Source organism: Ochotona princeps, chromosome 26 (assembly GCF_030435755.1).
Source record: "Ochotona princeps isolate mOchPri1 chromosome 26, mOchPri1.hap1, whole genome shotgun sequence".
NCBI lineage: Eukaryota > Metazoa > Chordata > Mammalia > Lagomorpha > Ochotonidae > Ochotona > Ochotona princeps.
The window spans coordinates 4,017,812-4,089,900 of record NC_080857.1 but is presented as its reverse complement, the minus strand read 5'-3'; positions in this window follow the sequence as shown (position 1 = coordinate 4,089,900).

The following is a 72,089-nucleotide window of genomic DNA, read 5'->3' as shown; positions in this document are numbered from 1 at the left end:
GCTGGTGGGGGAGAACGGAGACCCAAGGTGCTGGGGACAGTCATGAGAGGTTGGGACAACTTGGTTGCCGAACCAGAGGGCCAGCAGCTGGCCAGAGCTTGCTTGGCCCTCTTAGCTCAGATGGGAGGTGCTGAGAACCAGAAGGGAGGACCAAGTCAAGTCGGCAATAACAATGCCATCATTAGTTCCCTGAATGCCTACTGTGCCCCGGGTAATATTTTAATGGTCCACAACACATTAACACATTTAATTTTCCTGTAAATCAGGGGAGATCTGTTCTTTCTCTTTTCATTTTTCTAGACAAAGAAATTGAGTCAAGAAAAATAACTACATCCTCTGAAACCATGTATATTGTGAGCAACAGACAGGAATGGACTCAAATTTCAAATGCCAAAGTCTCTGTCCCTAGTTGCTCCTCATACCATCTACCAGGGGACACACTGCCTTAGAGTACCCCAGGGGACACAGTGCCTTAGAGTACCCCAGGGGACACAGTGCCTTAGAGTACCCCAGGGGACACAGTGCCTTAGAGTACCCAACAGGGACACACTGCCTTAGACTACCCAACAGGGACACACTGCCTTAGAGTACCCAACAGGGACACAGTGCTTAGACTATCCAACAGGGACACAATACCTTAGAGTACCCCAGGGGACACAGTGCCTTAGAGTACCCCAGGGGGACACAGTGCTTAGACTATCCAACAGGGACACAATACCTTAGAGTACCCCAGGGAACACAGTGCCTTAGAGTACCCCAGGGGGACACACTGCCTTAGAGTACCCAACAGGGACACACTACCTTAGAGTACCCCAGCAGGGACACACTGCCTTAGAGTACCCAACAGGGACACACTGCCTTAGAGTACCCAGCAGGGACACAATGCCTTAGAGTACCCCAGGGGGACACAGTGCCTTAGAGTACCCTAGAGTACACGCTGCATTAGAGTACCCTAGAGTACACGCTGCCTTAGAGTACCGAGTACACGCTGCATTAGAGTACCCCAGAGGCAGGATTTAGCTGTAACTCTCCAGGCAGCCTGACTCACGGTTCCCTCTCATGGGGGGAGCTGCCATGCTGCCTTTGCCTTGGTGATTCATGAAGGAATGGTTGTGACCCGCACCGGTCTCGTCTGAGAGCTTGGTGGGGTGGGTTGGAGTTGGGGGAGATACACAGTCTGGGATTCCTTCCAGATCTGAGCAATCAGAGTTCTGAAGTGGGGGTCCAGAAACCTGTGTCTTACTAAACCTTCTCAAAGATTCGTATGCACACTCAATTTTGAGGGCCCTGGGCTCCTACATTCAGCCTCCCTGACGCTCTGTTGTCTCCATGGTGGAGCTCTCCCACAGAGCTGGTCTGATCCCCCAGCAGAGGGCTCTGACCAGTGTGGTCTTGATGATCCCAAGAGCCACAGCTTCTTCCCTGTGAGGAGGGGAGGCTGGTGGGGAAGGAGAGGAAGGACAGGCCCTGTGGTCAGTGGGGAAGCAGCATTCTTTTCTGGACCCTAAAGGAATATGTTCTCAGTAACCTACGCAGAAGGAATTGCTGACGAAGCGAGCAAAGCACATCCCCTGGCCTGTCTCAGGCTGCAGTTCCCTCTGCAGAGCACCCAGCTTTACTCCGAAATGTGCCCTCCCTGGATGCTGCCAGGTGGCCTTTATTGCCGGTACCACCGCCTCCATGCCCTCCACCACCACTGCCCAGGTGTGCCGACCTCTGCCCCTAGGAACTGGCATTTATATCTCATTCCTTCTCACCGTGGCATTCCCATTTCACAGGGACACAAGCCAAAGGGAGGATGGTGATGTGGCAGATCCAGCCTTCCCTGCAACACACGAACATGTCACTCAGTGGGCACTCGACTGTCTGGGGCCATAGTGTGTGAAAAGAGTACATGTCACATTGTGACATCAATTTCAAAACAAAAAGATGCCCAGTGGGAAATGCTATCTCACTCCCCAAGAGGGTTCCTTAGGATCGCACGCTGAAGGGGCACCATGGGGACCAGCATCCTCAGATCAGCACACTGTGAGAGCTTCTGCCCCTTCACTTCAGCACAGAAGTTAGTGTCCTGGGTGGGTGAAACTGCTCCTGACTTGATGCTCACAGCACTGTAACTGTATCTAAGCACTGTACAGAGTGGCACTGCAGCGCTAGCTACCAATTCTCTAACCGGTCCCTTCTTGTCGGACATTTAGGCTGTTTCTTTGCTACTGTATCCAGTGTTGCAATAGTTTGCATGTGAGTGTCTGCTGGATGTTTCCTGTCCCCCTGCCACCCTGGAGACTGAGTCTAATCTATTTTCTGCACTCCTAGCATCGTGTGGGGACTTCACTTCCAAGATTTCACGAGCTAGTTCTTCAGGAGACTTCCAGCTCCTTCAGGACAACGCCTATCTGTGTCTTTTTCAGGGGTGTCTTTCTTCCCTCATTTCAGGTGCTGAGGAGGCTTCGAGAAAGGGCTGTTCCAAGTGAGCCATAGCACCTGGAGGCTGTGGGGACTCGTCATGATGGCCTGCCATCGAGGCCCCAGAGCTGCTGACAGCCTGCAGCTGCAGGGTCCCTGCTCTGTGGATGTGGGCATGGTTCCCAGTGCACCCCGCTGAGACTCCTACCCTTGCTCTGTCTCCAAGAAGCACAACTGTGGGCAGTCTGAAATGCAGCTGGGGCAAACCATGACCACGCAGACGTGTGCAGGGCAGGGGGCCCCTGATGGCTTCTGCTCGGAGGGAGACGGCACAGGAGCACAAGCCCCACTTCTGTGAAGGTGTGGGTGCACGGGAGGAGACCCCCCTCCCAGGCATATTGCTTTGAAGTCTGTCCTTATGTAACCTCTGACCAACTCTTGGTAAATAAAATTCTTGTCAAATTGGATGATGTCGTGTGTTTTTCTTGCCTCACTCCTCAGAACATTAGATTTAGAGTCAAAAGGGAGCCCGGCTCCTGGCAGCACAAACCTGTGATTTGCAGGCCATCATGACACGTGACTGACAGGAAGAATGACAAGAATCCACGTGTCTTTGCTGAGCAGCCCCTCAACGGATTGGAGCCTGTGCTACCTCTGGAGCGTGTGTTAGCAGGCAGCTGAGGCAGCAGCTACAGGCTCTGAGGGAGGCGTCAAGCTTCCCCAGGCTTAGCCTCACGCACTGGTGCACCAAATGCATGCTGCTTGTTAACACCAAAGACAAAGAGAGGGAAGAAGCGAGAAGGAACTAGAGAGGGAGAATGAGAGACACAGCTGTTGAGACAGAGTCCATCTGTGGTTTCATTCCCTCAGATGCCAGGCAAGGGTCTGGAGCTGAGCTGAGAACTCCAACCAGGTCTCCCACACAGGCGATGGAAACTTCAGCCACTTGAGTTAGCACTACTGCTAGCAGGAAGCCAGAGCCAGGAGCCAGAGTTTGAACTAAGAACTCTGTTGAGCGACACTGAGATTTTAATCAGTGGCTTAAGCACTAGGGTACATGGTCAGTCACCCTTGGAGGTTCGTTTTCACTGCAGAATGCCTGCACAACCTGAGTCTTTCTCATCACTGTCTCCTTTGCGTCCTCTTACCAAGGCATCCCCTGAGAATCGGATCCATCTCCTGTGCTTTCTTCACTAGCTAGCTCCGTTCTGCAGGAAGAGCAGGTTAGGCAACCTCAGCTTAGTCCCTCAATTCCACAACATGGAAGTGACAGACGAGAGAGTGGGAGAAGGGAAGGGAGGAAAAGAGAGAGGGAAGTGAGAGGAAGGGAAGGGGAAAAAAGACAGAGTCCGAGTGGAAACAAAAAGTGAGGTACAGGTTTGCCCACACCTGCTTCATAATCCAGGAGGCAGGTCCCTGCTCATAGCCACACTGGCAATTACGTAGGAGATGGCTCCGATCTAATTACAGGATAGGGAACTGTGGTCTTCCTGTAATCCAGGAGAGAACGTGCTGTGGTGAACACGCGTCCTAGTGCAACCCTCGCAGGGAGGTTCTGAGTCCTCGGAGGACAGAGATAACCACATCCCTCGTACCCGCAGGCTCAAGGCGAGCTCTTCCACCATGCACCCTCCTTGGGCTGTTGTGCTTTCAGGCAGGGTCCTTATCGCTGGGAACCCACCCGCTGACTGCTGGATGCAGGAGGGGAAGGTGTGCAGCTGTTTCCCGCAGGACTGCTTGCTACTGAAACCAGAGCGGCTGTTTTGATTAATGTAGCCGGTTCCATGAAACAAAGAGATTGGCCGTTACCACGGAAAATCAGTCACTCCAGAAGCCCAGAGAGACCAGCTGCTGGAAGTAAAACAAATGAAATCTCCAGGTTGCGTAGGGCAGCCCTGGCCAGGGCGGGGGGGGGGGGGGTGATGCATCCCAGGTTGGGGAGTGAACCTGCACGCCTGCTACTAGCTTGGAAATTTCCCCAAGTGGCTGACATGAGGACCCCATGTGTCACCTGTGAGGCCATCCCCAGGACTACTGGGAATGTTGGAGGGCAGTGAGGGCTCCATCACATGTCTACACTGGGTGGGGAAGGTTGGGAGGAAAGAGTAGATCAAACCTTCATGGGGAGAGTTGACCAAACTCACAATTGTTGATCTTTTTTTCAGACTTTGTGATAACATTTTGTTAATAACATAGTAGACTTCCTGTCCTGTGAATATACATGCTAAATTGTACCCTTTGGGTGCTTATAGAGCAGGACCTCAGTAATCACATAGCATTGTGAAGGTACTACTGCCCCCAGCGCTCACAGCACTCAGCGAACACAGCACACCACCAGTGAATCCCACTGAGTCGTCCTCCCAATCTCATAAGTGGGTGACAACACCCCCGATGGCTGCGTGAGGAAACGCAGGCTCAGAGATTACAGGAGACACGTGCCCTTCCGCATCAGAGAGGCTAAAGCCAGACCGGAACATGCCATAAAACAGATTCTTTTCGTTTGTTTGATTCTATTTGTTTTTGTTCAGCAGGAAGAGGACAATGGGACAGTAGCCACTGTCCTAATGGAATTCTAGTGCTGTAACTGGGTGTCTGTGTCCTGGGCTTGTCGCTCAGTGGTCTGAGGGCAGGGCAGGTCCCCATCTATCATTTGGTCAGAAGGAAGGTATCCCAGCCAAGCCCATCAGCCATGTGCAATCCTGTCACACAGTGGCTGTTCTGGAGTGGGTTTCCTGCAGCTGCCTCTAGCACCCTGGTATCAAGTCTGTGGTTCCAAGAGGGATTTGAGACGGTGGAGAATGAGAGAGGAAAAGGCAGACAGGCCGAGGGAGAGACAGGAGATGGGCAAACTGGAACTCAGTGTCTCGGTGGGGCTGCCCTCCGTCTTCTGCGCATCTTCTGAGGGCTTTCCCCTTGCTTTGAACACCTTACCTGCTGCAGGTCGAGCTCAGAGGAGCTGCAGTCCTGCAGGGAGTGAATGCTCGGAAGCTGGTGCTCAGCTGGCTGTCAGGCACAGGTGGTCCTCCTTGGAGAGACACGTGGAATATGGAGAGCAAGGTCCAGAGACTTCTGGTGCTTGTTGGACCCTTGCAGAGAATCTGGGAGGTGAGTGGCCCTCCAGGACACACTAAGGCTGGCCCTGCAGGGGGAGGAGCTGGCTCATCTCTCTGGGTTTGACACACCCTCCTCGGTGCAGAGGGCATGAGCAGTCACAAAACGGTTGGCTAACATCCCTTCTCTTCCTCTCTCTTCTGGTCCAGCTAAATTGCACTTGAGATAATATTTTCTCTGGCATCCCTCTGGCCTCCTTCTTAGCTCAAGAGGCACTAGGGTGAAATAGAGCTGGTCAAACCTTTCCAATCTTCATCGCTCGCCAACTCAGCTAACCTTGGGGATAATGACACTGATGGTTCGCCCATCTGAGAGTGGAGTGTGGAGGTGGAGTAACAACCCACGCTTACACTGACAGGTTGGCTGTCCTGGTCCTGCGGTCTTCTCAGATGTCCGGAGCACCAGCTGGGGCCTGTGAGATGAATGAGAGAGAGGAGCTTCTGTGTTACCTCTCTTGGAAGTTGGGATGAGGAAGTGAAGCAGGCATTTGGGCACACCCCACCAAATGCAGAATGTCCACTCTTGCCGCTGCAGCCCGTGCTGGCCTTTCAGAGTGGCTGCTGGCATATCTCAATGATTTCAAAAGGGACACCATAGCATTTGGCTTATCTTGATTTTCTGGAATTTTACTTAAAAAAATAAAATAACGCATGGTGTTTTCATTTGTCCTTTGAGGGAAATGCTGTACTCTTTGATATGTGCCTTTTCTTGATCTACAAAGCAAATATCAAACAGCACCCACTCCATGGAAGTTTCAGACCGGAAGTGTTTTGCCAACTGCAGTCTTTGGCAGTGAGTAGGCAGTGCTGAGCATGGCTCATGATGACCGAAGCAGGTGCAGCTTCAGTGATCTGGGAGTCCTGCCTGTAACACCTGCGCTCTGAGGACCATGCAAGGCTACCTCAACGTCTTCCTCATTGCCCACCCACACGGGTTTTCTATACTGTCTGAACACTGCCATTAATTTGGAGTGGGCAGGTTTGTGAGTCTGTCTCCCTCTAGTTTTCTGGTTGTGTTTTTTGTCAACTTCAATATCTTCCAACGTCGGCACTTGTGTCACTCTAACTCAGCAAATCAGTCCCTGTGTTTTAAACACCTCCGGGGAGTTGGCCATTACAAATTGGTATTTTTATTTTGCCTGGAGCTATTCCTAGATGTGTGTTTAAAAAACAGAGACTTGCCCATCACCAGCCAGGTGCTAGAGATTCCCGTTATGTGTGACATGGGTCTGGCTTGGTTGACTATAGGGTGCCAAGTTTGGAACATCTGACAATCAGGAACAGCAATAATGAGTTAACTTGCTTTTATCTCCGTTTATTTTTTAAGCCCAAGAGAATTTCCAGAGTTTTATTTTGTCAACACTATATCCATGAATAATTTATTTCCTGTTTTGGGGTTATTTCTTTGAAAGATTGACTTGTTTGTTTGAAAATCAGAGTCACAGACAGAGAGGGAGAGCCAGGAGAGCGAGCACTGCCCACTGCCGGTCCACTCCCTAGATGGCAGCGAGGGCCAGGAGCTCCGTCCCGGTGTCTGCTGTGGGTAGCAGGGGGCCACAGCTTGGGTCATCTTCCGCTTCTTTCCCTAGGTCATTAGCAGGGAGCTGGACGGGAAGTGGAATGCCGAGGCAGGAACTAGAACCCATATGGGATGTCTGCTAATCCACAAAACTAGCAACTCAGGAATATTTTTTTTTTTAATTTTGTAGCTTTTGAAAAATGAAAATTGACCTGAAAAGCCAGTTGTGTAGGATCTTACCAAAAAAGTTATGAAAGATGGCATGAATCCACATCCAGGCATGGCTTTTTACTGTATTAGTGTTTCATGAACTTTAAAAGGTCCCCTTATCTGTCTGGATTTCATAACATCTTGAAAAAAAAAAAAAGAAAAAAGTGTTTTATTTGAAAACAAATTGCAGAAGGAGGGAGCTGTAGAGAGGGATATCTTCAATTCACTGACTGCCATGGCTGGAGCTGGGCGAGGGTGAAACCAGGAGCCAGGAGCTTCATCTGAGTCTTCCGTGTAGGTCGCAGGGTCTCAAGCATTCAGGCCATCTTACACTTTTCTCCAGGCTCATTAGCAGGGGGTTAGATCAGAAGAGGAAGAACTGGGACTCGTATGCATACAGGCGGTCAACGTCTCAGGTGGAAGCTTAATCCACTATGTCACAATACCAGTCATATATATATGTGTGTGTGTGTAGATATATATGTGTATATATCTACATATAACTGTGTATGTGTATACACACACAAATATTTCCACCAGACTAAACTTTGATCTGTTGACTTCATTTTCCCCGCAAACTTTTTCAGGTTCCTTTGTACATAACACACATATGAGGCATGGAGCTTGATGTGCTGTACAAGGCAAAGCATAAGAAGCACTAAGAGGACCTACTGCACAGAGCCGAGGCTTTCAGTGTTCGCCAGGCACAAGCCTGCCTTGAACAGAGCTCATCCTGTGTTCTAGAATCCCTGGCTGTGCACGGGATCTTACCAGGGACTGGATGTGGGATGTTGGGCAATGGGCCATTGTTTACTGACTGGAAAGCACTAGGTTAAGAAACCTGGTAACCTGTAATGAAATCCATCTTAGACTTGATGGCATCTCACAATGAGGACTACAGACATTGTTTCTCTGACACTGGGTCACATTGCAAATTCTGTAAAATTCAGGCACTATCCTGAGTTCCTTAAACACACACACACAAACTTTAAAAACATTATTTGAATGAGGAAAGGAGAGAGAGAGAGAGAGAGAGCCGCTATTCCTGGTTTCCTCCTCACACAGCTGAACAGGTCAGGACTAGGACAGGGCTGACACTGAGTGCCAGGGACTCTCCAGGTCTCCTCCATGGCTGGCAAGAACCCTCACCACTGCCTCCCAGGATGCATTCACAGGAAGCTGGAGTCAGGAGCTAGCAATCTAACTTGAGCGCTGCGTTGTGTGACACATGCCTTTTCACTGCTAGGATAAATACCAATCCCTACCCTTGCTCAATTTTAGCTTCAATCTCTGAAAAGTGGAAAATAGCTAATGGGAATTGGACATGAAGATTAAAGTAATTAAATAACAGTGTATTTCTGAGTATGAGCAGTCAACAAAGGCACAGTGGTGTTACAGTAACTAGTAGCTACAGTGTGAAGAGCTGATGCCTTGCTGGTAACCTCTGTTTCCATTGTCCAGAGCAGGACACTGAAGCTTGTATGAGTTGGATTGTTCAGCCTCGGTTAAGGCCATGATTACGGGGCTGGTGTTGTGGCATAGCAGGTCAAGTCAGCTCCTTTGTTGTCAGCATTCAGTGTGTGAAGCATTGGTTTCCTGGCTGCTCCACTTCCCACCGCTTGCAGCCTGGGGAGAGCAGCAGGGGATGGCCAAGTGTTTAGTTCCATGCCATCCACATAGGAAACCTGGATGAAGCCCCTGGTTCCTGGCTTCTGTGTGACTTAGGACTGGCTGTTCCAATCACTGAGGGAGCGAACCAGTGAATGGAAGTTCTGCCTCTCTCTCTCTCTCTAACTTGGATTTCCAAAATAAAGAAATGAGTCTTTCTGTCTCTGTCTCTTTACCTCTCACTGTGTGGCTTTGACTTTCAAGTAAGCAAAAGCATACATACAAACATAAATATGTAAATAAATACATATTTTTAAAGGCCATATGCAAGAACAACCTCCATAAATTTGCACTCATTTCACTAATGCTACCTTGCTAACTCAAGGATATCCTTTTTGAAAAATAAGTTTGTGGCAAATGGAATTAAAAAGAAGTTGATCTTGGTGCAATTTGTCCTAAAATATGTTCCTGGTTTTTCCATCAACCCTCAGAAGTCTTGTCTGTTATTCATCGTGCAGCCCAGTCTTCCCAGCCCCCAAGTCTGTGCCGCTTCTGCTTTGCAAGGAGGGAGGAATGAGCAGGGCAGTTCCTGAGCTCCCAGCACCCCTCCATTCCAGCTGACTGTTTCTGCACAGGCTCCCAAACAAGGGTATTCATTCCCAGGTCCCTCCAAATGCTCTGGTTATTTAATCACTTCAGATACCTCCCAGTAATCACTTGGTGTTGCATTATGCGAGTCAGCAAATTCCGCTCACTTTAATATACATGAGGAAGGGGGAGGGATATTTCTCACTGAAGGTTTTATGGGAAATTTTGCATGTATTGATTTTTTCCTTAAATCTTATTCTTTAGATACACTCCCCCATGCGCACACACATATATACGATGACAATGATTGCCATGGCCATGTTTGTTCAACCTAACAAAAATATAGCATATTGACAACATTATCTGTCATTCCCACATTTCACCTGGAGTTGAAAACTGTTTGATCTCAAAAGGCTGCAGACTACATCAGTTCACAGGGATATCTTTTATTCATGCACATTAAAATAAAGACAACCATATGCAAGGGTTCCTAGGACTTGAGAAAGGGGAAAAAATGAAACACATTCCTGGCGGCAAAGCTTTGCAAGCTGGGTGCCTGGCAGAGGCGGCGACACTGGCGTTCAGCGTTTCTCTGGATCTATTGAGAGTTCAAAGGTCAGCTTGAGGAAGCCAGTGACGCCCTTAGACACTGTTATGTCCCAAGGGAGAAAATGGAGGATCTGATAATGTAGGGACTTGGGTGAGGTCATGTGTTGCGTTGCGTGCTGGATTGGAAAAAAAAAGGGGGTTTGGGGTATCTACTCTTCAGTTCTTGTGCAGAAACCAGGTTTATAAAAGCAGTGGTAGAAATCTGGGGAATTATTTTATCTCTTTAGGCTTCTACTCTCTCTTTTCAGAAACGGGGTGGCAGTATTAACCTCACAGGGTTGTTTCAAGAGAGAAAAGCTAACATCCGCAAGGCTGCCGCCCCCATTCTCGGCACAGTTCCACGTGCTGTTGTTTTGTCTGGTTCTTCCCTAAGGCAGATGTGACGGTGCCAAGTGACATACCTGGGAGAAATTTCAGGGTGCCAAGTAGAACACCAAGATGTCTAGGTTGTCTCTTTCATCTTCTAGTCAGTAATAGTTAGCAGTTGCTGTTTGATGTCATTTGTCCTGAGTATTTTTTTACATCAAAGGCAACGACTGTCCAGCTTTCTGTCTGGGCAGCAAGATAAGAGGTCTGTCAGCTTCGAAGAGGGCGGGTGATCCCGTGGCCATCAAGAATGCTGGACCACCGGAGGAGACGCTGGCTGCCTGTGTCCAGGAGACAGGAGAGTCGGCACATTGGTAAGGCAGTGCCGAGTGGAGACATTGAGCTTTCTTTGGGTGGCCTGTGCTCTTTGTGCACAGGTTCATGCGTCACCAGCACATGTGTTTCTCTACCACCTACTAGAATCTTCTAGCCAAGCAGGTCATTCCAATTGAACTTGAATGCCACTTAAAATCCCTCTGAGAGCCCGGCTCAGCCTTCTTAGAGCCACACATGTGCAAAACATTGTTGCTTATTGAGGCCGACAGGTTAGCTCATTTAGTCCTTCCAGAAAACCTTGAGAAAATAATGTCCCATTCATAGGAGTGGAGATGGCTGTCCCAGGATGCGATTACTCCTGCAGGTCACCCTGGCAGCCTCGAGGAGAGCACTGGGAGGGATGCGTGCCCTAACTGGCCATCATTATGATCGCATCAATGGAGAGATGGACGTTCTGGCAGACCTGGGGCCAGAGGGGCAGGTGTCAGGCCTGTGGACGGTCCTCTTCCGTTCGTGTCCTCCTCGAATGCTCCTCTGAGCGGGTGTCTGCTTGGTCCCCTTCTTGGCTGAGGTCCCTCCCAGGGGGGCTGATTTGACCCACTTGCCCTTTAACGTGTCTGTCTCTGAACACAATCAAATGCTCTTGTTAGGGGGCTGGGCCTTTAGCACATCAATATTAGGGTCACTAAGAGGACTTTTCTTTCTTGAAGACTTATTTATTTATTTGAAAGACTGAGAGATTGTGAGAGTGAGAGAAGAGGCTGAGGGAGATGGCTTTCCTCCACTGGTTCACTCCCTACATAGTCACAGTAGCTGGGGCCTGGCCAATCAGAAGTTAGAATTCAGGAGCTTCATTGGGGTCTTCATGAAGGGGCCTGGGAGGGATGTGGAACAGCTGGGAGTTGAACCAGCACCCATATGGGATGCAGGCCTTGCAGGCAGAGGCTCCACTATGTGCAGCACCAGTCTTCAACTCGGAGGCTTTGAAAACAATGTCAGGCTGGAGGCTGGGCTGGAGGCTGGGCTGCAGGCTGGGCTGGAGGCTGGGCTGGAGGCTGGGCTGCAGGCTGGACTGGAGGCTGGACTGGAGGCTGGGCTGCAGGCTGGGCTGCAGGCTGGACTGGAGGCTGGACTGGAGGCTGGACTGGAGGCTGGGCTGCAGGCTGGGCTGCAGGCTGGGCTGGAGGCTGAACTGGAGGCTGGGCTGGAGGCTGGGCTGGAGGCTGGACTGGAGGCTGGGCTGGAGGCTGGACCTGGTCAGCCGCTTCAAGCATCTCTCCACATCTTCCTTCTGATTCACGCCTAGACCACAGCTTTGAAAAGTGAAATGCCAGGACTGAGAGGCCTTTGTCCTAGGGTTGGCTGTGACAATCCGTATCAATACAAGGACTGCCTTCCTTCCAGCTGGCTGCTGGTGTTGGACTGACAGGCCTTAGCACACAGAAAGTTGTGTGTGTGTGTGTGTGTGTGTGTGCGTGTGCCTGCGCTCCTGCCTGAGCAAGGCACAGGGAGGGATTCAAGGGAACACAACAAATAAATATTAAAAATATTTTGCCGCAGCATCCTTTCTCACTGCGTGTGACAACACAGTGTCACAGGCTGTGCTGAGCCCTGCTCCACCACAAGCTTCTCATTGCTGTTCTTGGACTCATTGCAGGACCTGCTCCAGGCCAGCATCTGCCCAGGCTGGGATGGAGGGTGACCTCAGCTTCACTGCAGCAACTGGAGAGGTTTCTTTTGTAGCGAAATTGCCACATAGCTAGCTACTATGTAGCCCCCCGCCCTTTCTCTCTATGTCTTTCTTTCTCTTTCTCTCTCTCTCTCTCTCTCTCTCTCTCTCTCTCTCTCTCACACACACACACACACACACACACACACGCACATCAACCCTTAAATAACAGAGTGACTTTGATACATCTTTTAACTAACCAAAAGTAACGTCTTGACAATTTTAATCGACTAATTATACACTCGTGGTCATCTTGAAAAGTGCCCATTTGGGGTAGATGTCTTGACAACTGTAAGAGTCTTCGGCTGGAAAATTGGAAAACAGGGAGAGAATTTCAATGACTCGGACCTCGGGAGGTGGAGAGCTGGCATTTCTTTCCCTCTGGGGCCTAAGAGTTGCAGCAGGAGCCCAGCAACAGCAGCGTGACTGCCCTGGGTTGGAACCTCGGCTCTGCCTGTTTGCCAAGGGGCACAGCCTGGGAGACCATCCAGAGATACGGGACTCAACAAAGAATAGTGAGGCTACGAGCTCAAGCATCCGGGAGACACAGCATCACCACCAGACTGAAGGGACCCATAGCTTGTCTTTTCCACTTCTTTCCTTGGCTTGCACCTTTATTGTTGGAGACTCTTCTGCCTCCTGCTTCCCCCCGCTCCCTGACCTCCCCTCTCCCTTGCGCTCCTCTCCTCTTCCCACTCATCCTCTGCTCCTTTCTTGTCTCTGCTCCCTGTGGACATGGACCGATCCACACTGCTGCTCCCCTGCTTTGTTGGCCTGTGCCTACAGCCTACTAAAAAAACTTGCTAATTTATTTGAAAGAGATAGATCTTTCATCCACTGATTCACTCCTCACACGGTCACAACTGGTGGGGCTGGCCAGACCTTCCCAACACATTCGCAGGGAGCTGGACAGTAAGTGGAATAGCAAGGACTCTAACAGGCATGCATGGGAGATGCCAACATCATGGGATTCAGCTGTAGCCACTGTGCCACAGGCTGGCCCAGCCAAAGACCTACTTAATACCAGCTGATTCACCAGGAACACTTCAGTAAACTCTTAGATAGTTCAAGAGGTGCCGTTGTCACTTGAAGGTGAAAAGTCTGGATTTCTCAGGAGAACAAAATCACTTGCCAAGGATGCCCCACTCGTAAACCCCAGCTCTCTGTAAGTTTGGCTCCATTGCCAATTCCCTTCAAGTTCTTCCTGGCAGGGGTAGCTGCTAGCTTCTTGTCCTTTCCCCAACAACAAGGAGAGGGGGCCCCACAGGGACCAGGATCCAAGCCTCTCCTTCATTCCTGGGGACCAACGTGTGGGGAGTGGCTAGGGGGGCCACACCAAGGTCACTTGGTGGGTTTCTTCTGTTACAGGCCTCCTAGGAGCAGGCGGTGCAAGCCCAGGGTGTTTCTGTTTTTTGTGGGTGCAGGGTGAGTCAGGAGGGTCCTGAGCTGGTCAGGCCCGGGTGCTCCTCAGAGGCCTGGCTTTCTCTTTCTGCAGGAAGTGTGTTCCCAGCCTTCTCTCGTGAGCGATGGGGCTGGACGCTTCCCACATCCCTGTGAGGCTCCGAGGGGGGCAGTGATGGCTGGAGCCACACAGCCAACCTGGGGCCCAGGGGCAGTCTCCAGCCACCTCCTGCCTCTGGGCCTCAGATCCTTTTAGCTGCAGGCTTGACAGTTCCTACAGCGCTTCAGCTGGACACAGCTGCTTTCTGGGCAAAGCTGCCATGTCTGCAAGACCCCGGATCTGGCTCCACAGGCTCCCGGGATTGTGCTTGCGGTTTTTCATGGTCCTGGAACCTCGCACAGGACGGGAGCCCTGGGGCCCTGGCTGGGGAGAGAGCAGGCTTTTGATGTGGCCTTGACCCCATGCCCATGAGCCTGGCCTGTTCAGCCACCAGACTCGGCTTTTCCTCCCTACATAAAGGGGGCATTGTTCCCCACTGCCGAACCAGAAACGCCTTGCCATGCGCTGAGCTCCAGCTAATAATCGGAACCAGGCTCTGGGTGGCGGGAGGTGGAAGGCATGGTCATTTTTGACTGAAAGACACATTTTTCCAGCTCACATTTGCCAGGATCAAAAGCAAAAGCTGAGATCTGTTTCCCCAGCCCTAACAACTCTCTGTCCAGACACCACCCCCACCCACCTACAGATTTAATTTAATCTGTATTTGGCCTCTATGAGAAAATTAGTCCTCGGCTGCCATGCTGCCTGCCACTTGGCCTCCGGCTGCTGCCGCACAGCTCAGCTTGGGTAACAGCCAGGTAATGAGCACTAGGTCCAAGGTGGAGCTGGTGGTCTCTGGGTGCCCCCATTGGCCAGCCACTGCTGGATCCGTCAAAGGTCCGCAGTGCACACACACACACGCACTGCTCTAGAGCGACCAGCCTGCAAGCAGAGAACATGGAAGATCACAGAGCGGGAAGGTGTGGGGACTTACCTAAGACCCCCGCAGCCAGACAAGCCCCTCCCAGGACCACCTGCCGTTTCCTTTCCATACCACCTACTGTGTGAATTCAGTGTTCCCTCACCTCTCTAAGCGGCCCCCATTACCTGCAAAGCATGTCAGAATTTTTTGTCTTAAGGTGTAACTAGGAAAATCAAATTTGATCAGGATTGGTCCATGTGAGAAGGCTCGGTTTGTGGTAGATTCCTTACCTTGAAGGGAACAGATGTGAAAGCAGACCCCTGGTCTTCAAAACACTGCTATTTCTAACCTTGCCTGTGCCTGGGCTTCCCCGGCAGCCTGGCCAGTGCAGAGGCCTGGGCCTCACAGCACAGGGTGGGTTAAAATGGGTCTGGGGAGGATCTCATCTCAGAAGGTCTTAGACAAGTCCAAGGGGATTCCAGGGGCAGGAGTTGTCAGCATTTCCTTTGAGAACCATTGCACTTTCAATACCTGTTTCACCTGCTTTGTGTTCCAAGCAGGAAGGAGCAAGATGGTGGTGACAGGGATCGGGGGAAGCAGAGAGTATTTGGCAAATGTGAGGATGCAAAGGAGATGAGGCTAGGGGCCTTCAAGTGCTTCCTTCCGAATGAGCTCGGGCATGCTTACACAACAGGATTCAGTGAGACATGAGCCCTCGGGCAGGTGCCATGTGGAATCAGACACTGCGTGTGTTCTTGCAATACATGCATGGAGAGTTTTCCATGCAGGCTAGATGGAACAGGGTGTTGTGACTGGAACACGGTGGTCCTGCCCAGGTGCGTGTGCGGGGCCTTGATCCTCAGTGGAGCTAAGATGCTGGAACACCGACGGATGGTTTCTTGCTGCCCGTCCCGAGTAGGTCAGTTCCCATCTATGAGACTGGGTTGTTACAGCCTCTTCTGTGAGCACGGGTAGCAATTCTCATGTGTGCTTTGGTACTCTGTGAGACCCTCACTGGAGTCGAGCAGCTGCCAGCACCATGCTCCTCCCATGCAGAGCCATGGGCCGAATGGGCTTCTTTGAGAAAGTGCCCTGGAATTTGTTGCAGCAACAGAGAACAGCTGGGCCTGGGAGCTTTCCTCAAAGCCCTTCCTTCCTCTTCTTCCCATTTATTCCATCTTTTAATACTGCTTTTCTTCTTTTGGATGGCTGTCAATCCAGAAAACACAGGAGTAAACCATTGTGCATCAGCAGCCAAGGCAGCCCGCGATAGACCCACACCCTTTCTGCTCTTCCCATGTTCAGGCACTAGACCGAGCTGGGACTCAGCAGAGCCAACGTTTGCTAATCAACTCTTAGCCCGGGTCCTACACTAAACAATGGCTGACAACAACCTTTTCATGTCTACACCACCGCCTGTGCCATGCCTCTGTCTGAGGACCACAACTTATTTCCCCATCTCCCCTTGGTTGGACATATTTCCAAAGGATTGTCTTAGGATTTTTTTTAAGATTTATTTATTTTTATTACAAAGTCAGATATACAGAGAGGAGGAGAGATAGAGAGGAAAATCTTCCGTCCGATGATTCACTCTCCAAGTGAGCACAACAGCCAGTGCTGTGCCGATCCGGAGCCAGGAGCCAGGAACGTCCTCCAGGTCTCCCACACGAGTACAGGGTCCCAAGGCTTTGGGCCTTCCTCGACTGCTTTCCCAGGCCACAAGCAGGGAGCTGAATGGGAAGTGGAGCTGCCGGGATTAGAACCGGGGCCCACATGGGATCCTGGTGCGGTCAAGGCGAGGACTTTAGCCGCTAGGCCACACCGTGGGCCCCAAAGGATTGTTTTGAAGAAGGCTAATAAGAAGCATTTTTGGAAGCACCGTCACACGCTCTCCTTCCCTGGGAAATGCCCTGGAAGTGGAATTTCCTTCACGGTCAGCAGCCCGAGGGGCACCGTCCAACAGCAGAGGACTCAGCAGCTGGACAACGGTACCAGAGTGCACTGTGTTGATGGGTTCAAGATTGCTAGCAGAGACTTAAACAAAATGCTGCATATTTGTCGGCTAGTTGCACAGCTTTCTTGCTGTGGATCACGGTGTGTGAAGGCAGTTTTTGTTCACTTTCTTCATCTGACTGTGTGTGGGGATTACTTTTCCACAATGTATAAAATTCTTTTTTAGATAAAATATCACATCTTGTCTTTCTCTTGCACACATTATTTTTGTTTCTTTAGACCCTTTAAATTTTAGCACGCTTTTGACAGTGTTCATTATCTCTTTTATCACTGATGCTTAAGAAAAATACTTGAAAGAAATCTAAAAACGTGAATTATGACATAAAATATAATTCGAGCTCCACCAGAAATAATCACTACTACATTTTTATGCAATTCCAGCAAATGAGAGTGACATGATTTCTTTTCTTCTTTTCAACATTGGTATTACATACTGTAAGTTACGTTGTTACCTGTTCTGTGAGCATTCTCTTAATTCCCTCCCTCGTCCTTTGCAAGTGGGATTTAGGAATCTGTGTTGTGGAGCAGTGAGCTAGGCTGCCACCTGCAATGCAGGCAGGCCTCTGCGGCGGAGTGCTGGTTCCAGTCCTAGCTGTCCTGCTCTGGTCCAGCTCCCTACTCAAACACCTGCTAAGGCAGCAGGAGACAGCCAGCATGCTTGTGGTCCCGCCACTCAGGTGAGAGGCCCAGAGGGAGCTCCAGCTTCCTGGATTTGGCCTGGAGAAGCCTGGCTGTCGCGGGCATTCAGAGAGTGAATCAGCAAATTGAGATTCCCCCCATTTCTTCTTCTCTCCACATTGTTACCATTTGCCTTCCAAATAAATAAATAATCGTTTTTGTAAAGGTGTGATAGTTCACAGATATGGAATCTTCCCATTATAGAGATGCAATATCATTTTAAACAGTTACCAGCCTGCAGGAACCTGGATGTTTCTCAGTGTCACCCAGAGCCAGCATTGCTGCAGGGAGCAGCTGCCGCGTGGAGAATTCAACCAGTGACTCCCTGAGGATCTGGCCTCGGAGTGAGTCATGAGGTCCAAGGACGTACAAGAAGTCATGATCAAAGATGACGGGACTGGCTCCCGAAGGGAGCCCAATTCACCGTCTCACGGGCAGGCGTCGTGAGGGACAGCTTCCCGTCAAAGGCACTGGAGACATTGGTTAAATCTGGCAGCCACCCTGGCCTCCTGGGCGTCTACATCTCGCCTCCTCCTTGCCTTCCAGATGAGAAGCTGTGTTTCTGTGGCATCTCCAACCAAGCCTTGGTGGATTCTGTAGTGTGTGATGATGTTGGCTGCTCTCAGCCTACACAGCGTGTGAGCTGACTCTGTCTCCGCATGCTTTCCCTGACTCACTTCTTTGTAATGTCGGCACCATATTCCACACAGATGACCAATCGTACACTAGGGCCGCCAGAGTTGAGCCTCTTTTTAGTGACTGTACAGGGCCAGGCTGAGACCTAAGCATGGAGCAGAGCAAACGTCCAGAATGAAGGCAGGAGCCACACCCATCCGTCCTCACTGTCTCTGGGCTCTGGTCAGCACACTATACCAAGCTGATGCAGGGACCTGAATCCCTGTCTAGATTTTTCACATGGGTGATGTATGTCATCACTGCTGTCTCCCAGGTATGGTTCAGCAGAAAGCAGTGTGAGGACGCCAAACCAGGTGTTTGGTTACGGGATGCCTAAAAGTAGCATCATGAACTACTCTACCAAATACCTGTTCCTCCAAGCAGCTTTTCTTAAACAGGAAGTTGAGAGTCTGATATTCTAGAGATCCTAAACATTAGCAGTGATGCTAACCAAGTGTTGCCACAGTCTAACTAAATGTTGTAAAGGGAATCTGGCACATGGTCTGTTCATTCAAATAAAGCTCTCTCGGGGCTTAGTCATATCCATTTGCTAATGATAACAATTTACAGGCTTGTCGGTGTCTACACAGAGCTGAGCTTCCCAGTGTTCGTGGCTTTTACAGGCCAGGCAGGAAGCACAGGGGCCAGGATTCAATCAGCAAAGGAAACTGCCCATGGTGGATGTGAGCCACTCCTCCCTCGGTTCATGCCTGGGATAAACAGACTGGCCGGCTGTGGGTATTTGGCTGATCAGAAGAAACAAGGCAGAAAGAGAGGGGCAGGGAGGAGAGAGAAAGACACACACATAGAGAACAGAGACAGGGAGAGAACGTGAGAGAGAAACATCTTAGACTTCACCTGCACTCCCGGGCTGTTGGACAAATCAGAAACTTCTCCGCAGCTGCCTGTGGAGTGGCTGGCACCTCACCGGGGGTGTTCCCTTCTTCTCATCCCAGGGCTGGCCAGGACCAGGCCACAGAGGACTGTGTACACAGAGTCTGTCCTTAGAAGTGCAAATCCTCGAAGCTGTCTGGGCTTTGGCTTAACTAGCTTGCTGGAGTTGGGGCGCGTGCTGCCCAAGCCAATTTGTCCCTGGTGCCAAATCTCAGCTGACATGGAAAGGAGAGAGGTCTCTACCCCTGTGTCTCAGAAGGGCTGTCCTTTATAAAAAAGGCTGCTGAATGGCTTTGAGGGGGGATCTGTAGGCCTCGCCTCAGCACTCTCCAGCTGAGGAATCTGGCAGAAACGCCACAATGTCATCTCGGTTTTACTCTCAGAATGTGGGGCTTGCTTGTACGATACGATCCCAAGGAAAGTCTTCTGTGGAACTTGATGTTTCTGGTAGGGTGCCCTTTGCAGCTTAGTTGAGAATTCATGAAACAAGCTTGACACGACTGCGAAAGGACAGAAGACACATCTCCAGGGAAGTGAGGAGCCTGCCAGAGCCCCGCACTTGGGCTGCACAGGGCAGGATCACTCTGACATGTTTGTCCCAGGCGAGTTCAGAGTGTTTGGGGACAGACAGAAGCAGGGAGAAGTTCATTGTGGGGCTAACAATTTTTGAAATCCATGCACTCTTTTCATAATACATGTTCTCCATGATTTTTTCCTTTTAAGACCTTGCATTCACTTAGATGTCAAAACGTGACACTCAAAATGGATTTATCTTTTAAAACATGATTATTACTTACTGTTGTTTGTTTGAGAAAGAGAGAATATCTTCCATCTGCTAGTTCATTCCCCAAATGATCACAACAGCTGAAGCCAGGAGCCAGGAGCTCTATCTGGGTCTCCAATGTGAGTAGCAGGGACCCAAGTATCGAGCCATCCTCTGCTGCCTGCCAGGGAGCGCACCAGCAGGAAGCTGCACTGCAAGTCGAGGTGGGACTCAATGTCGGGCACTCCAATGAGCGATTCCGGAGTCCCAGCAGTGGCTTAACTCCCGTGCCACAGTGGGAGCCACCTCAAACTTTTAATCCTATTTTCCAGATTTTCTTGAAGTACCCTTATTGCAGGGTGTCTGGGTGCAGCTTCTTATCTGTGATGCAAGAAAGAATACAGCAGAAGATATAAGTAAAGTTTTAACAGAAGAAGTTTTATTTGCATGCAAAACATAAGTATACGTTTGAGAGGGAGTTTGGGCATGCGTGGAGATGAGCTGCGTGTGGTGCAGCTCAGGACTGTTCCTTTACACCATCTGGAGGCCTGAGGGGTGATGTCTAGGCAGTCTTTATACTCTGAAGGAGGGGATGGGGCTTGTGTACCACCTTGCCCTTTTTTCACGGTCTGGGTGGTGTCCTAAGTCAGGTGCGCATCGCATCAGCCACTGTAATTTTATTACAATGATATTCCAAGTCCTGGGATTTAATCTCATCTCCTTGTTTATTTTTTGCCAGTGCTGGTTCTGGATAGTAGGTTTACAGAGGCTGTCGAGGCGGGGGTTTACGTGCAGTAGGTGGAACTGTAAGAGGAAGCTGGAGACCTCAGCTCCTGTTTGGTGACTGTCTTCTCAGCTTCATCTTTCTGAGGTCACGTTACCCTCAACCTCTGAAAATGCAATCCAGAAATGAAGATCAGTGCAGGCAGTGTAACTGGAGGTGAACACAGCGGAGGAGCGGATAGATACAGACTTAAGAGTTGTCGCCAGGGACTGCCACTGGATGTAGTGGCAAAGCCATACAGGCTCTGGTTTGCATTCCAGCTGGTCCACTTCTGATACAGCTCCCTGATTGTGGCCTAGGAAAACCTCAGAAGATGGCCCAAGTGCTTGTGCCCCCTAACCCATGTGGGAGATCTGGAGGAAGCTCTGGGTGTTTGATAAACTCAGCTCCAGCCATTACAGTCATTTGGGACCAGTGGTAGACTATGTCTGTTTCTCCCTCTTCTCACTGTAGCTGTGTCTTTCAAATAAGCAAATAAATCTTTCAAAAAAGTTGTCTTCAGATCAGCAACAACAGGGCTCCGGCCAGTTAGTGCAGGCACAAGCAGCCCCTCCCAGTAAGTCAGAGACCTAGAAGAAAAACATGATACAGTAAAATGAGCCCAAATGAGGGAAAATGAACAAACGGATGTAAAACAAGAAAATTCAAGTAAGAATACTCCTCAAGTGCCCACAGCGGTTGGGCCTGGGCCAAGGCCAAAGCCAGGGTCCAGGAACACCATCTGAGTCTTCCCCGTGTCTGGAAGGAACCAATCACTCAAGCCAGCACCACTGCCTCCAGGGCCTGCATTACTCAGATCCGAGCTCAAGCGCCCATGTGGGATGCCGCTGTATTCATGTCTAGGCTGAACACCTGCTCGGTGTTGGAATTGCTGGAATGACGCAAAGAGACTCCATCCACCCCAGCCCTAGATTCTCACACGGGGATGGCAGGTGTGAAACACCAACACATCGATTCACATACACAGAGTGGCGAAGACCACTTCACTCAGATTCCCCTGCTTTTATCAGGTGTCCTTTCTCTGGATGAGGACTTGACCCTGGACACCACTGCCCGTTGCCGCATCACCCCATCCCTGGCCGCTCTCCATGGCGTTTCTCAGACTTCCCATGTGCCTGATGCTCTTGAGAGCTTCTATTTCATGCTCATCATGGCCTTGCTGGGGTGCATGGATCCGGGAAGTCCGGGGAGTTGGGGCATCATCTTGCCACATGGTGTCAGGGCACAGCCTCTCCCCGTGACTCCCCACTGCAGGTGACTGTCTCGATTGCATGACTGACACAGCCCTTGCCAGGTTCCTGCACTGTCAAGGGGCTCCCTTCCTCCGCCTTTGCCAGTTGCACTTCCTGTAAGAGCATCAGCACACATGGCAAGGAGGGGCCCGTGTGCCACACATCCTCCAGGGCGCAGTGTCCAAATACATCACATGAATTTCTTCTGCATGGGGTATTTGTCTCTCCTTTCCAATTTGTTTGTTTATTCAACCATTTATTACCATTCGCATAGGATCACGGGCCTTTATCGCACACTATGAGTTAGGAGTCAGTTCTGTGCTGGTTATGTCATCAGTTTGCTCCTGCTCTTCCCACTGAGAGTTCTGCTTGCTGCCTGTTTCCTTTATACAAACTCTGTCACTTTGGGTTTTAAGCACTCGTTCATTTTGTGTGTGACAATCTCCTCCTCTATGATTCTTTTTGTTTTTAGGGGAGTGGTTGGTTTTATATTTGTCCCAATCTCTATAATCAAAGACACCCCAAGGAACCCTGGCTCCTTGTTCATAAACACCTGACCTATGAACACAGATCTGGACCGGTGATGTTCTGTGCTGCTGGAGTCTTTCCTGCCAGAAAACAGATGCTGTTCAGACAGATTGAGGCTGAAAAAAAAGTGAATGTGAGAAAGAAAATCTGTACTTACACAAATACTCAGCAGCTTGGAAAATAAAGTTTTGCCGGATGACTTGTGTTTCCATGGATGAGTGAGGGCAATGCCTTGTTCCCAAAAGGGGCAGGTGAGCAGGTGTGTCTGATGCTGCTGGATGTGGGTCTGAGAGATCACCTCCAGCAGCTCATCTTTCCAGGTTCTCACTCTCCAAAAAAGGAATAATTATGTCTAGTTGACTTTACCGTTTTTAGATTAGACAAATATTCAGATCTAAAAAGCATCCAAAACAATGTATGCCCATGATCAGAACTCAAAAAATCATCCCCTAGCCACATATTAGTTTTTAATTCTATTTTACATAAGATAATTTCTAGTTAACACACATTATTAATGAGCTCATGGATGTATATATTCTATATCTAATCATACATTTAATCCTTTATATGTTGGAGAAGATGATTCTGTGATTGTCTCATCTTTACAAGTAAAGGAATTGAGACAGGGAGCAGTGCAGTCCCTTGTCCCCAGCCACACAGTAACCAGGTAGGGAGCAGGATGAGATCTGGCTTCAGTGTCTGCAGTCACCACCCTAGAGGCTGATCTGTGTCCACATGAAGCCATAACTGATATGTGGATATCATGACAACACTCAGAGGTGATTTGAGTGCCCAAATGTATCCAGTGTTGCTCCCTATAAAGGTTTAAAAGGTCCCTCCTCATGCCAAGCGCCACACAGGTCACCTAGCATTTGGGTGAGTCAGGTAAGACAAGTTCTATGGGCAGAGCCTGTGGACGACACAGCTGGGCAGAGACAAGTTTAACAAGTGCATTTCCCACCTGTTTGGGGGCTTACCTTTGGTAAACACTAGTTCACAAAGTTGTGCAAATTCCCAGGCTTGGTATAGATACAAGGCAAAATTGAGACTGTTATCATCACCGTATTTGTGTTTTCTGAGTCTCATTAACCACGAGCGCAGTAACAGAAGCAGTGCTGTAACTCCTGCAGGAGAAGCAAAGCCCAGGTTTGTGTCTTTCACCAATTCCAATGGTGTCAATGCTCTTGTCCCAGCCCTGTTGTCGTGCAACCAAATGTGGGGAAGGAGTTGAGTCGGCTCTTCACCACATCAGTAATGAAGGAAAGTCGCAGTCTCTGTGCATTCTGTTATTTCTTATTGTCCATTTGTTTAACATGTAGGCAGACAGGAAGGGTCCCTCAAAGACTCTGAATTCAGGTGCATGTGCGCAGATTAAGGAAACTTCGGGAAACAGAGAGCCGATTTGGATTGATTATGGCTGGGATGGGGCAGGGTCCGGGGGTGATGCTTATGCATTCGATGGGGAGGCCCTCATGAGCCCCCGTTAAGGGTCCAAGCCCTGGGTTGAGGGAGGCACCATTTCATGACTCTTTGAACATCATGCCACATGGACACCATGCCACCGGACACTCATGCCACACAGACAATGTGAAACTGTAGACAACCTTAAAATCCTGCACACTAATAAACGTAGAGCATAATCTGCCATTTTAGCCATGATGTACAGTTGTGTTTCTGCATATGTGTCTTCCGAATTCTTCATTCTGCGAGGGTCAACATTAACTCCACTAGACAATTACTCTCAGAGCCCTCCCCACAACCCCCAGAAGCCCTTCATCTGTGGGCTGTCTCTGGGAGTGACTCCTCGGGGTGTCTCCTACATGGCAAGTCTCTTGTTGTGCCTGGCTGTTTCCGCTTAGCCTGGTGAAGGGCCAGACAAAAGTTTATGTTGCGGCATCTCTCACACTTGGCTGTGGAATCTAAAACAGTAGGACTCACAGCCTGGGAGAGGGGTGAGTGGACCAGCCTGGACAAGAAGCATGGGCGGGGGGGGTGTAGGGCAAAGGGTATAGAGTTGAGCTGCTCAGGAGGATTAAACTTTAGGGACCAACTGCACGGGAAGGGGGTTAGGATTAATTATGCACCTTTTGAACTATTTTGTTTTGATCGACCCAAATTCAGGGAAGAAGTTTCCAGGAGTCCTCTCCTGCACATTCCAGAATGAGTGGCATTGGACAACACTTGTTTCTGCTCCTGAGTTCCCTTTGCTCTCGAGGTCACAGCTGGCCTGAAGATGCCCAGCCTCTCAGAATCGTTTAGCGTCTTGTCGATAACAAGATCCTTGACCAGGTGCCGCTCAGTCTTGGACCCGGCCATTCCTGACCATTGCTGCCCGCTCTTCGCAGCTTTCTTGGTGACTAGATTCACCTCTTCTTCCTGAGGCCGTCCTTCTCGGGGGCTACTCTCTTGGTTCCTGAGTGTGCGCTGTGCCTGTGCACAGTGTGGGCTGCGAATCCTCAGGGTGTGGCGCTGCTAGGGCTGGGATAGCTCCCCTGTTTTTATGTTCCCTGTGACAAGGAACACAAACTGGAAGTGCTTCCTACATGGTGTTTGAGGCTGTTGTCATGTTCTGTAACACCTCCTGTCTTCCATGTTGTGGGATTTAATAAGGGCTTCCTTGAGGCGAGCACCTGACCTTCATGAGCAGAACCCAACCTCTGCTGGTAGGATCTCATCGTCTGATGCTAACAGGCAGACAGAGGCTCAGACTCGCTCTTGCCCTTGCACCATCAGGCAGCAGGACGTGACATGTGAAGACCTGGACATTGATTGCGCGACCCAGAGAAAGGTGCTCAGTGTCCTTAAGCCCGGTTCTTCTGCTGCAAAGCAGAGCTAGGATCTCGCTTAACAGGCTGTGATGGTGAGCAGGAAAGAACACATCTGCCTATCTTCATCTTAACCCTATTTCCATGGGAGCCTTCCACATGTAGAGTTCATGGTTTCTGGAAGAAGTCAGAAGATAACTGGATGTGAAGTTCCGGGATAACAGCACAGAAGTAAGTCTTCCTAATCTTGGAATAAATCATGATTTCTTAGTTATGACACCAAGAACACAAATAATAACAAAATAGGCAAATTGAGCTTTATCAAAATTTTTTTAAATTGTGCTTCAAAAAAGGAGTCAAGAGAGTAGGAGAAAACATGTTTGCATACCACGTATCTGATGAAGGACTTACTTCCCAAATATATGTAAAACTAACAGCAATAAGCCACCAAAATATTAATACGCTATTTGCGTAGATAACTTTATAAAAGTGGAATACAAATGCTTGCAAGCATATGAAAATATGCACATTATTAGTTATTAACAGAGTCCAAACAGAAATCACGAGGCACTGTTTTGCAACTGCAAGTGCGACTGTCATCAGAAAGATCGGCAGTGACTGTGTTGGAAGGTTTTGGAAGTCAAGCCCTCATGCATTGTTGGAAGGAATGTACAATGATGCAGCTCCTTTGAAAATGAAAGTGGAACATGGAGTTCCCCTATGAGCCAGCAGTTCCACAAGGAGGAATACCTGCAAGCATGCTCAGACGTGAAGTGTGCACGCGTGTTCATAGCAGAATTACTCAGTATTACCACAGGGAGGTATCGTCCAGTGTCCAAGAGTAGATGCAATTATAAATAAAATGAAATACTATGGCACATCACCTGGCCATCAAAGGGAATAAAGCTCGAGCATGCACTATGAAGAAGTTGACCTAAAGACATACTAGGCGAAGTCAAAGAAAACAGGTGGGGAAAGCCACATACTGTATGAGCCGAGTGAGATGAAATATCCAGGATGGACAAGTACAAGAAGGTAGAAAGCAGATTTGCGGTGGACGCGGGTTGGGGACAGTGAGAAATGGGCAGTGACTCTGAGTACAGAGTTTTATTTATTTTTTGAGTGACGTATATTCTGGAAGCAGATATCGGTAATGATTATCCAGCCTTGCAGAGTTACTGAAACCAATGAATTGCAAGCTCTAAAATGATGGTTTCCACAGTGTGGGAATGACATGCCAATAAAGTTACTTTAAAAAAAATGAATACAAAAATATCATATTCTGTACTTAGGAAAGGAGCACTAGCACAACTTTAAGTCTGTTACTTACACTAAGAAATGAGCAACATTCACAGATGTGTTTTATGGTTTTTGGCAATAGTAAAATCAGTCTGTACATAATCTGCTGTTACCTGTCTGAATTTAAAGTTCAATTTGTTATGGTAATTTTTTGATGTCAGAGACAACAGTACAGCGTGTGGGCCGACATTATGTTTTGTAGAAGTCCACATGGGGCTATTTCTCTAGCTATTACAGTTCAGGTAATTCCCTGCCTTGGTTTTATAAATAGTGCTGCAGCGTTGCAGGGTGCGAGCCAGATCACACCAGATAAGACTAAGCTTTATTAAGGAGTTTTTATTAACCAAACTTGGTCATAACAGGGCCCACAAGAAATAGCAAATCACAAGTCCACATGGCAATCCAGTCAATTGAAACCCCAAGAGGAACAAATGGTCATTATCCTGAAGTCCATTAAACTGAAGACCTATGTCCTGGCTTCCCCAGCAATAAGCTACCCTAAAAGATAAACAATAAAAAACCTGGACACACAAAGCTGTTGACATTCACCTTTCCCTGGCTTCTCTACCCACATTCTGTTACTGCCAGGCCTCAGCTCTCCTGGAACTAGTACACAAATAAGAAATACAAAGCATCTTAGCATTGCTATCTTTACTGTCCCGCCCAAGCAGTGAGCAGAGGGGGAGGACTACAGACACACAGGGGCCATGCTCAGGAGACACCTGTCCTCAGAGTCTGTCCATGGGAAGCCAGAGAGCAAGCAGGTGCTGGGGAAGCGGCACAGGAGGGCAGGAGGGAGCACCTAGGTGGTTTTGGGGGAGTGCGGCCTTCTCTACCCCATTCGTGACATCCTATGCACTCATCTTTGTCCCTCACTCATATTTTCTCAACTTCATTTCTTAAATTGGAGTGGTTTCAAGGTGTGTATAGGCTTGGAAACAATTGGGAAATACAGGGTACTTCAAAGTTATTGTGGAAAACTGGAATTAAAATATAGGTTTATTCTGTTGCCAAAAAATCTAACATGCATGCCTAATTCATCACATGTGTTTTCATGAGCCCTTTGAAGATTGTTCATATCAGTTGCTTATTCTTCATTCAAATCAGGACAACTTTCGGTTGTCATACCAGTAGAGTACGGAATTAACTCCCACACACTTGTGATGCAATACATTGGATCAAACAGGCTCTTGAAAAGGCTTAGGTACAGCAGCAAAGTCTCCAATGGAGTGATAGTTCTTGCTTCTTGCCAGCCCAGTCTGACTTCCAGAATGAATGCTTCCCAAACGGGTGGACTGTCGGGGTCTCAACTAAAAAGCGAGATAAAAATTAAGTCAGGACTGATCAATACAGAGCCTGTAAGGCATGTGGTGATGCTTGCCATGTCAGCCCTGAGCCATCACGGGCTCCTAGTTAGGTAAATGACATGATCAAAATGACACTTAATCGCTCTGTAATTAATTGAGGATCTATAAAAGTAGTGTAATTAGCAAACTGTCCTACCATTAGCATATTAATACCATGACCCTTGCCAGGTGAGCCGCATGGATTCTTGCGTAGACATTGTGCTGGGACCAAGGACTGGGAAGCAGCTCTGGTGGAGGGAAGTAGCGGTGCTCCCATTATCCCGCTGATGCTTTGGTTCCAAGATGAGGATTAGCGCTAATAATTTCTCCCCAGGGAGGCACTATCTAAATCCAGGCTTTCTGCAGCATCTGTAAATACAGCCAGAGTCCTGTTGGGGAGCACAGGAGGAAAGGCACGTGTAAGTAGGTCAATCCTGGAGTTTTTGTGTGCCAACAAAGGTGGAGGGCATCAAAATTTCCACACGGCATCAGCATTTGCAGTTTGTATTGACCGAGCAAGCGCGAGTCCCAGATGGGAGACCTTGTGCAGTTCTAGAAGCCAGCAAAGCCCCTGGAGCCAGGAAACACACAAAGGAAGTGGCACTTGGCAGTGCTGGGAAGGGTCCTTCTGCTCCTGGCCCAGTCTGGCCTTGTACAGATCTGAGGGCTCCCCCCCAGGCTCTGGGGCAGCGCATCTGCCGCACACTTTCTGAACTGCATACTGGCACAATTGGTTAGATTGTGCGTGCATGCTACTGCCAGGTGAGAACACGTCATTCTGGAAGAGGCTCTACTGGATGCCATTTAGTACGGGTGAGCTTGGGCTGAGGATTAGGAACCTGTGTTCTGGAACAAGCCCTGCCGCCTACTTTCCACACATGTTGAGGACAGAAATAGGGGCATTGTTGTCTCTTGCCCAGAGGGCTGGGTGGCCTCTACAACCCCTTTGATAGCAATATTAGTAGTATTAATAATAGAAATAAAACTCTAAAGACAAATCTGGTTCATTTGGGGTTTCTGATTTATGGCGAAAGTCTTACTGATGACAACGCACAGGTGGACCCCTACTCTGTTGTGACCTTGTACCAGGCTTTTCTTGGTGGGCTGCTTTTACACACTCTTCAAGCTGCCCCTGCCAATGACCACACTCTGATGCAGCAGGTATCTGGCTCAGGGGCAAAGAGGTAACTAAGTCAACAAGATAACGACTAACAGTCAAGGTCACTGGGTTACATGTGGCAAACAAGATGGCAGCCAAGGACAGGTGAACCAGGGCAGGGGTCATGTTGTTTCAAAGAAAGACTCATTGGCCACGGCCGCTTCGCTCACCTACTCCAGGCCTATGGGAGGTGGCTTCTGCAGTCCTGTTCCTAGCAATTGGCTCCTAGTTTCTCCCTCCTGGAATTCCTGAAATTCCTGGCCTGAGGCTATTCCTTACACTATATAAAGAATTGAATTTCCCCAACAAATCGGAACTGCTGGACAGAACCTCGCCTGTGTGTTTGTCTTGTGTGCACCGGGATGCTGGGTGGCGGGCAGCAGGCTCACCCCCTCCAGAAACGGGGTACTAGAGGAGACCCTGCAGGTCAATGCTCTCCCATGTGTTTTTGCACGCCCCACTTGCCCATAAGACACAGCCCAGCCCGGTTCAAATGCATCGCATTACCAAACAGAACTCCACAGGAGACCCCAGCCCTCATTTGCTAAGATCATTTTGAAAAGGGTGGCGGGGCATGAATTATCGCACAAAAGTTATGGATTTTAGGAAAAAACAAATCATAGCAGTCAGCTGACAGCAGGAAGTGGGGTGTGAACTCGGATCCACTCACCAGATTTTCTGAACCACTATGACCCAGGAGATGCTGGCTGTCTTTGTCTCTTCCTGCTCCCTCCCGGCTCTGTCTCTTGCTGCTGCTCCTCAGTCTGCACTTCAAATACACAATGCAATTTTTAAAACATTGTTTTGAGCATGGCATGCTATTGATGCAAACTAATGTGTAAGGTATTTTTTTTCTATGAAGATTGTAACAGATCTTCTCAACTTCTACACGCTTAACAGTTCTGAAGGCCGGAGGTGTGAGCTCCGTATCCTGGTTGCAGCCATGAGGTGTCAGCAGGGCCAGGTGGCCTCTGGTCTCTAGAGCCACCTGCTCCTGGCCTCTTCCATCTCCGGTGGCTGAAGGCACCCCCGGGTTGTGGCCCTAGTGCTTCCGTGTGTAAGCTCAGCCCCCTTGAATCTCCTTCTGCCCTGTCTTCACATTACCCTCTCCTCACCCCTTTGTGGATTACACCTCTTTGTGGAGCCCTCCGATAAAGACTTCTGTGCTCACTTTCAGGTCCGTCCGCCAAATAATCATGATTCCTGCTCTGGTTCCTTAGCTCAGTCATGTCAGCACAGAGACCCTTCTCCTACCATTTCACGGTGAGATGATCGTTGGCCTCAGAGAAGAGTGTCAGAGAGGCCATTTGTCATTGTTGCGCAAACGTCTGTCACTCTACTATCCCTCAGGACTGCTGCATGCTGAGAACACCCACCCCCCCTTTGGCAAGCGTGCACACTTGCTGTAGACACCACCTGTAAACACCAAACAGGCTCACACAGGGCTGGGAGCAGCTTCTGAAGTTCCCAAGGCCTGGTCCCAGGTCGTTCCTACGATCTCTGACTGGAGCTGAGTACAGCAATCCTTTATTTCTGGACCAAATTCCAGTGAATCAAACAAGAAGCCGTGCCTCTGGCTACCATGTTCCTGGGACTTTCTGTTTTGTTCCAGTTTTAATTCTTTTTTTTTTTTTTTTTCAGTTTATTTTTTATTGGAAAGTCAGAATTACGGAGAGAAGGAGAGATGGAGAGAAAGCTCTTCTGCCTGTTGGTTTATTCCCCAATGGCCACAATGGCTGGAGTTGAGCTAATCTGAAGCCAGGAGCCATGAGTTTCTTCCGGGCTTCCCATTGGGATCCCAAGACTTTGGTCCATCCTTAACTGACTTTCCAGGCCAGAAGCAGGGAGCTGGATGGGAAGTGGAACAGCCAGGATATGAACTGGTACCCAAATGGGATGCTGGTGCATGCAAGGTAAGGACTTTAGTTACTAGGTCACCATACCAGGCTCCCAAGTTTCAGTTCTTTAATGGAAACTTCTGTGTTGTGTTATGTTGGTGTGAGCTACCCTGTGGACAGTGTTGGCAAGCACACTCATCCAGGAGTTGACAAATCCTAGACCAGGAAAATCAGTTTTTTTGGCAATTTCCCAGGAGTGATAGAATATTCTTATTGTGTATTTATATAAGTATAGCAGAGAGAAACAAATAAACAGGTTAATTAGTTTATTTAAATGTTAAAGAAAGTGCAGGGAGGTGAAGAGAGAGAAAGAGATTTTACATCTACTGGTTCTCTCCCCAAATTACCTTAATGGGGCTGAGATGGCCCGAAGCCAGGAGCCTGGAATTCCATTCTGCCCCCCACAGGGTTGTTAGGGCCAGGACTTAGGCCACCTGCTGCTTTCTCAAGTGCATTCCAAGGGAGCTGGATCAGAGGTGGAACAGCTAGAATCCCAAATGGCACTCTATGGGGCCTCGCAGGAGGTGATTTGGTCTGCTGTCCCAAGCTGAGGGGCTCCTGGAACCTACGGACTTGAGCCATTGCTGCTGTGGCCCAGGTTCTGCACTGGTAAGGAGCTGGAGTCAGGAGGCAGAGCTGTAACTAGAAAACACCAACACGCTGATGTGGAATATGGACGCCTCAACTGCTGGGCTCAACACCTGCTCCCCGGACTTGTTTTTATTTGCTCAACTGAATTTCATCAAAGGGAGGATCCTTCTTAGGTACACGCTCGGGAATTACTGGGTCCTGGGCCTTGTCCTCAGCTGACTGGCATGAGGCTTCATTGGAAGTGCTGGGGTCAACCTCTGGGCTCCAGAGGACAGTTCCCACTGGCCTCAAGCTCATTGCAATGCCAGCTTGTATCAATCAATACATTTTTTCAAAAGTGAGGTCAAAATCAGGTTGTCTTGTTCTGTGCATAATGAATGCTAAATAATATTAATAGTTAAGCGATGCTAATGTTCCCAAAAACATGTCAAGTTTCTTTCTTTCTTTGCTGTCATTCTCATCTTACTGATAGTGTGTGAACAGCAGCCTTTCCGCTCCCCAGCTCCTACTTAATACAGTGCAGGCGAGCTATTTGTTCCAGCTCCCCAGAGACATCTGAAATTGATTTCAGAGGCTGAACACTCAAATTAGACATTTAAAGCAACGAAGATAAATTTGAAGATGAATTCACCCCATCGAGGCTCGGAGGACAGCTGATGAAACATTCTTTTTTTATTCTGAGCCCGGAAAGTCGATCCTCATCTGGCTTGTCATTGCTGAAATCTCGATATTCAAATCAAAGGCACGCAAGATTGAATGCCTACCTGTGAAGGTGGCATATGTTCAAGTGTCTATCAATGTCTACCACAAGAACCTAAAAATGGATATGGGGAGTGAGTTTGGAACTTTGAGGTGGGGTGAGTTTGGGATCTTTCTAGAACTCCAGAATCACCCAGTTTGGGCTCAACTCCATCTCACACTAGCCATTCGATTCTGCTTTATGGTAACAGACATAAACGACTGATTTTGTGCTCCAGAGATTCTTTCGGTTGTAGTGGGGCAACAGTCCCTCTATGAAGCTAAATGGCTTTTTCTTAAGATTTTTTTTTTATTGGAAAGTCAAATATACAGAAAGAAGGAGATACAGGGAAGATCTACTATCCTCTGATTCACTCCCCATGTGGCCACAACAACCAGGGCTGAGCCAATCCAAAGCCAGGAACCAAAAGGTTCTTCCAGGTCTCCCACGCGGATGCAGGGTCCCAAGGCTTTGGGCCGTCCTCTGTTGCTTTCCCAGGTCACAAGCACAAAACTGGAAGGGAAGTGGAACAGCCAAGATTAGAACTGGCGCCCATATGGGATCCTAGTGTGAGCAAGGCAAGGACTTTAGCTGCTAGGCTACCATGCTGGGACCTGAAACTAAACTTTTAAAAAATAAATAAAAAAATACATTCACAGATTGGTTTATTTGACACACCAAAAAAAAAAAAAAAATCTAAAATGAATGTTTTCAAGGACACACTATGGCCTGGAGGCAAAGTAGGAAAATGGAATGAAAGTGAGCCCAAAAGCCCGAGCCTCTCCAAGGGGCCCCGTGATCTCCCGTGACTCACTTCATTTTACTCTACTCTGCATACGAAGCTTGTACGTACGGCCATAGCGTCTCCTCGAGGCTCCCATCTGCCTAGATATTTCTCTCCCTTGGATAGGAAAATAAGTGTAAATTGCAACACCAACCTGCAAAAACGGGAAGAAATGCTTTAGTTTCCCAGGGGAGTTTGGCAGTGTTCCAAAACAGAGCTGCAACTTCCTGGAGAAAGAAAATCCTCTATTTTTTTCAAGGCAGAGCTGTGGGATTACCGGAAAGGGAGGAGAGCCCTTTGACTGCTTATAGAAACCTCAGCGGCCTTCATGTAGCTTTTTGAGATGTATGGTTTGTCTACCACGTACATGGAAAGCTTAAGCACATTAATAGTAGAGAGGTTGCAAGGTTGCATTGAGGGGGTTGGTTTCGGCCAATGGCACGGTGCATTTCTGCTACAGGAAATGGCTGTGGAATCCTATTGTCAATCACGCCTCATAATGGTTATTTCTGCAGTTTTGTAGTAAACAGGGGAGGATTTGGGGGCAAAAAATCATGGTTTGAATCTTGGCTCTCCTACATAGCAACTGGACACTTTAAGGCAAATCAGTCAGAGACTACCCATTAGTAAAGATGAGTTCTAGTATTTTTCAGTAATAAGCCCAAGTCCCCATGGTTTAATACAAGATGCTCTCCTGTGGTCTTGCATACTACATAACTGCTAGGGGCTCCACCATCAAGTCACTGCATTAGCCAGAAGATACAACTCACCGGTTGCTGAGGTTAAAAAGGAGATAGCCGAAGTTTCCCACACCATTTGTAAATGCCTGGGCTTGGGCACGATACAGTTAACTTTGCCACACATTCCATTGGCCCTGGCAAATGGCATTGCGAAGGCGCAGAAGGGATGGCATCTTTGGTGCCCTGCCTCTATGCCTTAGCCTGCAGGTCTGTAAAACAGTAACAACATCGAGTATGCTTTTTTGCAAGAATTAGTAATAAGGGGTTAATTTGCTGTGTAAATGTAGATATTAGTACTGCAAAACCAAGACTACTCTTTGTAGGTTCAACTTTTAGAAGCAAGCTAGTGAACTTGGGTTCTTATAAAAACTTTCCATGAGCGTTGAGCATGACAATACTGAGCTCATAGAATGAAGTGATTGTAGAAGAACGCTTTTGCTGTTAAAAACCACTATCTTGGCCTGGAAAGATAGCCTAGTGGCTAAAGTCTTTGAACACGCTGGCATCCCATTCGGGCACCGGTTCTAACCCAGGCAGGTCCACTTCCCATCCAGCTCCCTGCTTCTGGCCTGGGAAAGCAGTTGAGGATGGCGCAAAGCCTTGGGACCCTGTATCCGCATGGGGAACCCGGAAGAAATTTCGGGCACCTAGCTCCGGATTGGCTCAGCTCTGGCTACTGTGGCCGCTTAGGGAGTGAATCAGTGGATGGAGATCTTCCTCTCTGTCTCTCCTCCTCTCTGTGTATCTGCCTTTCTAATAAAAATAAATAGGTCTTTACCAAAAACACTATCAAAGATTCTTATAGAAGATTTCAGGTGTCTTACACTGTGTTCAGATCTGCAGGGAATAAAAAGGGAATTAAAAATCAGTTGCAACCAACAGGTGCTAGTGGGAGTCCAGAAAGTGGAGAAATAAAACAAATGGCCGTATCACTGTATTATGAAAGGTATTAAGGCATATGGATTCTCAATATCACTCACCATCAGGGAAATGCAAGTCAAAACCACAATGAGACACACCTCACTTTCACTAGGATAGCTATAATAATAACAGCAATTTTATAAAAAGATAGCTACGTAGGGATAGATGTGTGTGTGTGTGTGTGCGCATTTGTGTATGTGCGTAACAAATACTAATGAGTATGTGGAGAAATTGAAACTCATACATTATTGGTGAGAATGTAAAATAGTGCAGCTGCTTTGGCAACATAATTTAGCATAGAATTACCATATGACCCTGCAATTGCATTTCCAGGTATGAACTGAAAATAGATGCCCACACAATGCTTCTTAAGAATATTCCCAGCAATATTATTATAGCAGCCAGACACCGGAAGCAATCTAAATGTCTATCAACTGATAAACACTTAAACACAACACGGAATATTCACATGATGGGATATGATTTGGAAATAAAAAGTATCTTCCCATTAACAGCCTGGAAAAGCTGTCGAAGACGATCCAAAGTCTTGGGACCCCGCACCAGTGCACGAGACACGGAAGAAGCTCCTGGTTCCTGGCTTCAGATCAGCACATCTCCAGCCATTGTGGCCACTTGGGGAGTGAATCAGCAGATGGAAGATCTTCCTCTCTGTCTCTCCTCCTCTCTGTATATCTGCCTTTCCAATAAAAATAAATGAATCTTTTGTTTAAAAAAGTAGGACTAGTATTTTTATCACACCATGAGCCATGAAACATTCAAAGTGGAAAAAGTAAAAGCATACATGTGGTAAAAGTACACATGCTGGGTTACATCATGTTACACACATTCTGGGTGAGATGATGGGAAAGCAGCTGGATGAGTGGGCGCCAGGGGCTGACGGAGTAGGATTCCTATCAAGGGTGGGAGGTTCCATTTCCGGATAATGCACATACTAGAATTAATGGTGATTTTTGTACAATTCTGTATGTATGCTAAAACCCCTGAACTGTATCCTTTATAGGTGAAGTGAGTAGAACACAAATTTCATCTTAAAAAAATAATTGAGAGCCCAGAGTAGCAGCCTAGTGGCTAAAGCCCTTGCCTTGCATGCACCGGGATCCCATATGGACACCAGTTCTAATCCCGGCAGCTCCACTTCCCATCCAGCTCCCTGCTTGTGGCCTGGGGAAGCAGTCAAGGATGGCCCAAAGCCTTGGGACCCTGTACTCATGTGGGAAGCCTGGAAGAAGCTCCTGACTCCTGGCTCCTGGCTTCAGATAGGCTCAGCTCTGGCCATGGACACCACTTGGGGAGTAAATCAGAGGACAGAAGATCTTTCTCTTTGTCTCTCTTTCTGTAAATTTGCCTTTCCAATAGAAGAAAAATCCTTTAAAAAATTGGAACAGAATTCAGAGGAGGGAAATGACCCCATTTGGAGATTATGGGAACTCGTAATTCAAGGTCAGCCTTAAAGGGTGGTAATGACTGTTAGGGATGGCAGTTCCTGATGAGGGAAGGTGAAGAATGAGACTGTGTTTGCAATCAGAAAACGTACATGGAGGTGTTGGCCCCTTTGCTCATTGCTTCCCTAGGCCCCCCACACAGGATGGACTCAGGCATCATGCTGGAATTTCATGGTTTCTCATCCATGCTCATGGTTGGTTGGACTAAAGTCATTCCACGACCAAGTTAGGTGATATCTCAAGTTCCTGCCCTATCACTTTCTGAGTCTCGTTTGCAGAGATGGCAGAGGCCAGAGTAAAGGTGACACTGTTCTAGGCTGAGCCTGGCCATGGAGGTGCTAGCTTCCTGGTTGATTCAGTTATTCATGGAACCCACTTCTCCAAGACCCACTCCAATAGATTCCCCTACCTTTCTCAGGATGACGTACACTCATCTGTTACTTGAAGCTGGAAGAAAAAGCAGTGTGTCCCAAAGATGATAAGAAGATAGTCTGAGCACAGCTTAAAGGCTGGGTGTGGAAGAGTCTGCTGGGATATCCTTCTCAAAACCCCCTGGAGAGCGAGCTACTGAGGGTCTGTGATCTGGGAGCATGAAGCTTCTGGGCAGTTACCTACTAGATAGGGTGACTTGGCATCAAGCACTTGGAACACATGAGTTCTCCTCATTGTTTCTTTTCCCCTCCATGACAATTTATAGATGGGAGTAGTTCAGTTGCACTTGTCAAATTCAATATCACAGGAAAAGCCCTGATTTCCATATTAAAATATTCCTGACTTAATTTACTCTGAATGTTTAAGTCCCAACATCATCCATGTGCACCTTGTGATATGTCCAAAGCACAATGCTAAGATACAAAAGGGTATGTGATGAGTCCAGGCCTCTGGAAAGATTTCAGATGAAGATGTACACACCCCAGACCATAAGTCATACCTGGCAGCCTTCCTGGTGGACAGCACTGCATGGAGGAAGCCAGGCCAGAACAGTGTCCATGACCATGGCGCTACCTCCATGAAGGGGACAGAGCACCTGAAGTCCTTGTTGAAGGCGTGAAGGCTGGAGATCCCATGATAAGACATCCTTAAGGAAGTTTATCAGGAGCCATGTAAAACAGCTAACTTAAAGAAGAAACTTGGTAAATTTTGTCTTAAAACTCATTCGGAGTAAATATATACCGCCTGTGTAAGTTAAATGCAGACTTTTCCTGGTCTCTCTCCCTTGCTTCCTTCCTCCCTTCCTCCCTTCCTCCCTTCCTCCCTTCTCTGTTTCTAAATACAGACAAGTTATTGTCACTTTCATGAGCATGGAAAGAGCCCATGCTTTCCATGAGCCCATGCTCATGGAAAGATATCTCTCTGTCAAACGTGTTTCTCCTCTCAGTGTGGAGTAAATGCAAGTGAAGTGCTGAGTTAATTCTGTGAATTCTGTCTGCAGACTTTGGGAAATACGAAGTGGTGTAGTGAAATATACTCCTGTCCTTAAAAGAAAGGGCATGGAGCAACCTACCAGAAGATCTTCACATGTGCTCATTAAGATGTTTTCCAGATAAGCTCTCCAAGGGTCTCACCAAGTAGGCAGGCAGACACAGCGTGGGGGCAAGCTTTGGTGCCCAGCACTTCCATCTGCACTAGGCTCCCAGCTGGGCAAGGCAGGTGCTCCACCCAGGGGGGTCTAGATTCAGTTGGCTGATATCAAAGCAGATTGAGACATAGAGGGGGTAGGTATTTATTTGGGACATGACCCAGGAGACACTGTGTGGGTGTGGGGACTGTGAGGTGTGGCAGGGAAGAATGCCAGCAGACAGTGTGTGAATGAGTGCATGCTGATGTGGGCAGCAGCAGCCTGGGTCAACCCAGCAGCCTCAGAGGACAGGCACTGGGGTCCTGCAGGAGGAGACACTAACGTCCTCAGCTAAACCCATCCCTTGTAACTGAGGTTCACTTTGGGAGGCCAAGCTGTCCTGGGCATAGTCCCAGAGCCAGAGAGTGTGCTCAGGCATGGAGGCCACACACCCACTTGGCCTGGCACAGGCTCAGGAGGTCCTGAGTTACAGGCGTCTTGCCTCACCATGCCATAACGATTGTGTTAGTCAAAGTCCCATCCTGAAGGGCATGTGGGTGCAGAGAAGGGCCCTGAGCAGTGCTGCATGAGTGCACAGTTGATTTCCCTGGGCAGGAGCCTAGCTGACGTGGCCACACAAAACCCACATGCAGCACTGAGAAACAAGGAATTCATAAATACATAAACATATACCCATTCATTAAATATTCATGTAATTAATTGTGTTTTTTCTTATTGTGAATAAGGAAAAACATACTTTCAAAAACCTGTTTATTCTACAAAAAATAAAAACAGGACTGAAATGTATGGATATTTATGGAGCCAAGACCTTGTTTTCCGGCTATCAAAAGGTCTGGGAATGCCACTTAAAAATATTATTTCCAGAATTACCTTGGCCTTACATGTAGCATTATCTTCAGTGACCAATAGTTCACAAACTGCTTTCTGTGTGTTATCTAGAATTTTCTCAGAAGTTGTTTCAGGTCCTTAGCTATTTATTTTATTTAAGAAACAGAGTCATAGAGAGTGAAAAGACAAATAATAAGATGTTCCGTCCTCCCCTGGTTGACTCCTCAAATGCTTATGCCAACAGGCGCTGGACCAGGTTATGAAGGAGGTCTCCCAATGCTTGCTTCACTCACTACCTGCTGCTTCTGACATTATTAGGAAGCAGGAATCAGAGGTTGAGCAGGCAAATCCAAGCCCTTCAACCTGGGATGTCTCAAGTGGTGTTTTAGAAACTGTGTTAAGTGCCTGTACCTTAGCAATTTGATGATGATAGAAAAAAGATAGAATTGATAGAAAAGTCAAGTATTTCGGGAGAAAGTTTTATAGGTTGGACCATAGGACCCTCTCCCTGAGTGATTTACTGAGTTTTATAGCTTTCACTCTAGTTTTTAAGCTTGTTTTTGAAGATCACCCAAAGGACGAGTTTCTTCCAGGATATCTATGTTCAAGACAGTGAAAATCAGCCAGAACATCAGCCAGCAGACTGAGATATTCCAAGAAAACGGTGGAGAACAACACACAGTAGCTGGAATTTCTGGCCAAGTGGACTGAGAGAGTGCCGTGAGCGTTCAGCTCTGTGCTGCTTTCCACGATTCCCTGTCCGTGCTTTCTCCCAAGCACGTCTGATCTTGCCATGTTTCTCCTGGCACTTGGAAGAAGATCCATGCCTCCTAGAAGACAGAACCCAGACACCTTGATGAGGCCATCCAGGTACAAGCTCCAGCTCCTGTTCTGATTCTACTTTCTCTGTTTTCCAGACACCCACAGTTCCACCCACACTACTCCTGATGACTGAGCCAACGCTGCATGCCCCAGCCGGAACGTTCTCTGCTTGCTATCAGCTGTCTCTCTCTCTCTCCTCCCCTATATTATCATTTCACTTTCCAAAGACTTTCTTATGTAGATAGCTATGCCTACTAGATTGTATAGGTTGTTTCATATTTATCTTGTTTCTAGAGCCTAGCGTAGTGTCCAGTATATAGTGGATATGTGCTCAAGGATCATAATCAGTAAGAAAATGAAATGGATGGATGTGTGAATGGATGAATGAATGGAGTGAATGGAGATATGGGTGGGTTGCTAGAAGAGTGGACGAACGGACGGATGGGTGGATGCTTTAGGTACTTGAATATCAACAGGAAAGAAGGTGGTGCTATCAATTAGATCCATATGCTTGATCAAAATGCAGACAGGAATTGACACTCCTCTAAGTCTGTGATTTCCTATTCAGAAACTCAGAAAATTATCCTCATTGTTGACCTGCAAAGCCCAGGAGAAGCAATTGCTTGGTTTGCTAGTTGCTCCAACCGTAGACTCTGGCTTAGTGCACAGCTGTTTGTTCTTCCTAGTCTTCAACACAGTGCTTGCCCCTACAGCAACCACCATCCACAGGCAGCTACTGAGAACCGGAAATGAGGTTATGGACAGCGTTAGTTCATTTTATTAACTTATAATGAATATAACTTAACATCTCACTTAATCAATGCAAGACTTCAAGCATTTTTGAAGTAACTCAAGTAAGCAAATTAACACAACTGTAATTTTATGTCATTTAAACACAGAAGAACTGCTTTGATGAAAATTTAGCACCTGAATTACAATAAAGTGAAAAAACAAATGCACAGAATTGCTTAGTGTTAACCAGTGTTAACCAAGGGAATTTAAAAAAAATCTTTACATTATTTACCTGTGGAAAGCTTGGTATATTAGATCTATTAAATGAAATTATTGTGTTAAAATTAATTTTCACAGGTCCAGTTTCATTTCTCTTCCCATGGCCACTAGAAGACATTAAATCATGTCTAGGCTTCACATTCTGTGTCTACTGTGAACCAGCTCATGCCGGCTGCTTGATGCTGTCTACTTTTCTGGATATTGGTGAGCAGTATCAGTTTTAGCTCTTCAGTGGAAAGCCTACTGTTTCAGGGAAGAGCATTAGACACCAGCACCTAACCTGGATTTGAAATGTATCTTGTTGCTAAGTATTTTGTTGACATTCAGCTCAGAAGCACTTACCGCAGTCAGCTCTGTGTTTCTGAGCCTGGCCTTGTGCAACTCTGCTTGGTAATTCTGCAGCCATCTGCTTTCTGCTTTGGTCAGTAGGAGGCACTGGTGGGAAGGTGGGACTTGCACTTCCTGTTTCTGTCAACCTTATCCTAGGCAGAGCAGCTTTTATCAGCAGCCAGCTTTCTTTCAGCAGCCTTAGGACCAACGCCCAGCACCTCTTCAAGGGTGCCAGCAGGAGCAAGCCGCGTCTGTTCCACAGAAATTCGAGATCCAGCTTTTTCCAGTTTTATTCCCAATCCCAGTACTACATATGCTCTTACTTGCTTGTGGACAGGAGTGGCAATATAGGCTAGCATCTGTATTCTTTTAGAAAACACAACTGCTGTACCAAGTGAGTACTACAATGTTTTCACACGGGAGAAACTCAGCTGTGTCTCATGAGGCTCTGTGATGGGTGGGTGCCTCTCCCGGGGACCGCCATTCAAGAATGTGTGTTGTCTTTGTTCACTCTGGCCGCTGTAACAACAAGTGTGAGCAGCACACTTTTCTCCCTCCCAGTTCTGAAGGCTGTGGAGTCCACAATCAGGGTATTAGTTTATCTGGGGTCTGGTGCAGGCCAGCTTGTCTCAGACAACACCTCACATTGTCCTCAACCAGTGAGATGGACAGGGAGGGCACACATCTCTTTCATCAAAACTCCACTTCCATGACGTCATCAACCTTCAAAGCCCCCACACCCTGGCCCAACATTGCGGAGCAGTGCAACGTCGGCATCCTGTGTGGACAGCATGCCGGCTCCCTGTTAATGCAGCTGGGAGAGCTGCAGAAGACGGCCAAGTGCTGGGGCTCCTGCACCTACGAGGGAGACGCAAGTGAAGCTCGTTCTCTCCCTCTTTCTCTCGATAATTCCACCTTTTAAACAAATGTGAAAACAAGAACAGAGCCCACACCTCTAAAAGCTATTACAAAGGGAATTACTTATAACATATGTAGTCTGGGTAAGAGGCAGACATTGAGATGTTATGACACGCTTTCAACTTCTACTACAAATGGTGTCTGTCCTCCTAAATCAAGAAGCATGGACTAGAAGCATGGGGTAGGATTGCAGGAACCATCTAATGGGCTAGCTTGGAAAGTTTGCAAGTGATGGCCACCTGTTTTATTTCATCGGCTCTCAGGTGCAAGGCATCATCCTAATTCAAGGTGTCTGAGGGAAAGAAGCACAGGTTTTTGCCCAAGAAGAAGAGAAATCAAGCTTGAGGACTAGTTTGTTTGTCACTGTCATAACAAGGAAAAGATAGATTATTTGATTATGCTGTAGCAAAATTGGTTTTGGCTTCGAAATTAACAGAGGGAGTTCCACCTCAGACCATTCACAGAACTTTATTCTAAGTGCACTAAGGACTCAAGCATCAAAACAGAATGTCTGGAGAAACTGAGAAACTATCTTAGTTGTTTTAAGTTGAGCAAAGATTCTTTTCTTTTTAAAAAAATATTTATTTATTTGTATTAGAAAGTCAGATATACAGAAAGCAGAAGAGACAAAGAGGAAGATCTTCCATCCACTGATTCACTTGCTAAGCGACCACAAAGGCTGGAGCCAAGCCAATCCGGAGCCAGGAGCCCCGACCCTCCTCTGGGTCTCCCACATGGTTGCAGGGTCCCAAGGTTTTGGGCCGTCCTCCACTGCCTTCCCAGGCCACAAGCAGGGAGCTGGATGGGAAGCGGGATCACCGGGATTAGGACCAGCACCCACATGGGATCCTGGTGCGTGCAACTTCGGTTGCTAGGCGACCACACCAGGCCCTGAGCAAACATTCTTTTCTATTACACATACATATCAAATTTAAATGGATAAAAATAATCTATTGATGATATCATACAAATTGAAAATCTTAAGCAGAGAATGTGATTAAAAAACATAATATGTAATGGATTCTCAATACAAAATGTAAATGCAAAAACACAACAAAGGTGGAGAAGTGGATGGGCATTTGGCTTCATAGTTCAGACGTGTCTTGAGCCATCCACGTCTCTGGGTTTGTTACATCATGCCTTGGGCTTCAGCTTCCAGGTTCCTCGCCATAGAGACCTGGGGAGGCAATGGGGAGGGCTCATGTGGCTACAAGACGAATTCTCAGCTTCTGGCCCCAGCCTGGCCCAGCCCTAGCCACTTCAGGTATCAGGGGAGTGAGCCAATAGTCGGGACCTTTCTCTTCATCAGTGTCTCTGTTTCTTTATGCCACTCCTTCTCTCTCTGCCTCTAAAATGAACTATCTTTTAAACAACTGATAAATGACATAAACCAATGCAGCAAAGACAATCTGGACAGCCAAAGATACCTACAGATGTGCTAAGCTGGTGGTTACTCAATAAATTGAAAGTATGTCAGTGTACACATTAAATTAAAAAGTGAGAAGGGGAGGAGGACGGGAGGCGATCATGGGTAAGAGGGAGGATAGGATGGGAAGTAGTAGTATATGAAGTTCATGAAAATGGTTCCGCTTGTGTCAATAAAACATATTTTTGAAGATCTATTTATTGTTATTTGAAAGGCAGAGTTAGAGGGAGAGAGGAAGATGGAAGGAGAGAGAGAGAGAGAGAGAGAGCTCTTCCATCTGCTTGTTCACTCCCTAAATGACTACAACGGCCAGAGTTGGGTGGTCTGAAGCCAGAGTCTGGCAGCTGCTTTCAGGTCTCCCCCATGAGTGTAGAGAGACCCAGGTACTTGGGCTGCCTTCTGCACCTTTGCAAGGGTATTAACAAGGAACTGGATTGGAAGCAGAGCAGCTGGGACACACACTGGCACCCATACGGGATGCCAGGGCACAGATGGAGGCTTCATTTGTTATATCATGCAAGAAAAAATGTGCTATGTCACTGTGCAGCACCCTGACCATGCGAAACCTCTAAAGACATACAGTGGAGACTAAGAATCGACTGGCAAGCATTTCTGTAAGTGGCACCTCTTCAAGGCAGCTGGGGACCATGAGTTGGCACAGAGGCCTTCAGAGCTGAGAGATGATATCTGCTTTAATATTCTGTGGTGCAGCAGTTCCATGTCCAGCCATGCACCCTGGAAGAATTCTCCTAAAGGGCAGCCAGGAGCAAGGGTAGCCACGATGGCCTTGTTTCTAGGAGCAGACTGCAAGATCAGTCTGAGCATTCTTCTGCAGAAGGACGTGGTAAGGGCCGTGCTTTTTCCACACCCTCCACCGCAACAGAGAAGAGCGAAGGAATAAAAAAGAGACAGTGCAACTGAGGGAGGAGACTCCCGCTCGCTGTGTCTGACGAAACTGAAAGGGTGATGAAAAGGCACCGGATGTTGAGTGTCATGGGAGGCAAATGACACAGAACTGCACATTAAGCCAGAGAGCATGCATGGGAGGCAAATGACACAGAACTGCACATTAAGCCAGAGAGCATGCATGGGAGGCAAATGACAAGACTGCATGGCATCATCTCAGCCCACACCACACGTGTCTGCAGGCTGCCTTCAGAAATCTTTTCTTTGATGGACTAGGGATGATTCAAATACGTAAAGTTATGAAGTCAGGATAAGCAAGTAATATAAAGGCAGAGCACTGTTAATCATAGAGGTATTATGCTGATTAGCTTCGTAACTGCAGTCTCATTGTCGTTACCGTAGCAGGGCGCCCAGGCATAGCCTGTTCCTCTTCAGACTTTCAGTATAGGAATCTGATACTCTGGTGTATCTATTGTCCTGGACTAGTAGAAAGCCCTGACCTAGACATGCCTTTGTGACACTCATTTATTGTCAATAGAAGAAGTAATCTTAACGTGAGCCATGGCTTCTCCCTTTGTCTCTCTGTACAGATGTCCATGCTGGGAGCACTGCAGGGAACAACACACACACATCCAGCTGAGGACTCTCTGTTCTTGCAGATTAACTTCAACCCTTTTCCTAATGTACAGGGTCTGCTACAAATAAACATGTGAGACCCCTCATGCAAAACTTGAGAGACTGCAGATGGTCAGTAGGTTATTAACCCAAGCATAAAACCCTTCGAGGAGTGAGGCCCTGTGGAAGTCAGGAAGCTGATCCTGATTCACCTGAACCAATGGCCAGCCCCTTCCTGGCCCACCTACTCTCACCTAAGGTCTTCCTCCCAACATCCTAGCCTGCCCCTGCCAACACTTCCACTATTCTAGGAGGTTCTGCACTATCCATTGCTACAATATCCACGTTTTTCTTCCTAAACTCATGTGGAAGTTTAGTCCCCAAAGTCTCATAGCCAGTGGTATTAAGAGGGCAAGCACTTCATCTGACTGATGTTTGGAGCTGGGGCCTTGAGAAAGTCACCGGATTCTACAAGCTCATCAGAGTGGCTACCCAGTAGTTGAATCCTGGTGGCATCTGAGAGAGTGGGAGAAAGACCACACAGGTCTGCCTGCTCCCTGCTGCATCATGATGCAGCCAAGGGGGCCCTCTCAATCGTCTACGCCATGTATATTTGATCTTGAACTTTTAGATTTAGGATCTGAGGAAAGCTCAGTGTGCCTCAAGTACTTGGTGGTAGTGACCAAGCCCCACCAGGACCCTGTGCTTCAAGGCCAGCTAGCTGTCCCTGAGCCATTTTGTCTCAGATTGGGTGCTGTTGGCATTTGGAGTTGAGCAATTCCTTGTTGAGCTACTGTGTGCAGTGTACAGCAGTCAGTATATGTCCTGGCCTTTATCCAGCAGGTATCACTGACACAGGACATTATCAACTATCCCTCCATCCTACCCTGGTAGGGACAAAACTGTCCACAGTTGAACATCTCCATGGTCGGTCCCCACATGGTTTGCCCCACCCAAGGGCGGACTGTGTATGCTTCATTGTGTGTCTGGAAAGTTCTTCTACTCTCATACTTCTGGTAGCCCCCACCAAGCACAGCCTCTTAGTACGGTACCTAGCACACAGTAGGGTCCACAGTCAATGTGTGCAGAATTCACTGATGGAGGTGCCAGAAAACCCCACGTGACCGCATATAAAAACTCTGGAAGGAAACGACATTAGACCAAGCACCATGCAAGATCTGCAGCCGCACCCCTCCTCTCACTGTCATACAAGAGATGTAACTCCAGTGTGGGGCACACAGATGGCCTGTGAGCCCTGGAGGCCCCTACGGCATTCTCTCAGCTTCAGGATATTTTCACTGAGTGGTATGTGCTAGACCCCGCGGCTCTTGGTGTGAGGGATGGTGAGGAAGGCGGCTGTGCCCACTGCAAAGTTGCAGCATGTTGGTGGCCACACTTGCTGCGGTCAGAAGCATGGTCCTTGCAGTGCCCATTTCTGGACATGGGGATGACACTTGGTAAAGGGCTGGGGGTCTTGCCTGAGGCTAAGCTGCAAAAATAGGTCATACTGATTTAGTCTCTTCCCCATTCCTCTGTGGCCCTGACCTCTTCTCCCATGGCCATTGCCCTCTTGTCGTCCCTTGGAGATAGCCCTGGCTCAGCCACTCCCCTGTGGCCTTGGCAAGGGGACCATGTTCTCCAGGTCTCCATTTTCTTGCTACTTAAGGGAGAGACTGATGCCTGCCAGTTGGGATGTGCCAGACAAGCAAGGGCATGCATGCCCTTCTGGGGTGGCACAAGCAGTCCTTCTCACATTCACTCTGCATCCTCTGAACAGAAACCAGCACAGAAGTGCTAGGCAACCTCTATTTAATCCCTCCCAGACAGCTTGCTGCACAGGGAAGTTTCAGAGCACAGCATGATCTCCTGAAGTCAGGGAGTAATCAAGCAAAAACTCCTGGCTCTGACTGAGCAAGAGGCTGATGGGAAGAAACCGTGGGGATGGCTTGGAAAGTGGTGCATGGTTGTCACATCCCAAGCCATCCCACATGGTTCAGAAACCCTGGGCTGCAGCAGAGTAGGGTCTGAGACCAGTGTGAAAGGCAGCCCAGGACTTTTTCTGAGGGTAGGGGGCAGTAGAGATAGCTGGAGCCTCATCGGGTGCCTGCCTGACAGTTAGGGCCTTATTAAAGGGCGGTGTGTCTGGCTGGGCTGAGGAAGAGCAGATGGGTCAGAGGAGAACTGTGTGGTGTTTACAGGCAAGTGTAGGGACAGCCAGACAGCCGCAATTGGCCGGATGGAACTTTGATCCTTAATCCCAGCCTCAGGTGGGTGCCCCTGAGCCAGACTGCAGTAATCATGGTGATGAGAGTAATATTGCAGTTCAGGCATGGCAGCATCCACAAGCCAGGGAGCCAGAGAGAAAGAGGGGAAGGAACCTGTGTGGGATTAAATTTCCAGGCAAGACAGAAGGCTGGATGTGGAGAGGCGGGCTCCCCTTGCCCAGGAGCCTGCTCTAGGCACCCCAGGCTTCTCCTGGGGCGGTGCATGAGCAGATGCTCCTGGTCTATGAGAGGGGGCAGCCCATTCCCCATTTCCATCAGCAGGGGCAGAAGGGAGACAAGGGCTCCTCCCAACACAAAGGGGGAATCTGGATCCAAGGGCACCAGCAGGGAGGGGCTCGAGGCAGGAGGCCACTCAGTACCCTGGACAAAGCAAATATTTGCCCTTGGCCTCATGTGATGTGTCTAACAACAGCTCCCACTAAGCACACGGCCAAGGCTGGCACCTGTGTTCAAAGTTTAATGAGCACTTTAAAATATGTTCCTTGGTGATACTTTACATAAATGCCTTCTTTTAAAAAAAAAATAGTACAGGAAAGAGATGGCGAGAAAGAAAGGTAGCCCTGAGATTTATGCAGCCACTCACGCTTGGATGCCGATCACTTATCTGGATAATTAAGCAGTATCAGCGAGCAACCAGATCCCTGAAACTTGATATTAATCCGTCCCTCTTAATAGTAACATGGAGCTGCTGCAGCCCCACACAGCCGAGACTTCCTAATCCCCGTTAACCAGCGTTCCGGCGGCCGCACCCAGCACTGCACTTCCAAAGTGGTCCAGACACGCTTGCTACCCACGGCTTAGAACTCATCTCGGCTTGATTCGGAGTCTATTAGGGAAGTCTCATGGAGTCAAGAGGCCTGCAGGTACAAGGGGAGGAGAGGGGAGGGATGCTGACTGCTTGGCCAGCAGGCACAGAGTAAGGCCTCGCTTATCTGCCCTTTGGTTTGCGTGTGACCCAAGGACCACCAGCAACTGGGTCTCTCTAAACTCAGGTTATTGCTGATGGTATGGCTTGCATATGAGCATGGGCCTTGCACTCCTAACAGGCCAGTGGACTCCAGGATCCCCTGGACACCGGGTCATTATCAATGGCATCCATGTTGAGTATGAGAATCTGGTCTGTCCACTCATTATCTCGCTCCTACCATAGGCTCCACATGGCTTTTCACCTCCCTCCTAACTCTTTGGATGAAATGCTTGAGTTCTTTTTCAGAAATTATTTATCTGAAAGGCAGAAATATGTTCCCATCTGCTGGTTCATGCCCCCAAATGTCTGCAACAACCTGGACTGGGCCAGACTGAAGTTGGGAGCCCAGAATTCCATCAGAGTCTCTCATGAGGGCAGCGGGGTCCCACAGTTTGAGTGATCAACTGCTGCTGCCCAAGGTATGTGTTACAGGAAGCTGGAAATTGAAGCAGAGCTGGGACTGTAACCTGCGGAAGGTGAGGTTCCTGACTGGGCCCATTCCGATTCCACCCACGATGAGTATACTAATTCTACAGTGACCTCATGGAGTCATCTTACAGTTGGCCATCCTAAGAGTTCTGAACCCTCAGCTACATTCAAATCTAGTATTTATCAGTGGCAAAAGAGGTATGGCCACAAAGGTCAGAGAAGCATGGTCACTCAAGCCAGTGGAACCACATTGGAGAGGGCTGCGAACCTCACATCCAGGGTTTCTCTCAGTGTGGGTGATTCGGCCACCAGCTCTCCTTGCTCCCAATTATTGCAAGGACTCTCCTGCCCTCAGATGCTTTCCAGGATGGATCCTTTATGATACAGCAGTCCTGACCCTGGGAGGAATGGAACGAGCCATTTGCAAGTTTCATGCTTTGATGACGAGCCTATTGCAAATCAGAGGTGGGATGTGGTCCCCAGGGGAGGCCCAAGGAGGGATGCCTGAATCTGTCAGTTGGAAGAGAGGCTGGAAAGGAGTTTCACAAGCTTACGTATACCTCCAGCTTCCCAACCCCAGCGTGTCTAGGAATGGCAGCTCTGTACTTGCCATTCTCAAGCTCCTAGCATCAGTGTCTTACCACGGTCTTTTCAAAGTCAGGGATGGCCAGAAAGGGAAGATGAGAGAAAAAGACAAAGGACTGGTAAGAGAGGGCAGGAGCTGGGGTAGGACAGATGATGAGGGGGTGCTCGCATCAATGTGGAGTGGACTTGCAACTGCTAGATCACATTCTTGGCTCAGCTGCAACCTGGGACTTTGCATCTGCACATTGTGACCAAATTTCCCAAGCAGAAAAGGCAGAATGTAGGCTCCACAACCACCTGATTGTGCATAATTCTACCTCAACAAACGTAAGTCAGTGTACCAGGACGACATTCAGAATAGATCTGTGCAGAAGGGACTGGGATTACAAGGTTCCCAGCTCCACCCAGAACTGCCTCCTTCCTTACCCATTTAGAGTAATTGAAAGGGCAGAGTTCTAGAAAGGGAGAGAAACAGGGCGTGCCAATTCACTCCCCAAATGGCAGCAACAAAAAGGGCTGGACTAGGCCAAAGTCAGCAGCCAGGAGCTCTGGGTCTCCCACATGGCTGCAGGGGCCCAAGCACCTGAGCCATCCTCAGTTGCCTTTCCAGATACATTTTTAGGGAGCTGGATTAGAGCAATAAGGACTGGGAGGCACCCCTGAAAAAAACACCTGAGACAGACTGGCATTATGTGCAGAAGGGGCCTTTTCTAAGCATGGCTGCAACCACTTTACCCCTCCACACACCAGAAAGCAAAGCCCACCTGCTCTTCAGTCACATGGTACACTCCCGTCACGTGGCATGTGTGCTCACGTGGCATGCTCCAGGCATGTGGCACACTCTGCCCACCCGTGTCCTGCCCGTGTAGGGATGTACAGCCAGAGCACATTACTAGACACCGTTGGCAGATTTTCTCTTCCCCTTTGCTGTAAAACCAGGAGCTGTGGTGGGTGCCACCCCTTTATTTATAAAATAATGAGGAGCCCGACCTCATGGTGACAGGAGGATGGTACGATGAGGGACACATGTGGGTGACAACCATGGGCGTTATCACCTTTACCTTTTCATGCTTTATTTGTACAAAAATGGTAAAATGTTTTTACAGGGTAAGCCATCAGTGCTACGGAAACTGAATTAGAGCATCCTTAATTAGTATGTCAAAGGAAGAGAAATGATGAAAATATGTATAATTAAATTCCTGCTCTAAAATAGCATTTGAAAATGCAACAAAAATAGAAACACAGCTTTTTCCCCCCTTTCTTTTTCTGCCCCCCAAAGTCATAATAATAAAATAAAGAAGTGTCAAGGTGATGGCAGCTGCTGCTTGAACCCACCCTGGAGAGCCGTGGGGTGGCTGGTCAACCCCCAAATTAGACACAAACGCTTGAGATGGAAAGTTCCCTCTTGTCATCATCCTATGCTATGACAGCTGGACGTGCTGGTTCCCATACCAAGCTCCCACGGTGATGAGGCTGTGCCAGGTAGGTGCTTGGAAATCCGCGTAAGCACCCAGACACAGTGCCCAGGGCAGTCGCGTGCTGTGTCTGTCTACTGAGGCTCACGGAGACGAGCAAGGGAGTCCCGTGGGCAAACCCACAATTTGGGGGAAGCTGTTTGCCTGAATGTCACCAAGCACACACCCAGATTCATCATTGGAGCTCAGTCCCTGGTCTGCGGAAAGGCCAGGGAAACAGGAACTTTGTAGGATCCTCAAGCCAGCAGGAGCCTCAGGCCCAAAGGCACTGATGTCTTACGTACAAGCCCTGGAGAGAGTCAGGAGACAGGGAGTTTGTCCAAGGAGGGAACTATGTCACCCAAGAGTGTCGTCCTGTGTTGATCTGTTTACTTTGTCCTGAACACAGAGGAAAAAGAATGGCTCTTCCCCATTCTTCTTCCAGCAAGGCCCAGGGAGTGTCTGCAGGACATCCAGTGTTTCCAGAAGGTTATCCAAAGTTCCTGGTGACTGAGAACAGCATCTTCTGGTGTGAGCTGAGATCTGTGCACAGATGGGGAGGCACCTGGGCAGGTGCGCACTTGGAGATACACCTGGAGTGGAACGCTGGCTTTGCCTTCTTTTCTCTGGAACTAGGACTTCACCTGCTTGTCTGTGAAGTGGGAACATGAGCAGGTGCTTGGTGCAGTGCTGGGTTCTGGCATGCCTGTCTTCCAGGCCCAGATCTGCTTCCAGTTCTAGCTTCTGGCCATTGCACACTCTGGCTGCGAGCAAAGGGCAACTCCCACCTACATGGGAGACCTGAAGTGAGCGCTGGGCTCCTGGTTTTACCCTGGCCCAGACCAAGTTGTTGCAAGTTTTAGAGAGTGAACTAGTCTCTGTTTCCATTTCTCTCTCTCTTCCTGCCTTTCAGATAAATAAACACCATTTATTTATTTATTTATTTATACATGGGAAGGTATTACACGCCTAGGGTTGTAGTGCAAATTGAAAAAAGGTCCTCCGTAGCTCAGGAGGCAGGTGGCCCTGTAACTTGGCAGTTCACCTGCGTGAAGAAAGATCACACCTGGGGATTGGGCGAGACAGAGGCCCCTGGCCTGGCTGTTGGTTTCCTAGGTCACTCCTGCTCCCAGAGGCCAGAACTCACCTGGAGCTGGGCTGGTTGGGGCTCTGCAAGGCCATAGCAGCCCAGCTTCTCTTTCTGCTCACCTGCCCACCGCCTGCCCACCCTTCTCAGTTGTTGATTCCCCCTAAAGCATCTTCTTTACAAACTCCTTGTCAATTTCTGCACTAAATGAACCCGGCCTGAGAGAAGGTCTCAGCTCCATTTATAGCTAAGTGTGAACACTCCAAATGCCAGCAAAAGTGGGGCTGGCAAACTGCCATCCAGTCACTCGCCTTGGGCTGTTATCTCCTGAAAGGAACCCTGTGTCCGCAGGAGGGGCCCTGGACTTCTCACAGCCTGTGGAGGAGGCAGAAGGAACAGAAGGGGAGGAGAATGGAAACCAGACAGTCCTGAGTTCAAGGCAAGAGAGAATTTTGTCCCTGGAAAATTGGAGTCAGGAGGAGGTGATGGTTCTTCTTGCCTCCTAATGCCAGTGCCTGGCTGCTTCACTCCCAGTGGTGTTCTGATCCTATCTCTGCATTCTGGAGTCCTAGGACAGCAAGAAGAAAAAGCATGGACGCAGCCAGCCCTGCATCCTAGGTGGGAATATGTCCCAATTCCAAACGTCACTGGGCTGTAGCTAACATCTGCTGGAGCCAAACCTCAGCTCCACTGCTTGTAAATGGAATAACCTAAATAGGAGTATAGGCAAGGCTACGAGCAATCGTTCCCTGATCCGTGACTTTTTAAACACTACGTACAAGACTAAGAGTGAGGTTTTAAAGGATGACATCCCAGGTCACAGGTAGGCCTGACCAATGTGTTTTTTATTCTGCAAGGGAGAAGAAAGTTTTGCTTGTTGTTTTGTGTCTTGTTTGTCTGTTTGATTTCTTCAGAAAGAATAAGGACAGGTACATTTGCTACAGGGCAAAAACATAGCCGACAAGAAGCCAGGGGACTCTGCTGGGTTTGTACGTGGCCCCTGAGAGCTGGGTGATGAGCCTGCTGTTTGTGGATTCCCCAGGTCATCTTCAGGCAGGGAAGTGGCCTATCTGGGCCCTGAGGTGGGAAACTGGATGGCTGCTGACGGACAGATGCGCATGCCTCAGCCTCACACCCCTGCTCCCTGAGGAGCTGCTGGGAAAGAGGAGCAGGTGTTCTCGCGGACGCCCCTGCGCTGGGGAGCAGGGGCAGGGCTTGGCACTGGCCGCCTTTCCAACTGGGGCCTCTGCAGAGCCTGCAGTGAGGGGGGTTCCGTAGACAATAACAGAATCATGCCTACTGCACCTTTCTTTCCCATGAGGCTCTATGTATGGAATCTACAAGCTGGGCAAGGGGAGGATATTCCTGTGCTTTGTTTATAATAGGTGCTCAGTAAATATTGGTAGAAAGAAGGCAGGCTAGAAGGCTGATGGTGTGGTGGAGGTGGTGATATTAGTAGCAAGGATGCTGATGGTTGTAGCAACGACAGTGATGGTCTGTTGTGGTGTTTATATGGATAGTGATGCTGATGGTATTGGGCAGTTGGTTGTGGTAGCGATGACAGATGTAGCAAGGGTGATTGTATGTTTTCTCATTGAAAATGGGAAGTAAATGGAGATGAAAGAACTTTTCTTCTTCTTCTTCTTTTTTATTGATCACTAGTCTGGCAACCTTGAATTTACTTAAGGATGTTTGGTCAACAAGAATAACTGCAGTAAAAGGAGCCTTTTGTTTAGGTGGGATTATAGTAACAGTATGGAAAAGCAGTTTTCTCAGCAGTGTTCACAAACAGCTGTCTGCATAAATCCATACTTTGTCCTGGTAACTGGTTGGCCTCAGTTTTGCTCATTCTTTCACACTCACATGACTTCAGCAGAAGCATTTTGATTTGATTATAATCCTGTTTAGCTCAGAAATTAATCATCTTTTGTGTTCCCCTACAGAGTAACACATAATTCCCAAGGGCATGAAGCTCTTGCTACTTCATATATTTCTCTCTGTTAGAGATCACCGTACCAAGGCCTAGGAGCCAACTCCAGCGTGCTGCCTAACTTCGGAGGCTCCACAAGTTGCAAATGCCACTTGTCACTTACATTTTTAGGATCCATAAAAATCAAAAGGACAATTTATTGTAACATGTAAACTTATATGAAATTTAGATTTCAGTGTTTACTGAATAATTACATGAAAAAAGTGCAACATTGGAATTTAGACATCTAGTCACATTTGTGGAAGTTTTTCCCAGAGTTGTTCTATAATATAGAGAAAGAATAGTTGTATCAGAGACCCATAAAGCCCAAAATATTTATACCTGGGTTTTAATTGTTTTATTTATTTTCTGGTTGATGCAGAGAGAGAAGCAGAGCTCGCGTTCCTGATTCAGTTCTAATATGTCTGCATTAGCTGTCCTTGGGTCAAGTCAAGGCTAGGAACATGGAACTCACCCAGCCTCTCCATGTGCTTGGTAGATGCCTCCTAGCATCCCCTGCCACCCCCGGGGCACACATTGCAGGGAGCTGGAACTGCGGTAGAGCCAAGACCCAGACCCAGGGCTTCCGACAAGGGTTTCTGATGTTCACAGTGGCATGTTAACCACCACGCAAAATGTATGTCCCTGTTCTGTTCTTCGCAGAGAACGCTTGCCACCCTCTGTGTCAGACTGTACCCTGGCACACAGGATGATCCTGGAGATGCAGAGAGAACATGCTTCTCTTGGTGTGAGCTTGGCTCCAGAGTTAGCTCTGACACCGATGGCTGAACCATTCCCATCTCTGAAGGAGGAAAAGGGCATTTGTCTCACAAAGGAGAACAGACGCACACACGCAAGGCATAAGGACACACTTCTATTAAGTCGAACTTGAAATTTTGCCTTCAGCTTATTGGGTCAAAAAGATGTCAAAGATTCTTGTAGTTCAAACAGAATGAAGGTCAAAACAAGCAAAACAGACTATTTAATGTCTGCTGTTACAGTCAAAGAAAATAGTCTCACATGAGATTACCTAAAGGGCAATCTCAAGGTCCCTGACAATATCCTCTTAACACCCGCAGCAGTGCTGCCAACCTAGCACTGGCAAAAGCTGGTGTCCAACAGCCCAAGACTGGCTGAAGCTATTCGGTAAGGTGACCAAGTGGATGGGCCACAAACGACCATGTCCCGGTGGTTCCATTTGCTTCACGCCTTCAGGGCTTCACGTGAGTCTTGTGCAAATTCGTTCACAGCACTGACATCACTGATCAGGCTCTGCCTCTTTGCGTCATTGGCCCCCAGAGCCTCAGCAGGCAACTTGGAGACAGAGGGTGCAAGGAGAAGGCCGGCACTCCCATCCACGAGCCTTTAAACCACGGCACAGGCCTGAGCCTCACCAATGCCGAGACATCATCATGTATTTTCAACTAGTTTGCACTCTCTCTAGCTGCTGTCCTGAATAATTAAGAAAACAATTCACATTCTGCCAGGAGCTGATCTGAAGTGTTATCCCAGGGATAATTATCTGTCGGCAGTTCAGTTTTCCCTACTCCTCCCAGGTCAGCTGGGCCACGGGAGGACACCCAGAGAGCATTAATGAGCTCTCATTGAAGATGTTAAAAAGCTTGTATTGATCTGTTTGTCCAAGGAGGAGATATTTAAACCTCTCTGCTGAGGGCAGAAGAGACAGTGAACCCTATCACAGAGCCTTTTAGCAGCCTCCGCGCTCCTGCCTCTCCCGGCCTCTGCTCAGCAGGTCTCCTTCCGGATGTCAGATTTGCAAACTCATCATGTGGCTTTGCTCCCTGACCTCCACGCCATGTTCCCACTATTTGTTTTCTTTGAGTGAACACGTGCGTGTAAGGCAAGGTGTGCATGTATGTGTTTGTGTAGGTGAGAGAGAGAGAATGAACGAAGAAGCCCATATAGACTGAGTCCATGAGCCTACGCCAGTATACATCCATGAGTTTTGGGTAATGAAGAGTAAGGCGAAGGAACAACAACAACAAGGAAAACTATGAATTTGCCATTTGGTAAGTATCATAGGGATCACCGATCCAGGCTCCCCATCTCAGAGTATCTGGAATGAAGTCCCACCTCTGTTGTGTTCCAGCTTCCCACGAATGAGCTTGCGAGACAGCAGGAAAGGACCCACATGCCTGGATCTACAGCCCACGTGGGAGATTTAAATATGGAGTCAGTAGCTCCTGGCTTAGACCTGGTCCAGCCTCAGTTCTTGGGAATCTTTGGGAATAAAACTGTGGATTGATGGAAGATTCTCTCTCTCTGTTTCAAAGACATAGATACATGTACACATAAAATTTTAAAAATATGTTCACTTATTAAATGGTTGATAAAGCATAACCTCACAGTGGAGAAATGTGTCAAATGGTAGATGAACAAAACCGTCAGGTACCACCAACAGCCATGGTAGTAACAGTACCTTCCTCACACAAGGGAGGACATTGTGACTTCCTTGTGGAATTTATACCAGAAACACACCTAAGGGTAGTTACCAGCAAATACCAGGCAAACCAGATATACAAAGAGGAGGAGAGACAGAGAGGAAGATTTTCCATCCGATGTTTTACTCCCCAAGTGAGCCGCAACGGGCTGGTGCGCGCCAATCTGATGCCGGGAACCAGGAACCTCTTGCAGGTCTCCCACGCGGGTGCAGGGTCCCAAAGCTTTGGGCCATCCTCCACTGCTTTCCCAGGCTGTAAGTAAAGATCTGGATGGGAAGCAGAGCAGCTGGGACATGACCTGGTGCTCCTAGGGGATCCTGGCACTTGCAGGGGGAGGATTAGCCAATTGAGCATCATCACTCCAGGTCTGATCATTCATTCTATGAAGACATAAAAGAAGGCTTTTATTTTGAGGAAACATACATTTATTGACAGGTTTATGGGTGAAGGAGCTCCCATTTAGAGCTCACTCTCAAATAGTTTAGAAAAACTAGTGTGCATAGAATAAATACCGGCACCTTCCCATTCACTCACCATCTATACCCACATCTGTTCATCCTCTACTCAGTCATGTATTGAAGAGTAGAGTTTATATGATAAATTCTGACTTAGGATATGTAGGAATTCTTTATGTTATTCCTGCAACTTTTCTGTGAGACCATGCTCCATTTAAGCACTTTTTTTTAATGGGGGGAAAAAAAAGGAAGAATAATCCTGCAGCTGAGCTCTGGTTTGATAAGGACAGTTTCACAGGGAACCCAAAGAGGACGTTACAACATGAGTCCTGACTTACAGGGCATTCAGCCCAGTAGAGTATGCATGGGGATAAGCCTTCAACTGGAAATGGGGGTACCATGAGTGTACCCCTAAATCTTTCAGCATCTTGGGCTAGACTTGGGAAGTGGAATCTCACCTGTGGTGTTGCAAGCTTCTTTTGGATTCAGGACGGTTTATGGGACAAATCCTTTGTGCCCCAAGTTACTCTGCTGCCTGAAAGAAGGGGAAGGCTGATTGTACAAAGGCAGAGCATTGTAGCCTGGTTCCAGCAAGCTCGGAAACTCATGTCAACTGTCTGAGTCCCTGGGACTGAGTCTAAGGGTGGAAGGTGTATGTGAGAAGTGTGCATACAGGCAGGACATCTGAACTGGAAGACTGGGTGGGGGCAGCAGGGGACAGGAGGGAGAAGCGGCCCTGGGAAAATGAAGCCAGCACTGACAGGTCACACTTGGGGTCAGACAGACATGGGTTTGCCCCTGGGTTTGTTATTGGGTGATTACTTCACTCACGGTGTCTTATTTCCTATCTCAAAATTAGAGAGAGTGCAGTGCATCCGTGAGGATGGTTGGAGGTTTCCAGGGAGTGACAAAGGCAAGTGCTCTGGAAAGAACACACACTTTGCCAAGGTTGCTTCCGCGTTTCCCACCCCAATCCACCCCCCGCATCCCTACCCCAGCAAACACAAGAGGTGATTGTCATTACCACATTGGTCAGCCCATGTTGGAACAATTCCATCTTTGTCCTCAAGTCTTACCTAAGCATCGGATCAGATTCTATTGACGTGACAAGCCGCCCTCTCCCATCTGTCAGCTGAGAATATTTCATGCTAAACTGCAGATTTCACTCTCGGAACACAGGGCAGTGGGGGGAGGGTGTTTCTCAAATGCTGCCTACTCTGGGTGGGCTCTGAAAGACACCCAGCTAATGGGTAAAGGCAGGGTGCAGGAGCAGGTGAGCCTGTGGACTCCAAGGACACACCCTTTGTCTCCCCAGAGGTCAACAAGCCCTGCAGCCCTAATTAAGAGCTTACAGCACAGATCCATCTGCCCAACTACCCTGCGCCCCTTCCCTGGGAAATGTGTGCCTTTGTCCCCCCTGAGTCCCTGCTTTAGTGGCAGCCCCATCCAGAGGTCACTGCTGCGGGGCGTGGGACCATGAAGACCTTGGGAGGAGTGGAGGGGTTGCGGTCAGGCCTGATGGGAATGGACAGCTCCTCTGGTTGAAGCAGGGACTAAAAAATTAACAGTAATACTAATGAGTAAGTAAAAGCTTCCATCAGGAGCCTGTAGCTTTGGACTAGACAATAGTTTGGAACCTTGGGGGGGGCGGTCCTTACCCAATAAGAATGTGTTATTGATATGGTAATTTTTGATTATCCAATGTATGCTGGAAATGCTGTGAGCTATTTATTTATTTTTTCTTGGAGGGAGAAGAAAAAAACATAGCTTGCAAGTGGCATCACTAATGATATGCTAATGATCTGACTTACAAAAATTAATTGGCAAATCTCAGATAGAGCTAAGAAGACGGTATTCCTAGTTGTGACCCAGTTTTAAGGTCTAAACGGAAGGTCTGGCAAAATTAAAATTCCAGGCCCCAATATAGCATTGTTGTTAACTTGGGTAGGGACTTGTTTGGGGAGGGGTCATAGAATAATTATCCCACTGAGTGGGCCCTCTGCCCCCCGTTTTCTGAACACGCATGTAACATGTGTGCACATACATGCATCTGAACACACACATACACAGAAAGCATGAAGAAAACTATAAATCAGCAAGAATGTATCTCGAGTAAAGGATCAATTTCTCTGAAAACAAAGGTGAGCTGGCTTTGCTATAATTTAAAAACTAACATGGGGACTTCTCATTTCTCTGTAACTTGGAATCAAAGGTTTTTTTTTCCAAATATGACAGAATGAATATTGTTGTCCCTAAATTTCTGGCAAGCCAGAAATATCACAATAATATTAAATTGAGACTTAAAAACAGAATTAAAGGAACAAAATGTCAAATAATACTGAATAACTTCATAATTTCTCTTAAGTACATTCTGATTCTCTGTGTGTGTTTCTCACACACACATATATCTCCTCTAGAGTTGACTCTTTGCTTTATTTGTGATTTTTTTGTTTTGCTTTTATTTTATTTTTATTCTTCTAATCATATTATCATCCCTTAATTTCTTCCCTCTCCCCTTCCCTCCTTCCTCCCTCCCTCCTTTCCCCCTCCCTTCCTTCCATTCCCTCCCTTTTTCCCTCTCTTCATCTCCCTTCTCTCACCTGCCGGCTTTCCTCCCTCCCTTCCTTCCTTCCTCTCTTCCTCCCTCTCTTCCTCCCCCTCTTCCTCCCCCTCTTCCTCCCTCCCTTCCTTCCTCTCTTCCTCCCTCTCTTCCTCCCCCTCTTCCTCCCCCTCTTCCTCCCCCTCTTCCTCCCCCTCTTCCTCCCTCCCTTCTTTCCTTCCATCCTTCCATCCTTCGTCCTTCTTCCCTACTTCTTCCTCCTTTTCTCCCTTCCTTCACTTTCCCTCCCTCCCTCTCTGCTTTCTTGCTCTCTGTGTCCTTCTTTCCCTCATCCTCTCTCCTCACTCCCATCCTTCCGTCAATCTCCACACTTCACTCTCTGCTTCTGCTTCATGCCACCTCCACCCAAGCATATAGAAAGTGAGATTCTTGCTAAGCAGGCTGGACAGGCTGGACAGAGCTCAGGCTAGGCTGAGGATTGACACTTTTGATTAATCCACACAGATCAGCGATCAAAGAGAAAGCTCTCATTCTGCTTGGACCTCATGTCCATGGTCAGAACGGCCTCACAGGTGGACAATCAGGATGTTCTGGGCTTCTTGGGGGCTTGGGCTCTGAGTCCCACAGTATAGGTGGGTGTGTGTGATGTGGAGGCAGCCTCAGGAAGCGTCTTATTGTTCTTGACTGTTGGGACATGGACATCAGCGAATGTTAGGGGCTTTGCTCTTTTCCACTGAAAGTTTGAGAGTATAAAAAATCAGTTCGTAAATGTTCCAACACTTTGAAACCATGCCGTATTCAGACAAGAGCAATGTGTCCGATGTGCTGTTTAATAAATAGTTGCTAATATTTAAGATTTTTACCATGTGCCAAGAATTTTCATCCAACACTTATAGCCTTTTTTGACACTGCTATTACATCCAGCTGAGCAGACATATTTCTTCGGGGCACCTGGCAGGTGCATGGTGTGTTTGGGATACGGCAATAAGGTGTCAGACCCCACAATCAGGTGCATGAAAATCCACATTGGAGCCTGAACATTTATCACGCAAAAGTATCCAGAACTTTCATTGATCATATGCTACATGGATTTCATATCTAAAGCATGATATTCTGTCTCTATTTAAGTTAAAGGAAAAATATTTCTAGCTGCACCACTTGCTTCCAAACTCCAGTCGCATAGCTTGTTGCCCAGCATCACTGATGTTTCACACTCCAGTTCTACATGGATATTCATCTCGCTTCTGAGTTCTTCTGTGTCTGCTCCACTTCCCTCTTTTTAGATGTATGTTTCTGGCTTTCTGTTTGGATGTTGGCTAAGCAAACTCAGTTTCAAATAATGAACTAGCCCTGCCACTGTGCCTGGAAGTCACCCACCCCCTTTCCACAGTCGTCCCAAAGCTCCTGGACCCAGACAGAAGCTGTACCTTCTGGTACATGATATATGGAGACAAGCTGGATGAATATTAACTGTGAAAGGTGCTCATTATTCATTTCTAGTTCAAGGTGACAGGGTTAAGCCTGATAGCATCCTTTTAGTGGTATTAAGCTGTGATAAAGCCACTGGCACTGTAGCCGCTTCATCTGATGTCACAGAAGCCCAAAGCAGCACTCAGGAATCAGGAGATGGATCCGACAGAGACATGAGCACTTAAGCAAAACACATTTGAACACTGACAAGAAAGGAGCAGCCTGGAAAACTTTCCTCTGATGGCCTTGTTCACACCTTCGCTGTTTTCCTAGTGTTGAAGGATAATGAAGAAGCCTAATGAATGTCTGTTATTGAATAGTTCTCTGAGCCAGTAGATGAAGAAATGAAATGAATGGATAAAAAATGAATTCACAAATAAACGAAGGAGTAAATGAAGCAATTTCTGTATAAACAGATAAATGAGTGGCTAAATCAACGGATGAGTGAATAAATATTGAACAAACACAGCTATGTTTTCTGTTACTACAATGAAACACCGTAAACTTAAGAAAAACAGACAACATATCAATTGTAGCAGACAGGTGGCTGGAAGAATAGTGAGTTGGTTTTTGGATTGGATGAAAGGAGGACAAATAAAGGAATATGTGAATGAAAAAGTCAGTGAATGGATGCCTGGATGAAAGGATAGGTGGATGGATGCACAAATGGATGAATAGTTAGGTGGATGTAAAGATGGACAGGTACACTAGAATGATGTATAGGAAGATGCTGGCTGGACAGACAGGTGCAAGGACTGAAAGGTGCATGAAGGCAAGGGCTTAGGCATCACATTGCACATGTGACTTTTTCTTGTCTCTTGGACTCATGTGTCTACCTCCTCTCATCCTTGACATTCCTTCTCTACCTCCCTGCTTTACTGTTTCCATCAGTTTTGTGGCATACCTAACTCACTTATCTGTTAACTGTCTTCTCTACCACAAAGTGGCTGCCAAGGTGGTGGAGGGGTCACTGCTATACTCCAGCACAGAAAGCAAACAGGAAACCCTGCACAAATACAGACTGATGGATGAGTAATGGCTGTATGAATAGAGACACGAGGGAGACAGACGAAAACAGCTGAAGGAGCCATAGGGCATGGGCACGTGTTCCTGAGGACCTGAGGTTAAGAACACTATCTTAATGCACAATATATTGCTGAGTGTTTGAGCGTCATTGTGAGACAGAGAGGATGCTATCCCTGTTTTTTGTATTTCCATCTGTAACTTGGGCTCAGTGCAATCTGAACTGGCTTCTGATTGAATGACAGAGGACATGGGAAACCCCTGATGCACTCAGCATGCTGCATCCCCAGGCAAGGTCTGTTCGCTGCTGGGGCCCAGGGTTTGTCCAGGTCTGTGAAGGTGAGCTCTGACACTAAAGCTTCTGTCTGCCCCCAGTGATTCTCATGAAGGGATGGAGCTAGGGGGATGCCAATGTGCAGGCGGACAAGATTGGAACTAAACTGAAATCAAGTATGTTGGTTGGCTAATCCAGCTCACACAATACCTCGCTTTAGCAAGTCTCAATTTTTTTTTCCCGGTCCTAGTATTTCTCTTTGTCAGTCAAAAGAATGCCAGATCTCTGCATCTTAGAAATGCATTTCAAAGTAAACAGTGGGAAAGCTTTACACCTTGCAATTTAAGTTTTGCTCTCTGCTACACTCTGTCCTGTGGGAAAGAAGCTGAGTGGATGGGACATTCATTTAGAGCATTGGGTACCTGTCGTGAAGGTATGGTATCAGATCTAACACAGAGAATGGATCCAGCAAAAATTGGTTCTTCAGTTCTTCATGGGAGTGTTGCACTACCTGGTATCCCAAGTTAGTTTTCCTTTTAATTTTCTAAAGATTTTCAATTACAAAATCTACCAGAGTGGTGCTTCTGGAACCGAAACCACTGAGTCCTATTGACTCCCAAGAGACACTGTTTCATCTGCTTGTAAGACAAGTGTTAAAGAAATGGGTACGTGGTGCACCAATTGAGCTGGCACTCTGGGTACTTGGTGCACCAATTAAGCTGGCACTCTGAGTGCTTGCATGTGATACCAGAAGGTCCACCCAGGCTCTGCTTTCAACTCAGCGTCCTGCTGATGTGATGAGCATCCAGGCAGCTCGATTCTGGTAACCCATGTGGGAAATGCAGACCGAGGTCTGGACACCTGTTCAGTCTGGCACTTAGGAGATAACAGCCCATTAAAAGACTCTGCCTCTCTCCTCTCTCCCTCTTAAGTAAATAAAAATTTTCAAAGCAAAACGAATTGTTAAAATGTTTTAATTACTTTTTCATTCCAAAGATTACCTGAAACGTCATTTGCACGTGTAACAGGATGCTGGCAGCTGTAATAGTCACACAGAGAAAACACATTTGCTTGCTTTCACTTCCATTGTTGTTGACTCCAGAAGAAGATTAAAGATCTGTGGAAAAAATTGCTTGGTGCGTTCCACTACACAGTCTTAACAAATCTCAACTTTTCTCTGTGCAACTGCGCTTAAAGTTAAGGATGATGTCATGGGTCAAATCGTGCCTCTCCCCAAAAATACATGCTGAAATCCTAACCTCCTGTCTCTTCAGTTTGGAATTAGGGTCTTCAACAATATCATTAGTGTGGGCGAGATCTGACTGGGGTGAGGTGGGCCCTCAAGCCAATATGATCTAGATTTTTATAAAAAGACGGCAGATTGACATAGCTGGATGTGGTGCTGACACAAGCCCGGAAATGCTGGAAGCTACTGCTTCCGGTACGAAGTGAGGAAGGGCTTCTTCTGCAGGAGCCGAGGAAAGGTGCTCCTGGAGGGGCTTTGTAGAGCCTGCTTCCTCTGGGCCTCCACAACTCTGACACACGCCACTGGTGACGCTTTACTGTGGTGGAACTGGGGCACTTGGTCTCATGGACGTTTTCACTGGCGCAAAGGAAGCCTGGCAGGGACTGCTGAGAAGGCTTTAATCTCCAGTAGCAAGAACTGCTGTGGACTCTCCCGATGGTTTCCTCTTCTTTCCACCTTGAGGGCAGATGGGCCAGTCACAGTCTTAGAACCAGGCAGTTGTCACCATCAGGCCAGAGATGGGGAACAAAAGCCAGGAAGATGCTCCAGTCAAGCCACTGTTCCAGCCTTGTTCTGGCTACTCGCAGAACATTTCATGTTAATGTAAGAATTCCCTTATCGCAAAGCTGATAGATGAGTTGCTCTCTGCTCTTCACAACCTAGGAACAGGGGACTTGGACTTCCTGCCTACTCTTGAGGTCTACAAGACAGTTTCTGAAATCCCCTTGCAGCTTACTGACGCTTATTTTTTAGATTTAGAGGAAAAAATAAATCCTTATGTATTTGATCAGCAGATTTTTATTGATCACCTACTATATATCATTGTCTACTATGTGTCATCTCGTTATTCCAGGGGCCCGAGGCCTGTCAGTCAACAACAGTAACGTTGACCATGGTTCCTTCCCCTGCAGGACATCTGTTCCTCCCACCCTTGTCCTCCAAACACTTCCCTGACACTTCCTCTGGGCTGCATCTGTCATGCGGATATTCTCTTTCCGATGTTTCTCGGAGGAAAATAGAGCTGTGAACAGCTGCTCCGATCTTTTCCTTCTGAACAGCGTCCTTCCCCAAGTCATCATCCATTTCCTGCAACAGACCTCCTGGTACGCCAACCGTGCCTTCGGGAATTGCAAAGTAAAAATCAGGCATGGATAGACGTGAGCTCTGCCAAGGTGCTTCTCCTTGGATCCCTCGGCAAACATGTCAGAGGTGAAATCACATGGCCTGACTTCTTGTCTTCAGGCTCCTCTGCTCTGGGAAACAAGAGACGTTGGAAATCTCACTCAGAGACCATCCAAGCCCACCTCCAGGGTTCTGGCCTCATGGTCACTTCCTCCGGCCTTGGAGCACACTTGGACTGTCATTCCTTGTCTTTTCTTGGGTTTCTGGAGCCACAATGCTTCCAGTTCTCAGGGCTGAGGTTTTATTTATTTGTTTTTTGGTCTTTTTTTTCCCTTCTTTTTTTCTTTTTATCACAGCCTTCCTCAGTGCCTTAGAACATTCTTAAGATCACTAGGAGGTGTCCAAAATTTGGAAGTGTCTTATGCACACAGTCATATTTATTGATGCCTTTTTCTGGCTTGAAAAAAAAAGTCTACATGTCAATCAGTAAGCAAAGAATCTATTAGGTTGAGCCCTTTCCTACGAGAAAGAACCTAGTCTTTCAATATGGTGAGACTGACTAGTACAATTTAAAAGAAATACAATTCAACTTGTAGTAATAGAAAAACTCCCCAAGATAAAGGCAGAAACGTGCCATAAATGGCCTCATTCAAAGGGGCTGTTTTTAATGTTGCTGTGGTGACAGATTAAGGAGAAACTTGAACCAGACCTTTGCCCTGTCATGGGGTCAAAGGTGGCCTCTGTCTGTGTTGGGATTCTTTTGACAACTTCCTGTATAATTTGACTATTATTTGCGTGTCTGGGCACTGTCTGACCTCAAAGTCTGGAAAAATGAGAAAGGCAGCCTGCATCTCGATGCCATCTGGACGGCCGTGAGGGAGGGCAGGTTTAATCAGATCTGGGTGGGAAACGCTGTCTGGGCCCAGGTTAGGGAGAGACGCCTGTGCGGGATTTCCAACAGACTGGTGGAGGAAGGGTCAGACAGCAAGCGCAGCCATGATTTAGGGCACACGTACCCCGCCAGACATGGTAGGGCTGTGCCGAAATCTGGAATTTGGAAGCAGATCAATTCTGAAAGCTGGGAGAGGAAGAACGGAAGGAAGACGGAGGTGTGGGTAACCGTCCCAATCGCAAGTGAACTTCCGCTGTGGAAGTCCAGAAAGACTGGGTTTTACAAGTCGGGTGAATGCTTTGCTAGCAGAGGTGCGAGGCACGAGAAAACGGGCTCCTTAGATGAAAGTGACGAATGTTGTTTTCAACTTTATGTCCGGGTTGCTCTGCAGTAGCGGCAACTTGCAGGTTTGTGATTTCCTCAGATTTTATACGAGAAAATGAAAACTTCACTTAAAATAAAAAAGTAAATATACTTCTCACATTGAGGCAATTAATTAAAGACATCCATAACAGTTCAGTAGCGCTTCTGAACAGCCTGAATGAATTTTCATGACCACACCATGTTGCTACTATGCCAGCGGAGGCAAGAACTGGTTCTCATTGACTGATGGGGTTTGATGGCACACAGGTGTCCCCATGGATGAGGGCCCAGGTTTTACCAAGCAAGGTTCTAGGCCACTGCCTTTACTGGTTACAAGTTTATGAAGGGCCCTTCAGAAAGGGTATGGAAAAACAAAAGTAAAAGATAAATTCATCTTGGTGCGAAAATGAAGTAACTTTTTGAATGATCTTTATTTTTACTTGAGAAGCAGGAGACAGAGAAAGAGGCAGTGACAAAGTGAAATATTCCATCAGCTGGTGGATTTCCCAAATGTCCCCAGCTTCTGGGGCTGGGTCAGGAGCCCAGCGCTCCATCTGAGTCTCACACGCGCGAGGCAGGGACCCAAGCAGTTGAACCATCATCTGCTACCTTCCAGAGTTCAGATGAACAGGAAGTTGTTATCAGAAGTAGACTTATAATCCTGAAAGGGCTTTGGGCACTTCAAGAAGTAGCTTAATTTTTTGTGCCCAATGCTTGTCCCAAATTTAGTGCCAATATTTTTGCATAGTTTTTTTTAATATGCATATTTCCTGAGCTTTTTGATGATTTCTCAGGCTCATGGATTTTTTTTTTCCACCAAAATGTACTTAAAGTTTATTCCCATGTTTTTGGTAACTTTCGGAGCTGCCTCACATTCATGTCATCTTACTGGGTCCTCATCCCTGTTTTCTAAAATGGTGGGAAACAAAGGGGAACAGAGGAGGAGACGCAGGGCTGTTTGGAGAGGCCACAGGGTGGGGAGCCAAAGCAACTGGCCATGGCCGTAGCTGGATAGACAGAACAGGAAGTGGAAAGTCAAGAAACACTGTGCAAGGTGGGGGGAATAACAAGCTACTGGCCCTGCAGTTCTGCAAGAGGATGAGGAAACAACAGGCTGATTCTGGCACACAACCGGGAGGAGGGGGCTTCTTAGCGAAGGAGAGGGGTGAGGCCTGCATTGGGCCTCGAAGGGTAGATGTCCTCAACAAAGGCAGGAAAGCAGCCAGCACCATGGCATAGCAATCTAAGCCTCCATCTGTGGTGCCAGCATTCCTAATGGGCACCAGTTCAACTCCCAGCTGTTCTACTTCCAATCCAGCTGTTAGCCTGCAAAAGCAGAAGAGGATGGCTCAAGGCCTTCAGCCCCTGCACCCATGTGGGGGATCCAGAGGAAGTTTCTGGCTCCTGGCTTCGGATCAACCCAGCTGTAATTCTGGCAGTAATTTGGGGAGTGAACCAGTGGTTGGAAGAGCTCTCTCTGTCTGCCCTTCTCTCTCTGTAACTTTGCCTTTCAAATAGAAACAAATAAAAAGGAAGAAAGTCAGGAACAGGCCAAGAGAAGCAGGGTTGGAAAACACCCTCGGTGTCTTGTTGTAGCCAGCTCTCCCTCCATTACAGACAAGTAAATGGAGGCTCAGTCAGTTGGAAGTGAGTTGCTTGGCCAGGACAATGCAGACCTGGACTCAGTCCCAAATGATGTGGTACCCAACTGTCAGATCCCCAACATGAGCCCCAAGTTGTGTGCTTCTTTATGCCTCCTTGTACAAAAGCAGTAATGTAGTAGGTCTACTTTCTAGAACATTTTTAGATGTTTAAGTGTTGGATGAGTAAGCTCATGTAAGTTTCCAGTGAATAGAGAGAGAGATGAAACACCACATAACAGGGTGGCATTGCCCTTGAACTCACAGACAGAGATCAGGGTCGTAGGGGGAGAGTGACTTCTTTCCTGCTTCTATGAACAACCACTGTAAACCACCTTTGGACTTCAATTCTGTGAAATCAATCTCCTGGATACAGAATTTTCACTACTTCACCATGGGTGATATTTACAAAGAAATTAATATCTATTATGTAAATAGACACCACATAATGAGCATTGATCAGGTATTAGATATTGTTCAGTTTCTCACAAATGTCTTTGCTCTCACCGCCAAAGTGGAAGATGCGCATTAGTCACAGACAGCACAGGGCCAGCAAGGTGGGCTGGCCTGCACACTGAATGACCACAGCCAGGCCAGGCTGCTCACATGCCGATGCCTGGAGCAACCCTGCATGGGGAGGTGTGAGGAGGAGGCAGATTGCTTTCCTAGGTGTTGTTGTCTCTACTTTGCATGTCTTGATGTCTCGATTTCGCTGGCTTTTTTGAGCATTAGCACATTGTCTTTGTGAATTGAGGAGGAAAAGAAGCTGGGCCAAGCAAAGAGACACGGAGAGGTGATATGAAGGGTTGGAGACCATGCCAGCATCTTCCTGAGAAATGCGCAACACCGAATCATGCTTCTGGGCTTCCAGGACTTCCTCCAAAAGCAATGCCAAGTGTGTTGGTGACTTGGCAGTCTCCAAGTCCCCTTCTACCATGGTGTTGTCACCTTCCCCTTTGTGTCTCTGTTGTCAGGTTCAGGGTCATTAGACCACCATGGGTGGGGGTGGGGACTTGCAAAGCCTGAGTCATTTTCTCCTGTCTAACCCTGCAGGATATGGAAGCCAGGACAAGATGAAAGCTCTGTGTCCCAACTTGTTCATGCTGTCAGTGTCTGTACTGGTGTTTGCCTTGGTTTTCACAATCACCTTGCCCCTTAGCCCTGTGCCCCATTCCAAGACTAGCTGTGGGTCATGTCAGGCCCTTATTAAATATCAAGAGTCCTCCATCTGCCTCTGTCTTTCCTCCGAGACGACCGCCAGACAGCCAAGGTCACGGCCACATATGCCCCACTGCTCCCAGAGCAGAAAGGGGGGAGGGGGCGCGGAGGGGAGCCGACTGTCTGGCCCAGCAGGACACAAAGGAACTGTTGTGTGGGGCCTTCTCTGCACAGCGCAGGAATCAAAGCTGTTGGACCTGCCACGTGCATTCCTAAAGCCAGGCTTGCACTTTTTGTTTTTAATTTTGCCATGCAGTTACAGATTCCACCCAGCAATGAGGTCCCACTCTGCACCCAGCACATGCAGATGAACTGCACAGGCTTCCCGGTTGCTAACATAGGCATCAGCTCATGGTGTCCAGGGACAGTTGGCTCAACTCAGCTCCTGGATCCAGACCCAGAGCTGGAGTTGGGGTTGTCAGATGGTTGCAGCCAAATGCTGACTAATTCAAATAAAGAGAGGTGTGTGCCTAACCTAGAAGACAGAGGGAGTTGCTTCTCTGAGGGTTAAGTACAGAGATGGTAGACAAGGTCCCTGAATAAATCGCGGTGCCTCTCCCTGCCTCCGAGAGTGTTCATGACACCTGACACTTGGAGTCTGAGGAGTGCAGAGCTGAAGGGAGCATCAGTGCAAAGCAAAGCACAAATCCTGACTCTCATCACCATCTTCAGCACCATCCTCATCCTCTGACGAGCACCTTGCTCTGAGCCTGCCTGCTCCAGCTCCCAAAATTGACCTGAGAGGAATTCCTCCTTGTCTTGTAGCACAGGGATAGGATCAAACTGGACACAAAGGTTCTCTAATGGATTCATTAACCCAGATTTTTATACCAACACAAAAACTATTAGGTAAACACAGACCTGGACTCAGTCCCAAATGATGTGGTACCCAAGTGGTATAAAACCGCAGAAGAGCCTCAGCAGCCTGCTGAGCACATCCTAAGAATCAGTGGGCTAAGCCAAGAATGCCCAGAAGAAATCAGTTACATTGCTACTCAGAGGGACAGCCTTCCATATCTGCAGCTTTCCACTGCTCCATGGAACCACACCCTGCCTTCCATCGCTGGCCCTCCCATTTCCCGATGCACCTGATGCTAAATCCCTTCCCTTGGTGTGTGCTCACCTTCCACATGTCTTCAGAGAAGCCTCAGCCATGAATCTCAGCTTGGCTCAGCCCTGTACCGTCTCATGCTCAGAAGGAAAAAAGACAAAATTAGAAGATAGCAAATAAGTCAGGCATGGCTAGTTCATTTGTAACATGGAAGTCCTCGTTTCAAGATGGTTGCCTTAGCTCCCAGAGTTCTTGGGTCCTTCTGTTGAAATGATTCAGATGATGAAATCTGCATGGAAACTCGTATCTCCGTGGTGTGGGCTGTGCCACAACTCGCAGTGCAGTGAGGAGGATGATGACTGTGATGCATGGCCCTGACATCCTTCACACGGTTCATCTAGACAAAGCTGGCTGGTCTTCACTGCTCATGTCCCCTGAAAAAGGAAGTGAATGTTGCACAATTCTGGCTACAGGTACACCAAGCAAGGTTCACCTGTGTTACTCCAGGGCCGAGCAAGGTTCTTAAGTTAATGGGAGCATAAAAGTTAGCCAAAGTGAGGTAGGTGAATAGGCCTTAATCTTCTCCTACAAATGTGAGTACAATTAACTGGCAGTCTCATTGATGATGTCGTATGAGAGTTGTACTTGGAAAAACAGGAGGGCTGTGTGAGAGCAGCACAGGTACAAAGTGATGTTCGTTGGGGGAGGAGGGGACACCGTCACTCCAGAGGGTGGTCTGGAGGCTAACGCCTCACCTGCTGTGTTGAGCAAAATTCACAGAGTGCCCTGGATGGGGCCCCGGGGGATGTGGGATGGGAAGGAAGACGATCCACAAGGCCGAACCGCACAGTCCAGGCAGAGTGAAGAAAGTACGGCTGTTAACCCAGACAGCGATGGATCAAGAAATAGCCCAATGCCTGGAAACAGAAGCAGACCAGTGAGGCTGAACTGGACAGTGCAGGCCACATGCTCATCAGACCCTACTCAGGGACCTGCCATGGGTGAGTGTGTCCACATCCCAAAGTCTGCCAGGCTAGTCTGGCCAATCATCCACCTCAGGCTGCACAAACAGAAGCCCAGGCTGCAAGTGATTTCCTAATGTCACAATCAGAAACTTCAACACAATCTGACAGTAACAACGGCTAGAAAGCTAGACTAGCCCAGCTGTAGTAATGATGGCAAGAATGAAGCATGTACTGTCTGTATTCTGCATCTTCCCCTCTTCTCCCCAGACTTTACCTCCTGACCTGGGCTGCTGCCCACAGCTGGGGACCATTCCCTCCAAGCTGTGGCTGGGTCGCTCATCTACTTCTTCCTGCATGAATTAATCCCACAATGGCTTCAAGCAACTCTCCTAACCTCGCTCTCGCCTTTGGTGGATGTGATGAGTTTTACCTACTGGATCCTACCCATCTCTCCTAGGGATTAGGGGATTGTGCTCTCATTCTGCTTACTGCGTGACTTGGAGGTAGGGGTTGTCACTCACCGGGGTTGCTTGGATAATATCTGGCCATCCCAGAAGATGCTGAGACCTGTCCATGGCTGAGGTTCACTTGGTCTCCTCCAGTGCCCGGCTCAGGATTCCAGAACTTCATCAGGACCAGAGCATCCATCTTTGTGGTACTCGGTTGCACTCCTGGCACAGAGATCATTATGGATTTTATTCCCATTTGACAGATGAGGCAACTGACATCCAAACTTACCAAGCAATGCACCCTAGCTCATCAGAGAAGAAGAGCCAGGAGTGGGCGTGTCAGCAGCGCTTCCACCACTGAACACTGCTGCCTCCCTCTGAAGGTGATTACGTGTAGTGTTTAGTTGGCAGGAGCATGACCGCACCCGTCTCAGTGAACAGACAGATGACAGTGCTACAAAGGCTGTTGTCCCTATGCGCATGAGCGTATCTACCTGGCTCCAAATGAAGTTAAGGATTCTCATTTTCTTACAAGCTAACTCCCTACCCTTTTGGGACAACATATTCAGTGACGCAATGTCACATGGGGCTCATAAATCAAATATTATAATTAAAATGTGCTAGGGAGGTTCTTCCTGCCACATGCTAAGTCCCCCAAACCCACAATCAAGGTACAGCATATAAAAGTGGGGGTTGTGATCACTCCCTGAGCTCTTCATTTTTTTTTATTGTTACCACAGAAATATAATTGAAACATTGCTCAAAGAAAGACATTTAAGCCACCCCTTCAACTTTGATGGGTTTTTAAATCAGGGGATATTTTTGCTTCACAGTGAGTGTGGAAAGCATTTAAACTCATTGTAGCTGGAGTACCTTGCTTCTGACCCAGCCCAGAGACCCCACTGAAGAGAACTAGAGAAAATTCACTGTGATGCCTCTGGGCTTGAAGCACCAGGACCTGCTGAACAGGCAGGAGGTTACAATCCCCCTGGAAAGGACTAAGCACCAAGTGATTGGGAAGTGTGGGAACAGCTCTGTCTCAAGAGGCCCAGGTGGCTGCTCGGAGCACAAGGATGCCAGTGAGCTGCAGGGCGTGCCTATCCGTGCTGACGTAATGGCATGTCTCATACCCAGCTAAGTGTGGGCCACACTTTGCGCTCTATTCCCCTCCCACACAGGGGGCTAGCCTGGGCTGTGCAGGATTTAATTTTTATGTTGTTGCAGATTGGGATGCATGATTTAGCTGAGCTGCACGACTCTGCAAGGAGCAGTGCAGGAAGGGTGAGGGGAGGTCTGGAGGGACATAGCTGGTTCGCCCTTGCACCTGTCTGCCTGATGACTACCGCTTGCTTCAAATGCCGATTTCTTACGTGTATCCAGTGGTGTGAGTGATTAGGAACACACCCAATGTCACTCTTTGAGTCTGATAGTTAATAACAAGGCATGGATGTTCAGAGCTCATAAAAGGGAAAGTTGGGTGGACTTTAGAAGCAGACTGGACAATGGAGTAAAGTGCATTACCCATGAGTTCACCACAGGTGATCTGAGAGGGAGAAACTCCTGCAGGGTGAGGCACTGGGCAAGAGGCGATTATCTTGCAGGAAGGAGTGAGTGTCAAGTGCAGATTGAAGT